Here is a 72,089-nt window from a genome sequence, read left to right as displayed (position 1 = left end):
CAGATTTATAGAGATTTTGTTATTTTCGATGAAATTGTTATTGGATAAAACATTGAAGAGCACCCAAATAAGTGAATTGAAAATTTTAGGCTCAAATAATCATCGATAACGGTAATAGGGACCAACGATGATAGTGAGTGATAGTAATCAGTGGATGACTTTGATTGAATTTGAAGGTGAAACTGACTTTTCATCTAAATTTTAAGAGTAAAATTAATATTTTAGTTAAATTTAAAAATTAAATTAATATTTTATCTAAAAATCAAGGCTCAAATAAAAATAGAACTTTTTATAAATGTATTATGTCATTAGGATAATGTCATTTTATGTTCTGATAAAAATATTACAAATTAAAAATATAAATTATCAAAATATTATTTGTATTGCACCAATTCCCGGGTTAGTAGTTTCGGGCTAACCCGAGAGGACCTTGGATAAACCCAATGGCTTGGAGGAAGTCTTAGATCTAGTATGAATTGGATTAGGCTTGAGTTGAGCCCAAAAAGTAAGGAAAGATGGATCTTTGCATTTAGGTCATTTGTGGAAGGACTAAAGTTACAATTAGCCCATAAAATGAGCAAAGTTGATTCCCATTAAATGGGATTATGCCATTCACGTTTGAATCACCCCTCCACCTTTGTCTTCTTACTCTTTTTCAGAAATTCTTCTTTTTCTTCTTCTCTAAGTCAACCAAAGGTGATAGCTTTATAGGAAAGAATTTCATTGCTGAATCAAAGAAGTTAAATTGGGAAATCTCCTCTCTTAGAGCTTCGTTTCAAGCCCTCCATCTCCACAAATGGTTGTGGTATCCATGGAGGAGGTTTAATAGGGATTTTAGGTTTTAGAACCTTAAGCTGATTCTTATTCATTTTTAAGCTTAGAATCACGTTTCTACCTCCCCTGAGCTCTTTAGACGAGTTAGTAACTCATTTATTTTCTTGTGTTTAGTGAAAGAAGTGAGAGAGAGTTCTAAAAGCAAGGGCAAAGAGAAGCTTGCTCTTAGGTGACCTTGGAGAGTTTCCACAGTTTTTAGGCATAAGGTAATATATTTATAACATTTTTTTACTTCTTGTAGATCAACATGTGTAGTAATGATGCTTGTATGAGTCATTTGGGGTGTATTTTGAGTTTATAGCATGAAAACGAGTATTAGTGTTGTTTATGCATAAAGTAATGACCTTTCATAACCCTTAAACTTTAAATAAGCTTTAATCATCGTTTGGGGGTCTTGGGGACACCTTAGGAGTATTTTAGGAGGTTTTAGACTAGAGAAATAAAGTTTTTTGGGTTGAGGGTTTTAGTATTTTATGAACAATACTGATGTTGCTCATCAAGAAAGGGGCAAAATTCAAAGGGTTTGTGAGGAGAATATCGATACCACTTCAAAGAATATTGATATTGTACATTGGGTATTGATATTTATAAGCCTAGTATCGATACTCAGGGACTTGATCAGATTCGAGTAGCTAATTTTGGTATCGATACTCGTGAGAGTACTAATACTGAGGGTAGATTATCGATACTCCCAGTAGGGGTATAGATACCGAGGCATTTTTCAAAACATCGAAGACAATTTTGGTATTGGTACTTAGGGGAGTATCGATACTAAGGGGGTATCGATACTCTCAAGATGAGTATCGATCCTGATGGTATTTTTCCAAAACATCGAATGTAATTTCGATACCAATACTCGGGGAAGTATCGATACCTCAAGATGGGGAGTATTGATACTCATAGACGAGTATCAATACCATCTTGAATTCTCAAGATATAATGTAACCCCCTCAGACCGATACGGTTAGCCCGATCCGATCCGGGAAGTCACATTAGGGCCACCGAGCGACCCACTATAAAAATAACGGAAAATTTAAAACTTTTTATCATAACATGTAAACTTATAAAATCATTTGTCACTATTTAAAAATAAAACAGATTTTCAGACTCGTATATAAAACAAAATACAATTACATGCCCCCTAATCACATGTATCGTACTCTGCAAACAACACCGGAAGAACTCCCATACTGATGACGATAGTTGCACTGGTACAATTCTTTTAACCTGAAAAGATGAGTAACAGAGTGAGCTTTGGAAAGCTCAGTAATACAGAACTACCAGATGATGCTGAAGAACGTGCAGATACAGATAAACATATTTTTCCTTATTGGTTCCGAACATCTACAGATTTTTATGCTGATCGGAGATCCTACTGATATTTCAGATGTTAACAGACAATGAGCTTTTAGTTTAAATAAATACTTTGAATGCTTGAGTTCAGGAGATCGGAATAGGTTGTCTAGTGTGTTCCCGTAAAACCAGTAAAAAGATACAGATCTTTTAAAACATATATATATATATATACCCCCATCCCATAACAACAGAATGTGTAGGTTCCCCAAAACCATACACCCAACCCAACACAACATATAAGGCCCTGAGCACAAAGCCGAGGAACCTGCGAAAATACTTCCTTCAACAAAACCCCCAATTAAAACATTTTTTCGTCGTTAAACGGAGATATCAGAAATCAAAACAGAATTCAGAACAGGTATCAGAATAGAATCCAGATCAGAAATCAGAACAGAATTCAGGTCATATATCAGAACAGAATTCAAGTCGAAAATCAGATAAAATATTTATATAATTAGGGAACACACCAGAGTTTACAGATATTATTCAGAGATATTGGATAATCTTATCGGGTAGAGAGACACAAATCTTCAGTTTACCGATAGAATGTCGGAAGTTAGAATAACTATTTAAAAAGTTCATTAACTGGCAGAATCATCAGTTATTCAGGATATAATTTATCAGAATCATCTTATTCGGACACTTTTCTGAAGCTCTACGAAATTTGAAGGTGTCGAAACGGTTTTTTTTATAAGGAAAAGTGGGATTTTGAAAAAACGCGCCATTTTAATTTACATCTTAAAAATAAATGTGATTTAAAAAACCTATCGTTTCGAAAATTTAGAAATTCCTTCACAATAAAAACACAGCTACAAAGAGTCGCCACCAATCTTTGATTAGGGTGTAATTGGGCACCCAAAAATGTTTTTGTTATTTTAAATAAAAATTAATTTCAATTAAAATAACAAATTAAGGTCTGCGCTACCAGAAAATGAGTTTGGGAGTTGGTTACGCGTGAGGAAAGATTAGCACCCCCATAGCGCCCTAAATCGGTACCTGGTCGTTTAATTAATGTCTTCGAAATGAAATTTATAAATTCAACTTTTAATTTAATTTATAATCCCGTAAAACAACATCAAATGTATTATTTTATAATAATTTAAAATATCTTCCTAGTTAGTTAAAGAGATATTTAATGTTTTATTGTATAAAATAATTTAACCTTAACACATATAATAAATTTAATGGTTAAAAAAATTATAAAGTAAATATTTATTTGGGTCAAATAAATAAAAATGAAACAAATAAAATTATCGAATATAAATATTTATGCGAAAAATCCTCGAAGATATTTCCTAATTATTTAAGGGGTATTTTCATAAATTATTAGCACAAAATAATATTTTATAATTGAAAAGTATACGTTAAACATAATATATATATATTAAATAAAAAAACATGCACAATTTATGACATGTGTAAACATTGCACCAACTTTTAAGGATTATATATGCACGTAGCATGATGAAGCAATCTCACATATAAATTACATTAGGTACCTAAGTAGCAATCATTATAAAACAAGTAAAAGGAAACGACCATGACATCAAATAACTTATATATATATATAAGTATATATATAAAAGAACTTGAATAATCAGACAATCAACATTATACCACATATCAGATATAAAAGTTAATATTAAATATATAATATACAAACATATCACACAACACACTAAATACATATTTTAATGTATTTACAACCTATGCGCATTAACAAGAATATGCTCAAAAAATATAATGGACTAGAACATAATAATAAAAAATAAAAGAACTACCAACTGCTATAAAAGTCTAAAATCAAAGACTAAATTTGTATTGAAAGTAAAAACCAGCGGGGCCCTTATTGAATAAGCCAAATAATTAAAAGGGATCTACCCTTGTCTTATATTAGCATAAAAATGACAGCATCATTCAAAAAGCTGGAACTAGCATGGAAATTATACTTCTGGCCCTTATCACTAAGCCCACAATGACATCCAGCAATCACAAAGAACAATCCCCGCCTATCCCGAAACTACAACACCCTTAAATCAAGAATTAAACAGCTCACGGCCCCACCACATAACAGAGTTTTCAACGCACAAACACCAGTATCCAATAATAGAACTAATCACCTTCCTCCACATTCTAAAAATCTTAAAGCAAAAACTAAAGCAACCCAGATTTTTTTTACACACCTAGGATTTATTAAACTCTCGCCATAGCCGACACTCCAAAAAGCCTAGAGTCTTCACAGGTCACCGTACGTCGGTGACCAAATCCACCTCTAATCGTCCTCTCAACCGACCGATGATGCCAAGCATTTTTTCTGTCTAAAATTCCAACGACAGGTACTCACTACTCCCTCGTTTCCATCTGTTATTTCTCTGTTATATATTTTTTTAAGTTCTTCCCTCTAACACTCTTTCTATTTTCTCTCGATCGAGATCCGCTCCCTCAACACTTAATACAACCAAGAGCCGGCCATCATACTCTTATGGCCTCCTTCACTCTTACAACACAAGCCACTCTTCACTCCAAATTAACACAACATTCGACCGAGTAAGTTACTTAATCCTAACCTAAACAAAATTAAGCATTTGATTATATTATAATTTTCCTTTTTATTTTCTTTATAACTTGCTTCGATCTAACCCTCTGGTACTCGACGCCTCTCTTCGAACTAAAATGGACAGAAACCCACCCCGACGGTACGCTCAACTTGTCAACGACAGTATTTTACTTTTCTCGTGTTTCTAATGACTGATTCTCTAATGGTGTGTGATGAAACTTTTTTTTATTATCTATATTCTTTAAAAAATAAAAATTTTGGAAATAAAAAAATGAAATTTCTTTAAAAATAATATCACTGTTAATACTTATTTATTTGCTTCGAATGGTTTATGGTAGAAATTTAGCCTCTAAAATCGTGATCATCGAATGTTGATATTGTTGATATTCTGATTCGATGTTGGCTCTATGGTTCTCTGTTACTGCTTTTGACCAGTGCTTATGCTTACTGCTGTCTTTTAAAGATATAAAAATGGAATGAAGCAATATCATATTCATCTTGGAATCATTTCAAATTAATAAAAATAGAAAATAAAATAAAGTAGAAAAATAAATTAAAAACCTTAAGATGTATCCTGCTTGGTATTGATTTTGTCGAAGAGAATAAGGAAACTTTTTACAATTTTCTCTCTTTCAACCAAGAAATTTCTTGTCCCCTGATGAGTGTTTTTTTTTCTGTTCTTGATTGCTCCTTTTTCTTTCCCCGTTGAAATTCCCCCTATTTATAGTTGTTTTGAATCCACCTTTTCCTTCAATTAGTGCTGAAGCATGTATTCTTAATCCCGTAATTTTTGGGATTTTCTCTTTATTTCAAAGGTTTAGGTAAACTTATAATCTTTTGTTGACATTGGTTTTGATCCAGTCACATTTGCTGAGCCAACTTTGATAAGAACATCTTCTAGAAGCATTTGGTGGTGGCTTTATGTTGGCTTGGCAGTTCATATGTGTGTATGGGAACAGCTCCAGGACTTAAACTGAATTACTTGTAATTATTTTGGGCTGTTGAATTTTTGTTGAACTTGCATTGGACTTCAGGATTGCTTTTGTTGTAATGAGCTTGAGCTACAAAATATGTAATTGTAAATTATTAGTAATAATAATAATAATAATATAATAATAATAATAATAAATATAATATATATATTTTAAATCCCGATAAAAAATGGGTGTCTACAGAAGGTATTCAAAATCTTTACAATCTATGACAATTAATCCGATTATCGAACAACTCCAGATGAATAGCTCCCAGAACCAATACTTACCAACTTGTCAATTCATTAACCTTTCAGGGTATTTACTCTTTAATACCAAATATTCTTATCCACAGATCATCTTCTGAGTCATCACTGAATAAATCTTAAGGAGACAAACAAATATTCTAATAGTCTTTATTTTATTTCCATGTTTCAACTATACCAGGAAATGCTGACGTACTTTATTTATGGTTCATAATATATAGGATGATACATCATATAAGTTCATCCGAGTTTCCAAATTTATTCCAATCTCTTACTTAATCCTCAGTCTTTGAGGTTACTTAGTTCATTTAGCAGTCAAGTCCTTTACAATTACTTTAGGGTTTTCCATAGTAATTCAAAATTCTGAATTTCATATACATATTGCACTTACGTTCAATTCAATTTTATAGTCGTATTTGATTTGTCTAATGAATATCCACTTCTTAATATTGAATGCGATCTAAAGTTTAACTGAGTTGAATACTTCCAAAACTACCATCAAGCCACACTTGAGAAGACGAACACGCATTCAAGTAATATCTATATCGTCCAGGTACTAATATATCATTACGATTGATCAACTCACTTAAGTTGTGTTCCATAACTTTTAAAGGTAGTCCAACACCTATGCTTATTTGGATTACTTAATTAATCAAGATATTTACTTATTCTAGGTCATAAGGGTATTTTGGTCATTTTGATGCTCAATCTTATTCCATTCATTTCAGAGCTCGAGGATATCCAATCATTCCTGAGCTTGGTGATATTCTTGGGTCATTTCCATTATAGGGGTATTTTGGTCATTTAAAAGATCTACGGTATTTCAATCTTTTTCCTCCATCCGGACTTATTATTTAATTCCAATTGATCATCTATTCCAGTCCTTTCGAACAATTTTGATAAGAGACCACCCTCCGATAAATTGTTCTTCAGGTATTTACTCATAACTCGGATATTTTCGGGTCAAGTGCCTTCTCGTATTTTACAAACTAAATATCATGAATTTTTCTTTACAAAGACAAGATCTTAATAATTAAATTCGTAGTTAATCGAGGTAAGTACAAATCCTCAAAGTACTTTCTCTTTCAGGGTCAACCCTGACTATTTTACCTCATAAGGGTATTTTCGTAATTTCTTAACCAGATAATTTCGATATTAGCTCTTAACGAAAATAATATAATATAGAGATCCTATGATTAATTGCTTCCTCGAACATTCCTTGATCTTGAAAAGATTCCTTAAAAGACTTCTAGTATCTAGCATAAACCTTCTTGGGGTTAAAAACCGGTTATCCATAATTTCCAAGTAAAACTAACATTTCTTATGCACATCAATAGTTTTAGCAGATCAATAATTCTTTTCAGATTTATTAATCCACTTCCAGGGACAATTCTTGTCATTTTCCAACATAAGGGTAATTTCGTAATTTTACCTAATCGAAATATTCTCATAATTTATCATCTAAGTACCTTTAATGAGATAAATTATAATCTACATATCCATGGTTGATTCTTTTATCACTTAATTCCAGAACTTGTAATTTAATTCCAACTGTCCTCCAATTTCTTATAATAGTAATCTGAGCCATATTCAGTTACCTACTTTCTACCGTATTCGTATCTAGTGTAGATCTTCATTAATTACCCATATGAGACCAAACATTTCCATTCATGCATTTACCAATACCAACATGTTCTATAAAGCATAAAGAGGTAGTAAAGTATTAACTCGATTTTCGTGCAATATGATCGACCATAAAAATTCCATTCGAACGCCTTTCATGTTCAATTCAACTTCCAATAATTCCTCAGATACATATCAACATAAATTACATAAAAAAACGGATTTAATTACGATAAACGGATCGAATCGGGTGATTAATCAGTGAAAACCAACTTATCGGGTTCGAATTTGGTGAAACGGACTTCGGATTCGGATTCAGGATGTCGAAAGCATAAAATATGACTTTTTGAAAATTTGAAATTTTCGTCAAAATTAAAGTCAACGGGTTTGACTGGCAATTTCGAGGCCTTTGGGTCTGAATTTTGAGAAACGGAATGCGAAATCGAATTTGGAACGTTGAAAAATGTTAGGATATGTATACTCGATCGAAGTCAAAGGTCGTTTAACGCCCGTTCAAAGCCAGTCAAAGTTTTGGTCAACTGTGGTCAACGCCGATCAATGGTCAACAGGTCGGGTCGGGTCAACGGGTCGGATTGGGAAAACGGCGGGTCGGGTTAGAACCGGTCAAACCAGTTAAAATAGTTTCAAAACTGGTCAAACCGGTGTTTTGGACCATTCCCACGCGCATTGGCGGCGCGTGGGGAGCGTGGGTACTGTTCCGACAGCTTATAATTCACAGAAAAATTTCTAAAAATTATTTTGAGCGATTTCGAGATACTTACAAAGCTCAGTTCAAATTTTTGAATGGCAGAGAGCTCGATTTTAACAAATCAGAAACTTTGACCATCTCACCTCCTCACGCGCCGCCGTCGACGGAGACCAAGGGTGACATCGGTGGACTCGGAACGATGCAAGGTACACGAGGGTACGGGAGGTGTCGTAAACGGATGACCCGATCGTCGTGAATCAATCAAAAACCAACTAAAATCGAGTTATTTCCGACGGTACTTTCGACTGAAATTAACGACGAACGGTGATGATTCACGACGAAAGGTTTGAGGGGTTTTGTTTTTCGGTCGACAACGAACACGATGGTGGTTTCGGTTCGTCGATCAGAGGTCGGATGGAGAGTAGATCCGAGTTGAAAGAGGGGTTGACGGGAGATGAAAAACCGGAAAAATCTCCAGAAACATACGGGAATGGGGGTTTATATCAGCTTATAAATAAAAATGGTTAAACCAAGAGTTTAGCCACTGAACTTCCTGCACTTTATAAAATGATCTGCTAACTTTAAAATTTTATAATTTAACCAACTATTTCTTTCAAAATACCAATTAAATCCACCACTTTATAATTTCTTAATTTTAGCCCCTAAATTGGAATGTTACAATTCTCCCCTCCTTAAAAGAATTTCATCCTCGAAATTCATTCATGTCACATAATTGCATATATGAAACTTCTATCAGTTCTTTCAAATCTTTCAGTAGCTTTTACAAAAGTACTATTCCTTCGCTTATCCTTAACCAGCCGAGCATACATTCTTGTCATAAATTTTCCTTTTTGCAAAGTTAGAGTCTTAACGAATAAAAACTTAGGTTTACTCATTACAGATAGGGACTCGACCTTGGAGATTCGGCTCAGAGAGATACGATTGTATTCTAGGGGCATCTACTAATCAGACATATTTTGATATTCGACCGGCCGGTCTATCTTGAAATTTTTTTACTGAAACCATAGATCTGATACCACTAAATATAACCCCTGAGACCGATGCGTTAGCCCGATCTGATCTGGGAAGTCAATTAGGCCACCGGAGTGACCCACTATAAAAGTAGTGAAAAATTTAAAACTTTTTATCAGAACATGTAAACTTATAAAATCATTTGTCACTATTTAAAAATAAAACAGATTTCATGACTCGTATATAAAACAAAATAAAATTACATGCCCCCTAATCACATGTATCGTACTCTGCAAACAGCACCGGAAGAATTCCCTTACTGATGACGATAGTTGCACTGGTACAATTCTTTTAACCTGAAAAGATGAGTAACAGAGTGAGCTTTGGAAAGCTCAGTAATACAGAACTACCAGATGATGCTGAAGAATGTGCAAATACTGATAAACATATCTTTCCTTATTGGTTCCGAACATCTACAGATTTTTATGTTGATCGGAGATCCTACTGATATTTCAGACGTTAACGGACAATGAGCTTTTAGTTCAAATAAATACTTTGAATGCTTGAGTTCAGGAGATCGGAATAGGTTGTCTAGTGTGTTCCCGTAAAACCAATAAAAAGATACAGATCTTTTAAAACATATATATATATATATATACCCCCATCCCATCACAACAGAATGTGTAGGTTCCCCAAAACCATACACCCAACCCAACACAACATAAAAGGCCCTGAGCACAAAGCCGAGGAACCTGCGGAAATACTTCCTTCAACAATACCCCCTAATTAAAACATTTTTCCCTCGTTAAACGGAGATATCAGAAATTAAAACAGAATTCAGAACAGGTACAGAATAGAATCCAGAACAGAAATCAGAACAGAATTCAGGTCATATATCAGAACAGAATTCAGGTCATATATCAGAACAGAATTCAAGTCGAAAATCAGATAAAATATTTATATAATTAGGGAACACACCAGAGTTTACAGATATTATTCAGAGATATTGGATAATCTTATCGGGTAGAGAGACACAAATCTTCAGTTTTACCGATAGAATGTCGGAAGTTAGAATAACTATTTGAAAAGTTCATTAACTGGCAGAATCATCAGTTATTCAAGATATGATTTATCGAAATCATCATATTCGGACACTTTTATAAAGCTCTACGAAATTTGAAGGTATTCAAAATCTTTACAATCTATGACGATTAATCCGATTATCGAACAACTCCAGATAAATAGCTCCCAGAACCAATACTTACCAACTTGTCAATTCATTAACCTTCCAGGGTATTTACTCTTTAATACCAAATATTCTTATCCAGAGATCATCTTCTGAGTCATCACTGAATAAATCTTAAGGAGACAAACAAATATTCTAATGGTCTTTATTTCATTTCCATGTTTCAACTATACCAGGAAATACTGACGTACTTGATTTGTGGTTCATAATCCATAGGGATGATACATCATATAAGTTCATCCGAGTCTCTAAACTTATTCCAATCTCTTACTTAATCCTCAGTCTTTGAGGTTGCTGAGTTCATTTAGCAGTTAAGTCCTTTACAATTACTTCAGGGTTTTCTATAGTAATTCATAATTCTGAATTTCAGATACATATTGCACTTCCGTTCAATTCAATTTGGTAGTCGTAGTTGATTTGTCTAATGAATATCCACTTCTTATTATTGAATGCGATCTAAAGTTTAGCTGAGTTGAATACTTCCAAAACTACCATCAGGCCACACTTGAGAAGACGAACACACATTCAAGTAATATCTATATCATCCATGTACTGACATATCATTACGATTGATCAACTCACTTAAGCTGTGTTCCATAACTCTTAAAGGTAGTCCAACACCTATGCTTATTTGGATTACTTAATTAATCTAAGATATTTACTTATTCTAGGTCATAAGGGTATTTTGGTCATTTTGATGCCCAGTCTTATTCCATTCATTTCAGAGCTCGAGGATATACAATCATTCCTGAGCTTGGTGATATTCTTGGTCATTTCCATTAAAGGGGTATTTTGGTCATTTTAAAGATCTACGTATTTCAATCTTTTCCCTCCATCCGGACTTATTATTTAATTCCAATTTATCATCTATTCCAGTCCTTTCGAACAATTCTGATAAGAGACCACCCTCCGATAAATTGTTCTTCAGGTATTTACTCATAACTCGGATATTTTCGGGTCAAGTGCCTTCTCGGATTTTACAAACGAAATATCATGAATTTTTCTTTACAAAGACAAGATCTTAATAATTAAATTCGTACTTAATCGAGTTAAGTACAAATCCTCAAAGTACTTTCTCCTTCAGGGTCAACTCTGACTATTTTACATCACAATGGTATTTTCGTAATTCTTAACCAGATAATTTCGATATTAGCTCTTAACGAAAATAATATAGTATAGAGATCCTATGATTAATTGCTTCCTTGAACATTCTTTGATCTTGAAAAGATTCCTTAAAAGACTTCTAGTATCTAGTATAAACCTTCTTGGGGTTAAAAATCGGTTATCTATAATTTCCAAGTAAAACTAACATTTCTTATGCACATCAATAGTTTTAGCAGATCAATAATTCTTTTCAGATTTATTAATCCACTTCAAGGGACAATTCTTGTCATTTTCCAATATAAGGGTAATTTCGTAATTTTACCTAATCGAAATATTCTCATAATTTATCATCTAAGTACCTTTAATGAAATAAATTATAATCTACATATCAATGGTTGATTCTTTTATCACTTAATTCCAGAACTTGTAATTTAATTCCAACTGTCCTCCAATTTCTTTTAATAGTAATATGAGCCATATTCAGTTACCTAATTTCTACCATATTCGTATCCAGTGTAGATCTTCATTAATTACACATATGAGACCAAACATTTCCATTCATCCATTTACCAATACCAACATGTTCTATAAAGCATAAAGAAGTAGTAAAGTATTAACTCGATTTCCGTGCAATACTGATCGACCATAAAATTCCATTTGAACGCCTTTTATCTTCAATTCAACTTCAATAATTCCTCAGATACATATCAACATAAATTATATAAACAAACGGAGCTTAATTACGATAAAAAGATCGAATTGGGTGATTAATCAGTGAAAACAAACTTACCGGGTTCGAATTTGGTGAAACAGACTTCGAATTCGGATTCAGGACGTCGAAAGCATAAAATATGACTTTTCGAAAATTTGAAATTTTTGGTCAAATCAAAGTCAACGGGTTTGACTGGTAATTTCGAGGCCTTCGGGTCCAAATATTGAGATATGGACTGCGGAGTCGAATTTGGAACGTCCAAAAATGTGAGGATAGGTAGACTCGGTCGAAGTCAAAGGTCGTTTAACGCCTGTTCAAAGCCAGTCAAAGTTTTGGTCAACTGTGGTTAACGTCGGTCAACAGGTCGGGACAACGGGTCGGTCAACAGGTCGGGTCGGGTCGGGTCGGGTTAGAACCGGTCAAACTGGTCAAAATAGTTTCAAAATCGGTCAAACAGGTCATTTGGACCATCCCCACGCGCAGTGGCGGCGCGTGGGTACTGTTCCGGCAGCGTAAAATTCACAGAAAAATTTCTAAAAATTATTTTGAGCGATTTCGAGATACTTACAAAGCTCAGTTCAAATTTTTGAACGACGGAGAGCTCGATTTTAACAAATCAGAAACTTCTACCGTCTCACCTCCTCACGCACCGCCGTCGACGGAGACTAAGGATGACACCGGTGGACTCGAAACGATGCAATGAACACGATGGTGCAGGAGGTGTCGTAAATAGATGACTCGATCGTCGTGAATCAATGAAAAACCAACTAAAATTGAGTTATTTCCGATGGTACTTCTGACTGAATTTAACGATGAACGGTGACGATTCACGACGAAAGGTTTGAGGGGTTTTGTTCTTTGGTCGACAACGAACACGATGGTGGTTTCGGTTCGTCGATCAGAGGTCGGGCGGCGAGTAGATCGGAGTTGAAAGAGGGGTTGACGGGAGAGGGAAAATTGGAAAAATTCTCCAGAAACATACGGGAATGGGGGGTTTATATCATCTTTTAAATAAAAATGGTTAAACCAAGAGTTTAGCCACTAAACTTCCTACACTTTATAAAACGGTCTACCAACTTTAAAATTTTACAATTTAACCAACTGTTTCTTTCAAAATACCAATTAAATCCACCACTTTATAATTTCTTAATTTTAGCCCCTAAATTGAGATGTTACAATTCTCCCCTCCTTAAAAGAATTTCGTCCTCGAAATTCATTCATGTCACATAATTGCATAAATGAAACTTCCATCAGTTCTTTCAAATCTTCCAGTAGCTTTTACAAAAGTACGATTCCTCCACTTATCCTTAACTAGCTGAGTATACATTCTTATCATAAATTTTCCTTATTTCAATAAAAGAATCCGAACGAAAATTTCCCTAAGTAATCAATTCAGTTTTTGTCATGAGAATAGGCTCATAGAGCAGTAACATATCCCAATTTCATTTTCGGAGTTAAATCGAAATTTCCCAGATAAGTAACTCTCACATGGCTCATGAGATACTTTACAGAGTTTAGACAGACGTTACTGGTATTCCTTTTTGCAAAGGTAGAGTCTTAACGAATAAAAAATTAGGTTTACTCATTACAGATAGGGACTCAACCTTGGAGTTCCGGCTCAGAGAGGTACGATTGTATTCTAGGGGCATGTACTAATCAGACATATTTTGACATTCGACCGGCTGATCTATCTCGAAAATTTTTAACTCAAACCATAGTTCTGATACCACTAAATATAACCCCCTCAGACCAATGCGGTTAGCCCGATCCGATCCGGGAAGTCACATTAGGGCCACCGGAGCGACCCATTGGAAAAATAGCAGAAAATTTAAAACTTTTTATCATAACATGTAAACTTATAAAATCATTTGTCAATATTTAAAAATAAAACAGATTTTCATACTCGTATATAAAACAAAATAAAATTACATGCCCCCTAATCACATGTATCATACTCTACAAACAGCACCAGAAGAACTCCCTTACTGATGACGATAGTTGCACTGGTACAATTCTTTTAACCTGAAAAGATGAGTAACAGAGTGAGCTTTGGAAAACTCAGTAATACAAAACTACCAGATGATGCTGAAGAACGTGTAGATACTGATAAACATATCTTTCCTTATTGGTTCCGAATATCTACAGATTTTTATGCTGATCAGAGATCCTACTGATATTTCAGATGTTAACGGACAATGAGCTTTTAGTTCAAATAAATATTTTGAATGCTTGAGTTCAGGAGATCGGAAGAGGTTGTCTAGTGTGTTCCCGTAAAACCAGTAAAAAGATACAGATCTTTTAAAACATATATATATATATATATATATATATACCCCCATCCCATCATAACAGAATGTGTAGGTTCCCCAAAACCATACACCCAACCCAACACAACATATAAGGCCCTGAGCACAAAGCCGAGGAACCTGCGGAAATACTTCCTTCAACAATACCCCCAATTAAAACATCTTTTCGTCGTTAAATGGAGATATCAGAAATCAAAATAGAATTCAGAACAAGTATCAGAATAGAATCCAGAACAGAAATCAGAACAAAATTAAGGCCATATATCATAACAGAATTCAAGTCGAAAATCAGATAAAATATTTATATAATTAGGGAACACACCAGAGTTTACAGATATTATTCAGAGATATTCGATAATCTTATCGGGTAGAGAGACACAAATCTTCAGTTTACCGATAGAATGTCGGAAGTTAGAATAACTATTTGAAAAGTTCATTAACTGGCAGAATCATCAGTTATTCAGGATATGATTTATCGGAATCATCTTATTCGGACACTTTTCTGAAGCTCTACGAAATTTGAAGGTATTCAAAATCTTTACAATCTATGACGATTAATCCGATTATCGAACAACTCCAGATGAATAGCTCCCAGAACCAATACTTACCAACTTGTCAATTCATTAACCTTCTAGGGTATTTAATATTTAATAGCAAATATTCTTATCCACAAATCATATTTGATGTCATCACTGAATAAATCTTAAGGAGACAAACAAATATTCTAATGGTCTTTATTTCATTTCCATGTTTTAACTATACCAGGAAATGCTGACGTACTTGATTTGTGGTTCATAATCCATAGGGATGGTACATCATATAAGTTCATCCGAGTTTCCAAACTTATTCCAATCTCTTACTTAATCCTCAGTCTTTGAGGTTACTTAGTTCATTTAGGAGTTAAGTCCTTTACAATTACTTCAGGGTTTTCCATAGTAATTCAGAATTCTAAATTTCAGATACATACTGCACTTCCGTTCAATTCAATTTGGTAATCGTAGTTGATTTGTCTAATGAATATCCACTTCTTAATATTGAATGCGATCTAAAGTTTAGCTGAGTTTAATACTTCCAAAACTACCATCAAGCCACACTTGAGAAGACGAACAAACATTCAAGTAATATATATATCGTCCAGGTACTGACATATCATTACGATTGATCAACTCACTTAAGTTGTGTTCCATAACTTTTAAAGGTAGTCCAACACCTATGCTTATTTGGATTACTTAATTAATCAAATATATTTACTTATTCTAGGTCATAAGGGTATTTTGGTCATTTTGATTCGCAGTCTTATTCCATTCATTTCAGAGCTCGAGGATATCCAATCATTCCTGAGCTTGGTGATATTCTTGGGTCATTTCCATTACAGGGGTATTTTGGTTATTTTAAATATCTACGGTATTTCAATCTTTTCCCTCAATCCGGACTTATTATTTAATTCCAATTTATCATCTATTTCAGTCATTTCGAACAATTCTGATAAGAAAGCACCCTCCGATAAATTGTTCTTCAGGTATTTACTCATAACTCAGATATTTTTGGGTCAAGTGTCTTCTCGGATTTTACAAATGAAATATCATGAATTTTTCTTTACAAAGACAAGATCTTAATAATTAAATTCGTACTTAATCGAGTTAAGTACAAATCCTCAAAGTACTTTCTCCTTCAGGGTCAACTCTGACTATTTTACCTCACAAGGGTATTTTCATAATTTCTTAACCAGATAATTTCAATATTAGCTCTTAACAAAAATAATATAATATAGAGATCCTATGATTAATTGCTTCCTCGAACATTCTTTGATCTTGAAAAGATTCCTTAAAAGACTTCTAGTATCTAGCATAAACCTTCTTGGGGTTAAAAACTGGTTATCCATAATTTCGAAGTAAAACTAACATTTCTTATGCACATCAATAGTTTTAGTAGATCAATAATTCTTTTCAGATTTATTAATCCACTTCCAGGGACAATTCTTATCATTTTCCAACATAAGGGTAATTTCGTAATTTTACCTAATCGAAATATTCTCATAATTTATCATCTAAGTACCTTTAATGAAATAAATTATAATCTACATATCAATAGTTGATTCTTTTATCACTTAATTCCAGAACTTGTAATTTAATTCCAACTGTCCTTCAATTTCTTATAATAGTAATATGAGCCATATTCAGTTACCTACTTTCTACCGTATTCGTATCTAGTGTAGATCTTCATTAATTACCCATATGAGACCAAACATTTCCATTCATGCATTTACCAATACCAACATGTTCTATAAAGCATAAAGAGGTAGTAAAGTATTACCTCAATTTACGTGCAATACTGATCGACCATAAAAAATCCATTCGAACGCCTTTGATATTCAATTTAACTTCCAATAATTCCTCAGATACATATCAACATAAATTATATCAAAAAACGGAGCTTAATTACGATAAACAGATCGAATCGGGTGATTAATCAATGAAAACCAACTTACCGGGTTCGAATTTGGCGAAACGGACTTCGGATTCAGATTCAAGACGTCGAAAGCATAAAATATGACTTTTTGAAAATTTGAAATTTTCGGACAAAATCAATGTCAACGGGTTTGATTGGCAATTTCGAGGCCTTCAGGTCTGAATTTCGAGAAACAGACTGCGGAATCGGATTTGGATTTGGAATGTCGAAAAATATCAGGATAGGTATACTCGGTCGAAGTCAAAGGTCGTTTAATACCCGTTCAAAGCCAATCAAAGTTTTGGTCAACTGTGGTCAACGCCGATCAACAGTCAATGGGTCGGGTCAACAGGTGGGGTCGGGTTAAAACCAGTCAAACCGGTCAAAATAGTTTCAAAACCGGTCATTTGGATCATCCCAACGCGCAGTGGCGGAGCGTGGGTACTGTTCCGGCAGCGTAAAATTCATAGAAAAATTTCTAAAAATTATTTTGAGCGATTTCGAGATACTTACAAAGCTCGGTTCAGAGAGCTCGATTTTAACAAATCAAAAACTTTGACCGTCTCACCTCCTCACGCGCCGCCGTCGACGGAGACCAAGGATGGCACCGGTGGACTCGGAACGATGCAAGGAACACGATGGTGCGGGAGGTGTCGTAAACGGATGACTCGATCGTCGTGAATCGATGAAAAACCAACTAAAATCGAGTTATTTACGACGGTACTTCCGACTGAAATTAACGACGAACGGTGACGATTCACGACGAAAGGTTTGAGGGGCTTTGTTCTTCGGTCGACAATGAACACGATGGTGGTTTCGATTTGTCAATCAGAGGTCGGACGGCGAGTAGATCGGAGTTGAAAGAGGGGTTGACGGGAGAGGGAAACTGGAAAAATTCTCCACAAACATACGGGAATGGGGGGTTTATATCATCTTATAAATAAAAAAGGTTAAACCAAGAGTTTAGCCACTGAACTTCTTGTACTTCATAAAAAGGTCTGCCAACTTTAAAATTTTACAATTTAACCAACTGGTCGGGTCGGGTCAACGGGTCGGGTCGAGTTAAAACCGGTCAAAATAGTTTCAAAACCGGTCATTTGGATCATCCCCACGCGCAGTGGCGGAGCGTGGGTACTGTTCCGGCAGCGTAAAATTTATAGAAAAATTTCTAAAAATTATTTTGAGCGATTTCGAGATACTTACAAAGCTCGGTTCAAATTTTTGAACGGCGGAGAGCTCGATTTTAACAAATCAGAAACTTTGATCGCCTCACCTCCTCACGCGCCGCCGTCGACTGAGACCAAGGATGACACCGGTGGACTCGAAACGATGCAAGGAACACGATGGTGCGGGAGAGGGAAAACTGGAAAAATTCTCCAGAAACATACGGGAATGGGGAGTTTATATCATCTTATAAATAAAAATGGTTAAACCAAGAGTTTAGCCACTGAACTTCCTGCACTTCATAAAAAGGTCTACCAACTTTAAAATTTTATAATTTAACCAACTGTTTCTTTCAAAATACCAATTAAATCCACCATTTTATAATTTCTTAATTTTTGCCCCTAAATTGGGGTGTTACATATAAGCCTAGTCTAATTTAAAGAGATGAAAGAGGGGTTTTGGTAGGGAAAGCATTCTAATAAGCTTACAAATGGAAACCGAATAATTGTGTGATAACATAAGATCTTAATGAGGTAATATTCCATTAGACTTATTCTTATGTTTGATGATTGAGAAACGATGAAGACACCCGAGTCACTTGTAAGTCGATTGTATGGTAGAATAAAGATTACTCAGATATATCCAATCTAGTTCTAAGGCACTCAGACCTCTAGTTGGATATTGTATTGATGCTAATTGACCCAAACACATTCCAAGTACTCGAGATGAGTATACTAGCTTGGCAAGTGCCAACGCTCTGTGACCAGAACCTAACCTAGAGTTTGGTAAGATGCTGATGCTATGTAACATAGATCTTACCTAAAGTACCTTTAGTAAGAAAATATGAGTGTGAGTTTCGTGATGCTAAGTGACCCCAAGGTACAACATTATGCTTACTTTTGTTAGTGTGTTGATGTATGCAAATGATCATAACCATACCAGTCACATACTTATATGTTGAATACATGTAGTCTAGTTAGGTTATTTGTGTGGCACTTAGCTTTTGAGCTGAGTGTATGGAATGTGTTTTCGTGTTCAGGTTCTTAGGTGCCGTTGAGGAGCTCATCGCCAAATACATGACTTCCAGACTCGATCCTTTATCAGAGTACATCTCGAGTAGTGAAGATGGCATGTACTGTCATAGGCCCTATTATCTTATTGAGTCTTAACTCTATTTTTAGTTCATGTATTTTGAAGACTATTGTTGAGAGCTCCCCTATATTTTGTAAACATATTTAATTTTGGTATTTTATTGTATTTTTAATTAATAAATGTGTTAAATAATTTCAAAAAATTGGTTAGTCACTTAGGTGGTTCTGTGTAATATCCAAAATCCTCTAGATTTCGGGCTAGATTAGATTAGAGTGTTACATTTAGTGGTATCAAAGTGTCAGGTTCAGTCTTTCCTAGAACCCGCGGGTTAGAGTCGGTTGGAGTTAATGAAGTACATTCCTAGAGAGTGTCAGCATACTTAAATTTTTGGAATTGGCGATGCTGACTCATCTTTCTTGGAAACTTGTAGGTTATGGCAGAAGATTCCACCTATATTTAAGAGGGTCGTGAGGATAGTCGTGCCTCTCTAGCTGAAGATACGAGAGACGAGTTCATTCCTTACTCTTATGATTTGGGCATCTTGGATGAGGCAGAGATAGATAAAATGACATTATTTAGAGATCTCATGTAGGCGCTGAGGCATATCATTAGGGCTATCCTTAGAGCACCTTTTGCACCCACTCCACCTATTCCACCCCGAATATCCTCTCAGAAGTCCCCCTATTGAGAGACTTTACCGCTATAAGATGATTTTTTTTTTGGGTTTAGGCGACTATGACCCTGTAACTATTGATTAGTGCCTTCGCGAGACCCTTCGCACCCTGTGACAGCTTCATCGTACCCTTGAGGGTGAGTTAGAGTGCATCACTGCCTTGCTGAAAGGTGATGTGATAGATTGGTGGGAGACTGTGGAGATGGCGTTAGAGCCAAAATGACTGACTTGGGAGCTATTTTTATCATAGTTTTTATAGAAGTACATCGATGAGTCCCATACCTATGACTTGAGGGACCAATTCTTACACTTGACCTAGGATGACCACTCCGTGTATGAATATGAGAGTGAGTTCTTACTCTTGAGTCTCTATGCGCCAGAGCCAGTGGTGATCGAGGAGCACCACTATATGAGGTTCAGGAAGGGCCTCCACATTAACATTCTCATCTACCTGGTAGTCGACCCACCGAGAGTGTTTTTCAAGCTGACCCGTCAGGCAAAGGCGATTGAGCGAGTTCTGAGCAGGAGGGCTAGATCAGCACACAAGAGGGTTCCATATAGTTTCCCGAGTTTGATATTGATGCAAATAACTAGAGCACCTCATCAGATACAACCCCGAGGTAGGCAGCATATCATCGTTGATTGAGCGAGTTCTGAGCAGAAGGGCTAGAGCAGCACACAAGAGAGTGCCATGTTGTTGACACTTGAGTTCTGAGTCTGATGCTCAAGAAGATTCATGTTATGAGATACTTTCCCAACATATTACTGGAAGAGTTGTTGAGATTACTGCCAAACAGATAACTAGAGTTTGGGATCGATGTTATGCCAGTTCAACTACTGTGTCCATCATTCTCTATCATATGGCATCGATGGAACTAAAAAAAACTTAAGATGCAAATTCAATAACTTTTATTTTTTTAATAATCAGTTAACAATATCGAAGGATAAAAGCAAGGTGAACCACCTTTCTTTAGGAATTAAAAGTTGTAATTAAATTCAGACATCTTAGATTTTATTATTTATTTAATAAGATTTTAGTTTGCTTAGAATTTCAATTATTTATTATTAAGATTTTTAGTTTAGTATTAATTAGGAATTAAGTGTTTTAATTTTCCCAAGATTTAATATTTAATTTTCATTAGGTTATCTCAAAGCTATAAATATTCACTAGGGGTGAAGCTTGAGACATGCTCATAATTCAGTATAGAATTGCTTTTGGCTTTTTCTTTGTTTTAGTTTCTTTCAATAAAATTATTTGCATCTTTATATTTTCTCTCTTCCACACGCTAAGCATGAATTCTATCATACTTGGATAAACTTTTTCTTAGTTGATAGCTGAGCTACGACTCGATATGATTTCGTGAGAATTGCAAAGGTGCTTCATTTATTCAGATTCTTTCTTGATTTTTGGCAAACAATGAGAGACAATTGGCCTTTCTTCAAGTATCTCAATATCTTTAATCCAAAGAGTGCACATTGGCTTGATCGATGTTATGATCTATAATTGGGGAGGAGAGTCAGCTTGTAGCAAATTCAATTCCCTAAGAACAAACTTATTGGCAGTCCACTAAGGGAAATCAAGATCAGGTTCGATTGACACCATAATTCGAGGGCAGGCTTTTCCAGTTCCTAAACCAATATTGGCATTAATATCAATAGTCAATATTAATCCATACAAGGGATAAATGGCAAGGTTTGGTTTTGGAAATTATTTCATCAAAGAGAAGAACAAGTTACAAGGGTTGGGCCTTGTAGACTAACTGGAAAGTATCCGAAGTAAAATCTATTTCAGTCATCGTGACAAACTGGAGTAAAACGAAGCTTGAGGTTATCTTTCATCTTAATTAATTCCATAAAATTTACTTTTATTGCTTTTACTTAAGTTTTATTTTATTTATTTTTGTTACTTGATTGTTCAAAACCACTATTTTTTAATTCTTTTTTTTACATATTTCTTTGTTAGTATCAAAACAAATCTAAATTAGAAAGTTTCGAATCCTTGTGAACGACCCCTTTTCCCTATTATGCGTTTACTTATATGAGGAAAAGGGCTTATTTATTTGTTAATTCCGATGCTTGTTAGTATTGTATGAACAGTACCGATGCTACTTGTCGTGAAAGGGGAAAATTCAAAGGATTTGCGAGGAGAGTATCGATACCTCTTCAAGGGGTATGGATACTACTCATTGGATATCGATACTCAGGAGCCTAGTATCGATACTTGAGACTTGGTCAGATTCTAGTAGCTAATTTTGGTATCGACACTCATAGAAATACCGATACTGATCGTAGAGTATCGATACTCCCAGTAGGGGTATCAATACCAATATATTTTTCAAAACATCGAAGGCAATTTTGGTATCGGTACTCAACAAAGTATCGATACTAAGGGGGAGTATCGATACTCTCAAGATGAGTATCGATACTGATGGTATTTGTTTCCAAAACATCGAATGTAATTTCAATACTAATACTCAAGGAAGTATCGATACCTCAGGAAGGGAATATCGATACCCATGGAGGAGTATAGATTCCATGGTGAATTTTTGGGCTATAATCCTGGTCTAAGTTAGAGAGATGAAAGTAGGGTTTTTTTTGAAAGAAAACTTTCCAATAAGCTTACAAGTGAAAACCCTAATAATTGTGTGATAACATAAGGTCTTAATGAGGTAAGATTCCATGAGACTTATGTCTATGTTTGATGATCAGGAAAAGACGAGGACACCCAAGTTACTTGTAAGTCGATTGTGTGGTAGAATAAGGATTATCCGAATATATCCAATATAGTGCCAAGACACTCAGACCACTAGTTAGATGTTATACTAACGCTAAGTGACCTAGACGCGTTCCGAGTACTCGAGAGGAGTAGACTAGCTTGCCAAGGTGTCGACGCTATGTAACCCGAACCTAGACTGGGGTATGGTAAGATGCTGATGCTATGTGACCCATATCTTACCCAAAGTAACCTTAGTAACCAAATAAGGGTGCGAGTTCCGTGATGCTAAGTGACACCGAGCTATACCATGATGCTTACTTTTGTTATTATGTTAATGTATGCAAATGATCATAACCATACTAGTCGCATGCTTATATGTTGACTGTGTCATAACGATCCTTAAGCTTTTTAGGAATCATCGCAGGGAGCAATCCAACTTAATCTTGTAAAAAGGTTGATTTTTAAAATAAAGAACAAATAAATAGATTTGGAGTCGTCATAGACCTTTGGGTTAGGTAGGTCGAATACCTAAAAATACCTTTTAAAATAAATTTAAGAAAAATAATTTTAAAAGATAAAAAATGATATGTGTTTAACTGGAAATTTGTTTTGAAAAAGGGTTCGAGAGTCGATTACGTGTGGGAAGAATTAACACTCCCAACAACGCCTAAAATCGGTACTTAAGTGATTATACGTCATTTAAGTATTGAAATTGGCAAATTCGAATACACATTTAAATTATGATCATTTTTAAAAAAAACAAAGGATATTATTTTGTACGAATAATCCTCGATAATACCTTCCTAGTCAGTTAAGGGGCATTTCCACGAATTCCTCATATAAAATAATAATACCCTAATTTTTAGGCAAAATAAATATATTAAATATATTAAAAACATATTCATTCGAATATAAAAAGTATTATTTTCTTTGAGCGATTCTTGGAAACACACTCCTTGTCAGTTAAGGCGTGATTTTATAAATTCCTCATGCAAAATAATATTTGAAAATATTACAATTAGAAAGAAATTAACAAATATGTAAATGACGGATCAAAATAATAAAGATGATGAGTTTAGGGTTAAATCATAAAACCAACTCGAAATCAAGGCAACTATTGCAAATAAAATAAATAACAAATCATATAATACAATAATCAAACATTACAAGCACTAGAAGTGTAATAAACCCATATATTTGGGACCAAAATGGGATAATTCAATATTACATGCCAAAAATTAAAATAATCAAAAGTACGTAGATTATGGTGACCAAAATACAACACACACTAAATATAGAATATGGTGACCAAATTACAAATTCACAGATTTAAAGACATATTCGAATAATTTACCCAAATAACATCAACTATACATACAGTGACTAAAACATAAAGCCAACAAAATAAAGAGCTTAAAACATAAACTTGAAAACTCTTATTCAGTGACTAAATTGAAGTTTCTAAGAACCAAAATTACCCCCATGTTATTTCCCCACGCGATAAACTAGTGAAACCCTAACCCCTATGATTACATCATTTTAGGGGCCCTATAAATACCCTATTATTGAGTTTTGGCCATTCCTCTTTCCCCATTTTTCTTTTCTAGCCATTCGACCTCCCCTCCCCTCCCCTTTCTCTCATTTCCTTCTTATTTCTTTAACCCTAATATGAAAACTCTCTATCTTTTCCCTATATGCCATCTAAGAAGCCACCCAAAGACCGACCACCACAAATCGGTGGCCACAAGGGTCTATAACACCCGAAACATGACCCCCTGATTTCCTTGACCCCCTAAATCGAAACCATTATGCCTTAAAACTCTCCCCAAACTGAAGCCTAAAACAAACAAAGGGGTCACCTTTTTATTGCTCGACAAGTTCTCTCGTCACCGGTGAGTTGAAGACAAAAGTAAGATTTCCCTTTTCTTTCTTCATCGTTTCCTTTTTCTCTCGATTTTTATCTTTCCCTTTTTTAGCCCTGAATCTATTCTTATCTTTTCTATTTATTGTTGTTTTTTCTTTTTTTAAACCTAAATCCCTTCTTATTTTTCTCGTTCATTTTTTTCTTTTTCTATCTCTAAACCCCCGAATATCTTTCTCTCTTCAGATTTATTTCCTTTATCTCCCATTCTAGTTAGGTTTGTTGATGGATCTGGTGAAATAGTGAGGCTACGGCCAAGGGAATGATTTCCCTAAACATGCATTCAAAGATATAAATTTTTCAGGATTTTTGAATTTTTAAATGGGTTTTGCAGTTGATTTGAACTGATTTTGTTTTTCTTTTACTGTTGATACAAGGTGATGATGATGATGGTTGAAACAACAGCTGTCAGATGACGGGATTGGGCGGACAGAACAGTGGCGACGTCGGGAGTCTTGTACTAGTGTCGGGAGTCTTGTACTAGCGGTGGCGATTAAAACCCTAATTGGTTTGGGTTAGTGCATTAGGCTTGGTTGTATTAGGCCTCGGGTCTTGGGTTGTTGCTTTTTGGGCCTATAACTTACTGGGCCGATTGGGCTTGTAATTTAGCATGTATAAAATAATAAAAATATATTAAATAATAATAATTATAATTATAAAAATGTCAGGACGAAAACCACTATTGACCTGCCCCTCTTTGCTTATTCTTGTGTCAACAAGAATAGGGCAAAGATGAAGAGACAATGAGTTTTCATCCGATCAACTCCATGCTTTAAAATTTGCTAAGAGATCTGCTATATTGTTTCTTTAGGGTAGATGAGATCGAGAAACATTGATCCATACCACTGTTCTTCAGGGAATATTGAATCGAGGCATACTTGTTCCACTGTTACTCAGGGAATATCAAATCTTGAAAGAGAGAGATTTGTTCTGCTTCTTCTTGAGGGAAAATCAGATCCGGGGATTTTTAGTTATTCCACTGTTACTTAGGGAAAATTGAATCAAGTCAAACTTGTTTCACTGTTACTAAAGGAATATCAAATCTTCAAAGAAATGGATATGTTTCGCTTCTTCTTGAGGGAAAATCAGATATGGGGATTTTGATTCATTCCACTATTCTTCAGGGAAGATTGAATAAAATTTGATTTGTTTTTCTTGTCTTCAAGAATATCAAATCTAAAAATTAAACATTAACCCTTGTTAGTATGTGTTTGAGGATTCAAAAACATTATACTTGAAAGTCTTGGGAGAATAATCTTTAGAAAGTGATTTCTCCTGCGGGAACTTGTCTTGCCACCACAAAACATGGAAATATGACTTGTTCACTTTTACGTTGGGCCCTTACACCTCAATCCTTTCCTTTTTGAGAACCTGTAAGTACTCAATTTCATTTATCATTATCATGCATTTTATGTCACGATCCTATTTATCCCTAAAATGTGTGTCGTGGTACAATTCTTTTTAGGGAATTTTTCCTTTTAAACAAGAGCTATATTTTTTCGATATCCTTGTAATGAGAAATCAACAACAGTTTATCTTGAATGAAAACCTTGGTGGGACACTTTTTGGTTGAATGTGATTATGATTCTCTTTACTCTTGAACCCAGACAGTTTTCACGACTAGCTACTTGATCAGTGACAAACCTCTTGGATTATCCCGCCTTACTGAGCTTTCACATGCAATCCCAAGGCTCTAACATTTTTTACCCCAACATTATGTAAGTCTCATGCTAACACTTTCATCTTCAGAATACCTGAACATTTCCAAAACCTTTTGTACAATAATACACGATGATCTCATGTTTCCCGAGTTAATCTACATGTTTTTATTTTCAATTAGGATGCTTGCAACATGGTTTTAACAAGAAAAATACCTATGTTTATTTATATAAATAAAGAGTTTTTGGGTAAATACATGGAAAACTTTAAACTGAATAATCAAAAGAAAATACAGTAGGCATACTCAGACGTGAATAGTACGAATACTTTCGAACTGGAACGCCGTAGAATGACTCGAGTGTAGCTTTTATCAAAAGGATCTTGGCGATGGTGACAATGTGCAAGGGTGTGAAGTTCCCCCTGTACTACCAAATTCCCCGAATTTTGGATGCTTTAAACCAGTATTTGAATCTTATGCGTTCTTTATTTCTTTACTGGCTATCCAAGCCTTTTCGATTTCTAGTCTTAACCCTCATTTGATGTCACTATTCAAGTCTTCAAAATCTAATTCAAAACCTTCACCATACATGAATTCTGATTTTGAATAATTCTCAAGCTGTCTTTTGCGGGTTTTCAACTTGAGACCTCTATTGGTTTCAAGACGCCCTTTTTGGGTTTTCATCATAAACCCCCTTTTTGTTTATTTTCCTTTTCTTTTTTCTTTCTTTTCTTTTTTTTTTTCATTTTTTTTCATTTTCTTTATCTTCATTTTTTCTTTTTCTTTTTTTTCTTTTTCCTTTTCTTTTTTCTTTCATTTTCTCTTTTTTTTCTTCAGGTGAAGTACTTCTTGGGAGCATCAGAATTCAAAGGGTTAGTTAATTATGGTCTATCCATTTTGGTGAGGATCAAAACTCCTATGGAAAAGGCATTCTTTACAACTTTAGGTCCCTCCCAGTTCGATATCCATTTACCTCGAAAGTCTTTTTGAATTGACAAAATCTTTCTAAGTACTAGATATTATTCCTGAAACTCTCGTGGGCGAACTTTCTTGTTATGTGCCCTCATCATACGTTTCTAGTACATTTACCCATGACAAATAGTTTTTAACCTTTTCTCCTCAATCAGATTTAGATGTTCATACCTAGCTTGTATCCATTCTGCTTCATCTAGCTTAACCTCTGATAGCACCCTAAGTGACAGAATTTCAACCTTGATGGGCAACATAACTTCCATCCTATAGGCTAAAGAAAATGGAGTTGCCCCAGTTGACGTCCTCATTGAAGTTCGATAGGAAAACAAAGTAAATGGCAACTTCTCATGCCAGTCTTTATAAGTTTTAGTCATTTTCTCTATGAGCCTCTTGATTTTCTTATTGGTTTCCTCTACTGCCCAAGGTATATGTATGAGAATTAGAGGTATAGTTGGCATGCCAAGAGTCAAGGGTTCTATGTGGGCATTCAGGATAAAATTATGTGGTCCTTCGAGATAAACCTATGTGGTCCTTTGGGACAATTATGTGGCACTTCGGTGCAAATTATGTGAGCTGTGGTGAAATCATTAGTTCACAATCACAATGTACTCACAAGCCTTGAATTCTCAGTCTTATGCGTTGGGTCAATTAAACAAATGGTTATTAAATGAAAAGTCTATATTATTAATGACATGAAAGGTATAATCAAAAATGAAATGAGTACAAATTCATCAGTGATTAATAAGAGATGTAAGTTATAAGACTTGTGGTTTTTTTTTATAATTTAACATTTATTTTGTAAATTAATAATGAATATTTTATTGTTTTATATTACACATAATGCCTCAATAAGTCAATGACTTAGCGTGTGAGTGTTTTCACACGTAGGTTCAAAGTCATGCGAGGAGTTAGCAAGGGGAAGGACAACATATCCACAAAAGGCTTGGTATCTACATATAAAAGTGTAAAATGTGGGGCATATTTTGTATGACATTGCAAAAACTGACTAAATTGTTTTTATTGATGAGGTTCGATGATGAAACTTCTACAAATCTATTCTAAGTCAGTTGCTTAGGAATTGAAATCTAGTAATGAGATTTTCTGACTTTCACCAAACACATAGACTATAACAGGTTCTCTGTAAAAAGTAAGAATCATATATGCAGTAAAGTTGTCCTCTAGAGCAATTGGTTAATAGCCCTGGCTTTATGGATAAGTTTCAATTATCCCAATGAAGGCTAATTCAATAAAGCTGAATTCAGCTAGCCAAAATGGTAAAAGAAGTTGGTGTAAGAGAATTAAATAATATCTGTTATAGTCTACTTCACACATGTGCACACATAAATTTCATTTTCACACTGCTTTGGGTAGAATCGAAGATTTCAGAGAACTGAAATAAAGGTATTCTTGGAGGTCTAGTAATTGATTATGCTAGTTGTGTCATTTTATACACATCCAGTAAAAGATACCAAGTCAAGAAAGTGAGGCATGTGAAAATGTTCACAAAAGAGTGAGTGAGGAGTGACACATTCACTAAGATGTAACCATAGAAAATAGGAAAACGAAATTGAAACTAACCTCTTAATCTTGATACTTGTCAAAGAGCATAACTTTGAAATAGTAAAAGTTGTTGATTCTTTCTATGTTGTTTGAACTCATGCTTATGATTTGATTCTATTATGAACATGTAAGGGACAATATTTTACAAAATTCTTTCATTCTTTGAAAAAGAAAGGAGGAAGAACATTTTCAAACAAGATAATCTCAAATAAGAAAAGAATCCTGAAGAAAGTTGATGCCTATTCTACCTGTATGGGGAAAAAGAATGAGAAAGGCCAGAATAATGAAACATTTCATATTCTTGAAAGTAAGTGGCCTGAGAGATTAAAAATTTAAAGAACCAAACTTATAACATTCCCTTTGGGGGCAAACAATTAAGAAGAAGATGATTACCTCATTTGGAAGAGGCACATATCTTAAACATTTCTGTCAGAAGAATTGATCACTTATTAAGTTCGTGACAACATGAAAATAATTCTTCAAGTTACTTGAAAACATTGTTGTTTAGTAACATTGGAATGAGAGCATTCAATATTAAGAGATTTGTCATGAATACGAGCCATGAGTACCACGATAAGGCAGTATCAAAGTTGGAACTCATAAAGAGCATAGGATCTAAGTTAAAGGGACATTGAAAGCAAGCCTTGTGATCTGGGGCATTTTGAACAATTACATCAATATGGAAACATCGAGATATTCTGAAGGCTCATTTCAAATAGAATGCCCATTTCAGAAAGAAGTAATTTATGTGGGGCATTTTGAAAGCAAATGTTGGGGTATTCTTAAAGAAAAATAATCCATGTGGGACATGCTGAAGGCTCATTTTAGACAAAAATGATCCGAGTAGGGTATTTTTGAAGAATCACATCAGTATAGAAAATATTGGAGCATTTTGAAGGCTTAAATCAACAAGAAGCAAGTGACGGGGCATGCTGAGGGCCCATATCATCCAGGAATATAAGGTCTTTGATTTGAACAAATATTTCCAATGAAATAGAAAGGTATGAAGAATGAAAATTGTGAAACAAATGATAGTGGAGTTAACCATACATAGCTGTTTTGTCCACCATGTGATTATATTATTCAGACATAAGCCACGAGAAAGGATGAATGTGTTATCAAATGTTCCTTGTTATGATGCTCTGAACATCATGCAAAAATTCCCTGATTGAAAATTCAGGCAGAAGCCACGGGAAATGATGAATGTGTTGTCAAATGTCTTACGAACTAATGATTATGGTGATGAACCAATGTTACGATCATATGGTTAACTTAAGATGAAGCTTGTCTTTAACTCCAAGATTTAGAAAAGGATTGTTGGAACTTTAACAAAGAAACTAGTGGAGCCAACTAAGATTAAATGATGGGTCAAACATCTCAACATGATATGATTTGAATAATTTTGTTCGAGATTTGATTAGATGTGGAGACATGAAAGGAATTAGGATAAATACTTCTTGTGATGTGTTTAAAGAGTCAAATCAGATCATACGTGACTAATATCCTGGTTAATCTCTGCCAAGTTTAGCATATTTACATATACATTTTGCAAAGATGATAGATTCTCTTTTCAAGGACAGAAAGCTTTATCGGATTTTTACACAAGTTTAGATAAAGACAGCTGGTGTTATCAAGGACAAAGTGGGACAACAAGGTCATAATTTTGAGTATGGAAAGAGTTCCATAAATTCTTGTGAGACTTTAAGAGACAAAGAAGACACAAAGATACAAGTTGACTAGATGATTCTTCATAAATACAAGTTTGATAGCATAAGTTGCTATATTGTTTGAAGAAAGTCCAGAAAAAGAAGAAGATCAAAACTTTGAAGTCAAGAGAAGATTGAGTCAACAGTCATGCATTCATAAGAATGTCATTTGTATAAAATCGCATGCATTTCTTTGATACATTTGATTGCATTTGCATAAATACATTTTTCACATGAAGATGCAAGAACAAAATACCTTATATAAGGTAGAATTCAGATCTCAAATAGAAAAATCATGTTTGAAGAGGCAAACATCTGAAGAATAGATAGAAGCATTCCACAGAGGAAGCATTAATTTTGGGGCATGCCCAACCAACAAGTTGTTTAAAAAATGAGAAAGTGATTTTCAAAGTTTCTCATTTAATGTTTTAGAAAGTTAAAGTCTCCAGGTAATTTGTAAAACCTTCGGGTAATTTGTAAATCCTTTGGGTCACCTGTCAGTCTTTCGAGCAAGAAGATAAGTCCTTAGGGCTCCATGAAAGAGTAGTGGATTAAATCAACTTCGAATATGATCTTCACAGAAGATTAGTGAAACAGATTCCTTCTGTTCAAGTCATTCAAATTAAGCCTTCACAGAAGAGTAGTGAAGCAGGAGCAAGATCAAAATTCGCTCTCCACAGAAGAGTAGTGGAACGGATTTTTCAGCAAAGTATGAAGTTCCATGAAAGAGTAGTGGAATCAAATCAACTTCGAATCGAATCTTCACATAAGAGTAGTAAAACATATTCCTTCTGTTCAAGTCATTCAAATTAAGCCTTCACAGAAGAGTAGTGAAGCATGAGCAAGATCAAAATTTTCTCTCCACGGAAGAGTAGTGGAACGGATTTTTCAGCAAAGTATGAAATCTCCACGAAAAAGTAGTGGAATCAAATCAACTTTGAATCTGATCTTCAAGGAAGAGTAGTTAAACAGATTCTTTTTGTTCAAGTTATTCAAATCAAGCATTCATTAAAGAGTAGTGAAGCAGGAACAAGATCAAAGTTCGCTCTCCACGTAAAAGTAGTGGAACGGATTTTTCAGCAAAGTATGAAGTCTCCACGAAAGAGTAGTGGAATCAAATCAACTTCGAATCTAATTTTCACAAAAAAGTAGTGAAGTTGAATTAAGATCGAAATTCGATCTCCAAGGAAGAGTAGTGAAACATATTATTTTCAAGTCAATTCAGCCTTCACAAAAGAGTAGTAAAGCAGAATTAAGATCAAAATTCGATCTCCACGAAAGAGTAGTGAAATGAATTTCCCATCAAAGCAAGAAGATCACTCGATGAAAACTTTGTCTTTTTATCTTTGTTTTATTCTTGCTAACACAAAAATAAGCAAATAGGGGCAGCTGTAGACAGTCGTTTTCGTCCGAGTGATGTTTTCTATATTTATTATATATATATATATATATATATTATTTACAAAGCCCGAAGGCCCGACTACAAAGCAAGGTCTGAAGACCCAAATTACAATCGGTTCAAGCTCAGAATCATCCACGCCCAACAACCCAGTTCAGGCCGAATTCTAGCAAGCCCGCGAGAAACCCAAATCAGCAGCAAGGATTTTCACCAGCTGTTCCAGCTGCCAGTCGATCCCAGCCGTCCAATCCAGAGGCAGGTCAATGGTCCCAAGTGTAACCAGCAAAACCCTAGGGTACTCATTGTAACCCTAGGGCCTATTCCGGCCACCGTCTCCAGCTGTTTCAACCCACGACTGCCATGGCATAACCACCTCTCCAGATCTCTCGTAAAGACTCCAGAAGATCAACGAGAGCCGCACAACTCACTACCTAAGGTGAGTCACCACCGTAGGTCCGGTGACTCACCGAATTTCATCATCATTGCAGCTGCACTCCAAGGCTTATAAATAAGGTGAACCTGCAACGAAAATGAAACACACACATCAAGTACCCACACACAGAATAACGAGATAGAGAGACAGAGGAGAACAAGCATAACCAAAACCAGAGAGAACAACCAACAACCATCAACAATACAAAAGAAAGAGAAGAAAATGAAGCCTTACCATCGTTGGAGCATCCACGCACCTCTACGTACAGCCGAGTGATCGAAATACCGAAGGTATTTCCATAGATCTACAAGATTATAGGGTTTTTAGAGGAAACTAGAGTCGAATTTGGCTTTAAGGTGCTTGGATCTACATTTTAGTATAGGTTGGCATTTTTTGGCCACCATAGGTGGTGGCCAGAAGCGACGGAAAACAGCGGCTAACGGCTGCCGGTCGGTGACCGACTTTCCTTCGATGAAGGGTTTTTAGAGAGAGGGCAGAGAGAAAGAGTTATCTCTTTCTTTAGAGAGAGTAAAAGAGAGAAATGGGAGAGATTGGTCTTAAAGGACTGGTTAGGGTCTTTAAATACCCTCCGCTGTACGGCGTCGTTTTGGGGCGTGTTTTTGTAATTTTTGTATGAGAAACAACAAGCGAGGTCCTTCAAGCTTTATATTCTTCCATTTTAATCATCGAAATCATGTTTTGCACATTCCAATTCGGTTTTCGTATTTTTTTTATTTTTTATTTTAGTCACTATTATATTTATATATATTTTTAGGGTAAAATACCCTATTTAGTCCCTTAAATATTAATAGTTTATATTTTAGTCTCGAATTATGATTTAGGTTAAATTACACTATTGATATTTAGTTTTAATATTATTTCGAATTAAGTTAATTAATTTTAATGTTTTCTATTTTAGTCATTAATTATTACTATAGGATTAATTATAATATTAATATTTTATATATATTAGGATAATTTTATAATTTAATCTGCATAGTTTTAATATTAAATATTATAATAGGATTATTAATATGCATATTAAATATTATTTAGTAATGATTTATTTAAAGTTATTAGTAAATTTAAATTTTTAAATAAAAATTCATAATTTATTGCAAATACACTAATTAATAAACACTGGTACCAATTTTGGGCGTTTTGGGGGTGCTAACCCTTCCCCATACGTAACCGACTCTCGAACTCATTTTTCTGGTAAGCAGACCCCGTGTTGTATTATTTTAATATTATTCTCAGGAATTTTATTAGAATAATATAACATTTTGGTGACCAATCTCACCAAATTAAAATATTGGTGGCGACTCTACAACTTAGTGTTTCATCTGATTCAAGGAAGATAAACACTAACTTTTTCGAGACTAGTTACACCTTGGGTGTACTATTTGAACTCTCCATCGCTGGGCAGAGAAACGTCTCGACATATTTGTTCCAAAAAAGCTTTAGTCAACTCCTTCTATGATTTAATTTGAGCCATGCTCGACTAATTGTACCACTGGATGGCTGGTCTTGTCAGACCCTCTTGAAAGCAGTAGATTAATAGTTGATCATCTACATAACCGGTCAATTTTTACGAAACATCGTAATTTGTGCAGAAGGGCATTTTATGCCATCAATTTTTTCAAACTCTGGAATTTTGAATTTGGGAGGTAACACCAGATCGGGAACCAAACTCAACTCTTTAGCATCAATCTCATACATGCTATTATCCTCCTTCATAGCCCAAATTTATTCTTCAAGTTTTTTCCATTTTTCTTCTAATTGTTTATTTGTTTCTTTTTTGCCCTCTTCGTTAAAAGTCCAGGACATCTTTAGTTTGTTGTTGGTTTACAGAGGTGCCAGATAAGTTTATGTGCACCCTTCCCGGCTGAGCAGTAGCTCGTTGTTGTATACTAATATGAGGCGGTATAAAGCCTGAAGGGTACATGGGTTCCTCAGTAGTAACACCAGCAATCGAAGCTTTTCCATGGTCTGCTCGTGGTGCGAAACCTGGGGGATATAGAGTTTCATTGGAAATAGCACCGACAACTGGAGTACTATTTGTATTTCTCCCTTGTAGAATGCTTGCTAACTTCTCCATCAGATCATTCTGGGATTTTAGCATTTCTTCCCTCATTTCCTCTTGAGCTTTACAGAAGCTCTCCTACATTTCAAGTTGGGCTCTCTCGATCTGAGTGATTCTCTCGTCCATTACCTTTTTTGGGTATTATAAGGGTGCTTAGAAATTTCCAGTATTCTGTAATGTACCCTTTATTGTTAATTTTGATGATAAAAGTAAATTATATAAAGTAAAATGCTAAACAAATAACTGTAGAAATTAAAAAAAAATGCATAACACAAAACTTGAGCGGTAAATAAAGTGCAAATGCATGTAGAAATGCATTGATTCATAAAATATGATCAGTCTTAGAACAACTTTAATTTAAGTACAAAAGCATCATCGTTACAAGACAAATCCATTATAGAAAAGGCATTGCCCTATTATTTAGCTCCATTATCTCATTTACAAGCCAAGTTCCTTAAATCTGATTCTGGATTTGTGTAGCTCTGGATGACTTTTGCTTGGATATCCATCTCTCCTAACTGCCTTCCAACACCACTTAACTAATTCATGGTTTTGATGGTTACACAATTCACATTTGTTTTCTAGTCCTCAAAGTGATCACTCGCGTTCTACCATTGTTGCCTGGTGCTTCGGATAGTACGCTCAAGACCAATGATTTGTACTTGACAACTTCATATTAAATTCTCTGAATTATAAACCTCTCTTCGGAAAGTGGTATTTTCTTCGAGGCTAACCCTTAGATCTGTCGGCCAACGCTGACCATTTTTTGTAAATAAGGAATTTTTTAGCTGCAGAATGTAAGCACTATACTCCTCATTCTTATCCTGAGCCTTTGCTAACTCCTCTTCATGGCTTGTTTACATCTATTGCATCTCTTGATTGAGGACCTCTATTCTCTCATTCTTTTTCCCATATAGTTGTATCCAAAAGAAAACTTCATTATGCTTGCCTTGGAGCACATGATCTCGATGTTGCCTTTCTAATTTCAACCCTTCATTATTTCGCCTCTTTTCAGCTTCAAGCTCCTCTATTCTTCTTCTTCTGATCTCGAGTTCACTCAACATGCTATTCACCTCCTTTATGAACCCTTTAAACATATTACTTTTCCTAACTTCTAACTGTTCTACTCTTCGCTTCCCCTCTCCTAGCTTGCTTAATCTACTTTGATTCTCAACTTTGAGCCCTGTAATCTCAGCTTGCAACCCCTGTACTTTAAAAGTGAGATCCTCTTATTGTTTCTTACTAAGAATGTGCCTTTTCCTCAATTATTTGGCTTCTTTTCTTTTACCACTCAGTGCAGGAGCTCAGGATTTCTTCTCTATATCGATCTTTTAATCTATTTTCTTCTTATCTTCCTCTAGTTCTCTAACCCGTCATTCTATCTCAGCTCTGACGTCTTTAACTCGACGATCTTTTTAGCATTGATTTCTTACTTCCACTACTCTGAAGTCTTTCCTAATCTAACATTTTCCCAGGCCTGATTTATCTTTCGGTAATCTTTCTAGAAGTCTGTAAAATCAACCTCAACCTCATCTTTCCTCTTTCACATGAGCTCAAATTGTTTGCTATATAACCCAATATTGAGGTCCAACATGAAATTCTCTTGCCTAAGACCTTCACACTCTTTTTTCCTTCCTGGCAATTTCGGCTTCACATTCATTCCTCAATATTTCCAACTCATACGACATATATCTAAACTGCTCCTCTAAAGGAATAACTCGATCACTGTCAAGTAAGGGAATGATTTCATTATTCCTTGCATCTCTCTGAGCCATATAATCTGGTGTTAACATGACATATGATGCTACTAAATTAGTTCAAAATGTTAACTTCTAAGCATCTGACATTAAACGAGTTGTTTTCTTGTAGTGATCTCCATGGTACACAAATTTGGACTTACTTAGGCCGGATGTGGCTAGAAAAACTGTCATACCCTATGTTGCCTTAACACCATATGTTACCTTAACACCATTAGTGGATCATAACCTACTCCACCCTATAACCCTAACAGAGTTACCCAATCAGAATCCCCACATTTTTACAATATATCGATAAATACTAACCAGGGGACGCTCCACACTATATCATGATCTTGCAAATTCCTGAAAAGTGAAACCCAGTCTTTTCTTGTGAGATGCTCTGGCTATTCCTTGGTGAGGAAATATTTCAATGGATAATAAGCACTTGAGAATCGATGGTTGTATTCTCAATCAATCTTCCATAAGTGGCTACGGATCCACACAGTAAGCAACTGAACACACCCAATGAAACGGCTACTCTCTGCTCTTTTACAACTATTAAGCAACTTGAATGTCTTAACTAAGACTGCAGGAAAAAGATTCACTTTCCTTTTCAAACGCTCAAATAGATCAACCACAGTGGATTATAAATGGCAAAGAACTTTTGAAAAAATCACTAAGCCGTAAATTCCCAAAGGAATCATTTTTATTATCTTCTCAATATCATTGTGTTTGACAATCAGTTCTTTATTGCATGGCCAAGGAAAACAATCAGACTCTCCTTTCTTTTGGATTTGGTCAGCTACCCATTTTCCCCTATTACGGTAATCTTTACGAGCTTGCTTTTGAAGGGTTGTACTCTTGTCGCCTTTAAGTATATTATATCCAAGTGTATCATTTTGAAATAAAATAGGGAGGTTTACTCTTCCAGAGTGGGAGTCATGTTCTATTTGTTGAAAGTGAAACAACTATTGTTGGATTCGAAAACTGGATCAGAGCCTTAATCAGTGGCTCATTTACCTTCACATACAACAAAAGAGCTATGTCACCATACTTTTGCCAGAATGCATGCCTCGTATCAGATTTCCAACCATCCCAGCTTTCACGTAGCCCTTGCATATAATTTTTCTTCAGACTGATTGGAGCGACCTCTGGTAGCACTAATATGTAGTCTTCAGTCAAACTATCCCCTTTCTTCCTCTGATTTTCTTCAGACCATGACCTCACTTCTCCATTCTTTATTTCCTTGTTATGAAAACTCTTGTCCATTTTATGATCGCCTTCTACTCTGATGACCACTTCGTGAACCAACACATTTCTTAATGAATGATCATGCAATGTAACAATACAAAAAATAGAAACACAAATAAAATTATGTCAGTATATACAATGAATAATCTAATAACAAGAAAATATATCATAAACCTTATCCACATGTAACCTACCAATACAATATTTACCTTCATGCTTTTAATTGGTAACTAAAACCTAAACACATTTTTCTATTTCACAGGCTTCGTACGGAAATATAAAACCTAAACGCATAATTTTCTGGTTCTCATGATTTTTGCAAAATAAATAAATATATTAGAGGAAAAGGTTAGAGTAAGTTTCCCCTTCGTGATTTTTAAAGAACTACATACAGAAATTCAGTATGAAACTGGCAGAAATTTGGTACTACTAACATGGTCCTCGAATTATCCTTTGCTGGTGCCCACTTGGGCCTGCCAAACTCTCGATCCTCACTCATTATAGGCTTAAACAGATCAAGTTCAATTCGAGAGGATGCATTTCCCCATGTTCATGCAAGGACACTCAATGTTCCGCTCATAAACATTAGGCATATACACACCAGAGGTTACTTGCTAAAGCCCATGTGGAGAAAAATAATTTTTCTCACATAAGCGTAGTGTTCACCCGTATCTAATGGGACGGATCAAAGTTAGAAGGCTCTAAATATCGAACAGTTATAGTGTGTGTGAGGGAAACTCAGAATCCTTTTCCTCGATCCAAAAACTATCAAACCAAAACAAGGTTAGAAATTTGAAACACATAAACCAATCACATTAGTACAACTAATAAATAAATAAAAGATGTATGATGCGATGGGATGCAAACAAAACATAAGGATCAAAATTTAAATATTATTCATATTTTCCATTTTCAACAAAAAAGATGACATATAATTGATTACAATATGACTCTTTTATGTTCCCAGCAGAGTCGCCAAGCTGTCGGAATCGTCCTTAAGCTTTTTGGGAATCATTACAGGGAGCGATCCAGCTTAATCTTGGAAAAGGTTGGGTTTTAAAATAAAGAACAAATAAATAGATTTGGAGTCGCCATCGACCTTTGGGTTAGGTAGGTCGAATACCTAAAAATACATTTTAAAATAATTTTAAAAAAAATAATTTTAAAAGATAAAAAATGATCTGCGTTTAACCAGAAATTTGTTTTGAAAAAGGGTTCGAGAGTCGATTACGTGTGGGGAAGAATTAGCACCCTCACAATGCTCGTAATCGATACCTAAGCGATTATACGTCATCTAAGTATTGAAATTGGCAAATTCGAATATACATTTAAATTATGATCCATTTTAGAAAAAATATCAAGGATATTATTTTGTACGAACAATCCTAAAAAATACCTTCCTAGTCAGTTAAGGGGCATTTCCAAGAATTCCTCGTACAAAATAATATTACCCTAATTTTTAGATAAAATACATATATTAAATATATATAAAAAAAAAACAAATTCATTCGAATATAAAAGGTATTATTTTGTTTGACCAATTCTTGGAAACACACTCCTTGTCAGTTAAGGCGTGTTTTTATAAATTCCAGGTGCAAAATAATATTTGAAAATATTACAATTAGCAAGAAATTAACAAATATGTAAATGACAGATCAAAATAATAAAGATGGTGACTTTAGGGATTAAATCATAAAGCCAACATGAAATCAAGGCAACCATTGCAAATAAAATAAATAACAAATCATATAATACAAGAATCAAACATTACAAGCACTAGAAGTGTAATAAACCCATATATTTGGGACCAAAATTGGACAATTCAATATTACATGCCGAAAATTAAAACAATCAAAAGTGCGTAGATTATGGTGACCAAAATGCAATCTGTACTAAACATAGAGGCCAAAATCAGAAACTTTAATAACATGTTACAAGGGATTAAAATCACAACTTCACAGATTTAAAGACCCATTTGAATAATTTACCCAAATAACATCAATTATACATACAGTGACTAAAACATAAATCCAACAAAATAAAGAGCTTAAAATGTAAACTTGAAAACTCTTATCAGTGACTACATTGAAGTTTCTAAAAACCAAAATGGCCCCCACATGAATTTTGCACGCGTTAAACCGATGAAACCCTAACCCCCCAAAACTATGTCATTTTGGGGAGCCTATAAATACCCTATTATAGGGTTTTGGTCATTCCTATCTCCTCATTTTTCTTATCTAGTCGTTCGGCCTGTCCTCCCCTTTCTGTCATTTTCCTTTTCCTTTTTTTAACCCTAATATGAAAACTCTCTTTTTTTCCCTACACGCCGCCTAAGAAGACACCAAAGACCGGCCACCATAAATCGATAGCCACAAAGGTATATAACACCCGAAAGATGACCCTCCGATTTCCTTGACCCCCTAAATCGAAACCTTTATGCCTTAAAACTCTTCCAAGCCGAAGCCTAAAACAAACAAATGGGTCACCTTTTTGTTGCTCGGCAAGTTTTCTCGTCACTAGTGAGTTAAAGATAGAGGTAAGATTTCCCTTTTCTTTCTTCTTCGTTTCCTTTTTCTCTTGATTTTTGTCTTTCCCTTTTTAGCCCCGAATTCGTTCTTCTCTTTTCTGTTTATTGTTGTTTTTTTTCCCTTTTTTAGACTCGAATTCCTTCTCTTTTTTCTCGTTCATTTTTTCTTTTTCTTCTTTTAAACCCCGAATACCTTTCTCTCTTCTAATTTCTTTCTTTTATATCCCATTATAGTTATGTTTGGAAATGGAATTGGTGAAATAATAGGACTACGACCAAGGGAATTATTCCCCTAAACATGCATTCAAAGATCCAGATTTTCTGGGATTTTTGAATTTTAAATGGGTTTTGCAGTTGATTTGAATTGATTTGGTTTTTCTTTTATTGTTGATGCGGGGTGGTGATGATGATGGTTTAAATGGGCGTTGTCAGATGACGGGATCGGGCAACCGAAACAGTGGTGGCGGCGACGGTGACTAGGACCCTAGGGTTTCAAAAAAAACCCTAATTAGTTTGGGTTAGTGCATTGGGCTTGGCTGTATTGGGTATCGGGTCTTAGGTTGGTGCTTGTTGGGCTTGTAACTTACTGGGTCGTTTGGGCTTGTAATTTGGCCTGTATAAGTAATATAAATAATATAATATATAAAATTATTATTATTATTATTATAAAAATGCTGGGGAAAAACCACTGTTGACAAAATGCATGTAGTATATTTGGGTTATTTGTGTAGCGTTGAGCTTGTGAGCTCAGCGTATGGAATGCGTTTCCGTGCACAGGTTCTTAGGTGATGTTGAGGACTCGTTACCAAATTCAGGGCTTCTAGACTCGATCATTTATCAGGGTATGTCTCGAGTATTGTAGAGGGCATGTACTATCATAGACCCTATTGTCTTATTGAGTCATAACTCTAATTTTAGTTAACGTATTTTGGAGACTATTGTGGGGAGCTCCCTATATTTTGTAAACATATTTAATTTTTGTATTGTATCATATTTTGAATGAATGAATTTTCTAAACAATTTCAAAAAAAATGGCTATCCACTTAGGTGGTTCCGTGTAATATCCGAAATCCTCCAAATTTCAAGTTAGACCGGATTACGGTGTTACATTATTTTTTTTAAAAACAAATAATAAAAATCACAAAAATAGATGAAAGTACGTATTTAATAGCTTACCCCAAAAAAATAATTACGTATGTAAACGTTGATGTGCAAATTGAACATTGTCTTGTAGGTGACGAATCTTTATAAGATATTGAAGTATGCAAAGCAAGTCGCATTCAACTTTAAACAAATGAAGGGGTTTCGAACATTGTCTTGTAGGTGATGAATATCGATAATTAATTTTTGTTAGGTGTGGATAACTATTCTATAAAATGTCTGGATTTGAGAGTTTATGCATTAAAATTTATAAAATAATTATAATATTATATTTTAGATTAAAATCTATAATTATGTGTACATATTTTTAATGTATATTATTATGATAAAATATGACATAATTAAGTGATGAATTACGTTATAAATTCATAAAGTATTAGAAGTGTAATGGAAATAAAAATGTAGATACTATCAAAGTTGTATTTATAATTTGATGAGGAGCAAAGTTATAAGTACATACAATAACTGCTTCTTAAATCAGTTATATAAAGAGGTTATGATTCCCAAAAAATGAATGATCTTGTATTTTTTCTTATCTCGTTAGAAAATTTATACATAAGAGAACTTTATTTTCTTAGAAGAACACAACCAAAGAAAGACTCAAAGATTTCAATCTATCAATTAATCTAAGTACTCTTCCGCATCTAATATTTTATTCTTAATAATTTGATAAGATTAAATCATGATTATTTTCATATCTAGTATGATTTGTTCTAACATTATCCCTATTAGGCACTAGGCTTAATATTACCATATATATCGGCAAATTCGACAAGAGAAAAGGATCCACCACCCCACTATTCCACTCTCTACTGGTTGCCCTATAATTCCTCCATCACGTTTTCTTTTGCGTAAAAGATAGTCATACGTGGATTAATTATAGAACGTAAATAAATGAAAATTTCGAAGACATAAATGTTTGGTCCGTTTACAGCAATTAATTAAACCCTTAAGAAATCTAATTCTACTTGACACAATTTCCTCACTGGGTTTTCTTAGTTTTGAAAATGTTAAACAATTATATATATTTGGTTCATTTTAAACATCAGATTAAGACTTTTCTTTTGTATAAACAATATAGACTGGGCAGCCAACTTTGCTTTTTTTATTACGGCAAAACAAATTAATTTAAGACTTTTCTGCCGCTTATGGCTTTTATCGTAAGAAATACTTCGAATATCTAACATCTTTGAAAAATTATGATCCGCTGACATGAAATTTAACAGGCTCAAGTGACCTACGAAAACTAAATCTACCTTTAACTGACCATATTCACTTAATATATTAATGTATGGGAAGTCATGATAATCAACCCGGACTGCAAACTTCAGACTAAGATTAAGAGAAAAATATGAAACCCACTCACTTTCACTCTTTTCTTTTATATGTTACAGAGATAGAAAATTTTAATACCAATTAATGATCGATTTCTCATCGATGGTTGTTCTCAGTCAAAACTGAAAGAGGTGAACCACATGTAAGAACCCTAAATCATTTGTTCCATCAAAGACTAGAGAAAGATAACCTCATAAAACATAATAACAAAATCTTTTATTTCCAAGTGAATAAAATTTCCAGTCTGCAGGAGCATAAATCATCTTGCGTTAACTCCTCTTAAAACGGTCCATATAATATAATGTGATACAAGTCTATTAATTTGATACATCTAGAGTTTGCTTGCATTTGAAGAAACGATGTGAATAACAAGGCCGGGGAAAACATCATCGGGGTCATTGATGTGAGGGTTGCGCTCGACGATGAAAGGGTCGTCGCACTTGTCGCCGATCATGTTAAGGGTCTCGCCTTCTCTGACCACATAGAATTCATCACAGGGTCGGTTCAGTAGCTGCCTCCCTTTCACATCTGCGGCTTCATAGTTTGCCCTGGTGGAACCTATAAATATTAAGGTCAACAAGGCTACAGTATAGTACCACGAGGCTGCTCCGACTAGAGCTCGAGGTTTCTTCATGCTATTGGTTTTGATTGAGGAAGAAGACGACGCCATGGAAAGTAAGCAAAGAGAGATGGATTTTTTTGTTTTTGAATATGGATGGAACTGATGGAATAATGGAGGAATACAATTAGAAGAAAACCATTTAAGTGTTTTTTTATGCCCTGCTTATATATAGATGTTTTAGGTTGGTAGGAAGTTGAGGTGAACGGCAGCCCCAATTGAACAGGGTATTTCAATATATATGATAAATCATTTAAAATAAGGCTAAAGTACACAAATGGTCCCCTGACTATAGGTCGACGCTTTGTTGAGTCTCCGACTATTAAATGTTACAAAATGATCACATGACTATCCATATGTTTCAAACTCATCCTTTTCCATTAAAAAATTAACGGCAGTCTAAGTTGAACTTTAACATGCTAATTGAGATATAATAAAATATGACCTCATAATCTCAAACGACTATCGTATCTCGTTCATCATATTAACGTCCAGCTCAAACGACCGTTAATTTTGTAACAAAAAATGACGAATTTGGAACATAATAGTCAAGTGAATGTTTTGTAACTTTTAATAGTCAATGGACTCAATAAAGTAACATCCTATAGTCGGGGGACCATTTTGTAACTTTTAATAGTCGGGAGACTCGATAAAGTAGTATCTTATAGTCGGGAGACTATTTGTGTATTTTACCCTTAAAATAAATATCATTATTATTTTTTGTGTGTATTTTGTGGTTGTTGAAAATGTAAAATTTTATACATGCATCAAGTATAAATTCAATAAAAAAATATAATACAAATATTATAGGTGTTTTTAGATGAATAATTTCAAACTGTTAGAAATTTTTAAAATGCATCATTTCAAAATACTAACATTCATGATGGTTTTATTTGGATACCTATTTTCTTTTATAATTTTCTATGTTATTAAAATTATCAAGTTTAAAAAATAATTATAAAATAAAAAGTATTTTCTAAAATAAACAATCGAAAAATATGCAATATGAATATCAGTAGATTTGTTAAAATATATAAATAATTTTAAAAAATTAAACATAAAATATATATTAAAATAAGAACAATATATTTGGGTTACTAAAATTCTATTATGAAATTTATTATAAATTTTGAAATTCTCTATTAATTTTACTTAATAATAGTTTTTTTTATTTCAAAACATTTATATTTTTATCATCCAAATACACTCATAAGTTTTATAATTGATTTATATTTGGCAATTTGTTGAAATATAAAATTTAGGGTAAAGTACATAAATAGTCTCTTGACTACAAGGTGTTGCTTTTTTAAGTTAAACAACTATTAAAAGTTACGAAATGGTTACCAACTATTCATTATGTTCCAAACTCGTCATTTTTTGTTAAAAAAACTAACGATCGTTTGAGCTAGCCGTTAACATGCTAATTGAGATATAATAGTCATTTGAGACTTTGAGATAAGGTTTAATCATATCTCAATCAGCATTTTAATGTCCAGGTCAGACTTCTGTAAATTTTTTAACAGAAAAATGATGATTTTGGAATATAATGAATAGTTGGGTGACTATTTTTTAGCTTTTAATAGTCGTTGGGCTCAATAAAATAGTATCTTATAATCAGGGGACTATTTGTATAATTTATCTTAAAATTTATACACTATTTATGAAGTATGTGTAAAAAATAAGTACTATAAATTTAATAGATTAACATTGACAAGTACAAGATAACAAAATAAATAAGTAGAAAATATTACTGCATCATTATAATTTATTATCTTATATGCGAATTCGTCCCGATCGGTATAATAATGAGGTGAATGATCGCCTCCAAGATTAATACATCACTCCTTATTTTGTACATCGGAAATAGGAAGTTAGAAGTTAGTTAATATGTCAAAAGATGATCGAGAATTGATCAACTAAACAACTTTTAAAAAACGAATTGCTCAGCAAAGAGAAGATGAGAAGGCTGATGAGTGATGATTGATGGAAATTGAATGGAAGCCTTCCTTATTGGGCTTTAAATTTGCTGGAGGATCTAGATGAGTTGATTGTCGCCCTGATTTTTTAAATATTTAAAATTTCATAAAATGTTTAAACCTATACACTTTAAAATAAATATATTTAAAATTTCATTAAAATTATGAAAAATATTAATAAAATATTATATAATTTTTTATTTTATTTTATTGAAAAATTTATCCAATTAAATTAAACGTGTACCATGCACTAATGAAAAAGGTCGTCGTCATCATCCTAGATCATTTTTATTTACTTATTTTTAAAGTATATGTGGAATAAATTACTCTCTTTTATTTTGAGAGGGATTAATTTACTTAATCATAAAATCAATAAGGACTTAAAGGATATTTAAACTAAAATATTTAAGTCAGCCAACTATAAAATTTTTTATGATAAAGAAACTAAAATAAAACTTTTTATATGTAAAAGAGACTTATGAACTTTAACCCCATTAATGGATTAGTGTACTAGCAATATCTTATAGGATTCTCTAGTAAATAAATTACCAAACATTGATGTCCGGAGGGTAATATTTAATTATAAATGTCAAAATTTAATTTACGACATATAATTCGCTACCTGCTGCCCTATTATTATATTGGAATGATGTGTGTGCGGGTAAAGTATGATGCAATTTGTAAGCAACATCATAACCGATCAAAGTAGTTTTCAATCTCCAACAACAAAGCTCTTCTTCTCGATTATTTGATATTAATTTATTTCATAAAAGTTTTTTTTTCTTTTGTCTCCTTTCTGGTTGTCTGAGATTTTATCTTGATTAATTTGGATTGGTCTCTATCGCACACCAAAATTTGGTGGTGATTCTCCCAATGAAGATATTTTCTATACACAAGACCTCAAATTAATGATATATTTAAACAATATCAATATATTTACCACTTGATTCAACTCTTTAATAAACAATTTGATATAAGATAAAATTGTTCACAACTCGTGATTATTTGATTGTAATTAATCGATGTTAAAAGAATTGAGGATTGAATTATCAATCCTATCAAAATTGAGAGTTCTAGATCGTTACTCTCATCAAAACGGTTCAAAATTCATTAATTCTTCAAAGATGATGGGCCTATTGATATCAAAATCCTTTAGGAGCACTGATATAAGCTCTATGGGTATTGAAACGTAGTGTCCAATACTAATGCTCAAAAAATATCTTTTCGACTCTTATACACCAAACTACTACGTTTCAAAAACTAGTGCCCGAAAATCAAATGTACCAATTTTAATAGTAAAAGGAATATTATTAGTCATAGGAAATATGAAACATAAGTATCGATAATATCTTTAATATATCGATACAAATTTTACCTTTGAAATATTTGAAAATGATAATAAATTCAAAATGAGTTTCGAAATGAGGAAATAATTCCTATTAATGCTTTGTATCAATATTCTACGATAAGATATTGATACCTAGAAGAACAATTTAGCTTCCTTTAAGTCACAAGAAAACCCTTAACACCTTTTAACGAACAAACAACCTTTAAGGAACATCAAATTCCACTAATATGAATGTAGATAATAATGAATGAAACATATAAAAGGTTTTATTTATTCATTTGACGTAGAACGTACCAAAACTTCAATTCAAAGTAATATTATAGATCTTTTTATGACCGTAGGAGGGGATGAGGCGGGGACATGGTTGACCGATATTGGCAGAGTGAGGAAGACATACAGAGACACATGCCCCATGTTGTCTCCCCCTTTATTCTTTTTTTCTTTCTTTCTTTCTTCTTCTTCTCGTTATTATCTCTCTCTTTGGTGCTAAGAGATTAATAAGTCTCAAAAGAAGTTTTTTTGGATCAACTCTTATTATTGTTGGTTATGTTACTGCAACTACAATTGAACTGTATGGGAGGCTCAAAATTGTTCATGCGAACTCCATAGCTCATCCTATAGTTTTGAATTCACATAAACCTTTGTAGTATTGGTCGTATATGGGTTGTCGTTGTTCGTCAAAAAATTGATTACATTGATTGAATTTTGGGAAGAAGATGTGGATATCACTACTTATTTTGCTATTGGGGTTGTAATATCCTAAACCTGATTGGGCTGAAAGTGCCACGTTGGGATATGAGACAACCTCTGATTTTTAAAACATTTTTATTTTTATTTCAAAATATATTATATGGTACAAAAATAGACATACATGATAGTTATAAAAACAATTTTATAAACTAGAGCTCCATGACACATTTTAAAACCAAAATAATACAAACTCAGAGTTATAAATTTGAATACAATAATTAGGTCTTATGAATTCACATGTCCACTAAAGCTATAGTACAGAACTCTATAAGAGATGCTGGAAGTCATGTTGTAACGGTGCTCCACGAACGACTCAAGCTAATAACTTGCGAAAGGAAAAGATCTGAACCATGAGCTTACAAAGCCCATGTAACATCCTAATTCGATACGACCCAGATATTGACGGACTATAACATTACATAAGACCACCAGAGTTGCTAACCCAAAATTTTCTTTTTGAAACAAATAAAACATCGATTTAAAGTAATTCATCATAACATAAAGCAAAAGCATTGTGTCGAGTTTACAAAAATAGGGAGCCCCAAAATACATCCAAATTGTTTAAAACGAGTATTTCAAAATACAGTTATGACTTAATTATAAGAAGTTCCATATACAATACATTCCCTCTAATGAAGACTCAAGACGTACTCTGAAACTCATGTCGGTCTAGAATACGGATTGCACGATAAGCTCATTGAAGTGCTCCTCCTAAGAACCTACGTACGAAAACAAATTTCAAACACTAAGTTCACAAGCTCAGTATCACACTAATAACCATATTTTTCTACAAGCTTCCACTAGATGATCATGTTAGCATACAAGGATGCTAAGTTAAACATACATTCAGAGTAGGCATCATGGTATGGTCAAAGGGTTTCGCTACATCTCAGGGACGCACACCCGTCTAGCCTACCTAGAGCGGGGTATAAAATTTCTACATCGAAAACATTCACCCGGTTAATCTACTTCTTACGAGTACTTGGGGCATCTACACCCGACCAACATTAAAGTTCCATGTGCACTAATTTAGACATGTTTGGACATTCTCACATACAAATGATTATCTTACTACTAGTGTAACACCCCAAATTACGGGTTAGTAGTTTTGAGTTTACTCGAGAGGTAAGTGGACCATGTGAAATTACAAATTAAGTTGTAGGGCTGTGTTGGGTTGTCTTTGGGGCCCAATTAGTCATAAAAAAGGGATTTTTGAATATGAGATAAAATGCAAAGGACCAAAAGTGCAATTAGACCTTTAGTGAAATGGAAGTTAATGTTAGGGTTTTTATTATAAGTTAGACTTTGGTTCCTCCCACTCAACTCTTTATCATCTTTTTTTCTCTACTACTTCCCTCTCCAAGCTTCTGTAACCTCAAGTGGTGGTAAGATTTCATTTTGTTAATTTTATTAAGTCTCAAATCTATCCCTCTTACTTCTTATAACATCCTTATGTAAGAATATCCTTGTATATTTGTTAGTTTTAGGAAGAAATGTGGAAAATCAACCAAATTCAAAAAAAAGAGTGTTTGGTAGCTAAAAGAGCTTCATTTCAGGTTTCTAAGATCACGGTAGTGTATTTCTATTCCTTTGGAGTATTAAAGTTTCATAAATTCTTAGTGTTTCCTAAGATTTGGATGATTGAGCATTTTAGGGTTCTTCTTTGATTTGTCAATCAAATCATGTTTTAGGTGTTAATAACATATTTTAATGATGTTTAATGACCCTAAATAACTTATTAAAGCTTTTGAATAATTTTAGAAACCAACCCATGTTGTTTGGGGTATTTTTGAGTGATTCCCGATCTTAAACAAATTATTCTAAAAAAAAAAGAATCGATCCCTTGATGGAAGGGATCAATCCCAAAGTTTATGTCCAACTAAGGATTGATCCCTTTTCAAAAGGGTCGATCCCTCAGGAGAAAGGATCGGTCTCTTTTTAAAAGGATTTATCCCTTTTCAAAAGGATAGATTCTTTTGGAGAAATGATCGATCCCTTTTCAAAAGGATCGATCCCTTAGAGAAAAATATCGATCCCTCGAAAGAAATGATCAATTCCTTCTCTGTTTTGCTTAATGAAAAAGGATGTATTTGCATTCATTAAAGGTCCTAAGTGTTGTTGAATGTTCTTTTGACCCGTTTAAGGTCCGTAAGATCTAAGCATGATCCGTAATAGTAAGACTTAGTCCGTGAAGGACATAAATGACCAAACATACCTAAAAACACTCGTAGGAGTAGGTTATATTAGGTGTAACCATATTATGCGTAACACACCAAAGTATCATCAAATAAGGACGTATATGGATACTTTGGATTGAATATAGTTACAAGAGATATTTGATAAGTGGTATGATGAATATGTTAAATTCAATACTGACAAAAGTATGGGGCCTCGAGAACGTCAGTAAACTGGTAATGGATAAGTTGTTCCACTACTTCAAGGATTTTGGGAGAATAAGAGCATTATGAGGGTTGTTACCCAGTAATGAAGTCGAGCCAGGTATCGGCCAAACTAGTGATTCAGTCAGTGATCAACAAACGTAATTGGAAAAAAAATCGTGAAACACTTAGAGATCCCTCTGAAGTCAGAGATGACTAAAATACTCTTTAAGTGCCAATTAACATTTCCTTAACATCCTAGGTGAGAGGATGAACGAGACAATTCAGGTGAGAGGAAATGGCATCACTTGACTTTAACAAGATCGGTAACGAGTATTTGAGCTACTTTGATTGCCTTAGAAGGGCATCGGCTTACATGTGTTAAGACGTTAACTTTAGAGAAAGACTTATAATAATAACGAGATAATAATAATTGTGTGATAACCATAAGAGCCTTATGAGGTAATATTCCATAAGACTTATGCTCTTGCGTGTAGCTCGGGAAACAATGGGGACACCCGAGTTACTTTAGCAGTAGAACGGTCGTCTTGTGTGCATAGGATATCTAGATATATCCAAGTCAGTGCAAGATGCACTTTAGTCACTAGTTGAATGTGGTACTGATGATATGTGGCCCAGAAACGTTCCGAGTACTCAAGAGGAGTAGACTAGCTAGGCAAAGTGTCAATGTTGTGTGACCCAGACCTAGCCTAGGGTATTGAGATGTGTCGATGCTATGTGATCCGGACCTCGCCTGAGATACTTGGGAGATGTTGATGTTGTGTGACCTAGGTCTACCTAAGGTACCTCTATTAAGCAAATAGAGGTGTGAGTTCTGTGATGCTATGTGACCCCAAGCTACACCACAATGCTTACTTATTGTTTAGTGATAGCACTGGCATCTCTATGATACAGGGTATCACCATTGTGTTTGGCATGGTGAAACATTATATGATGATAATAAGGTTAGAGACTTAGTACTTGTATACTCATGGTGGGGCCCATAGCGAAAACTAAGGGAAACATGAGACGTAGATTCGAGAGATAGAACTGGAGGACTTTACTTAGGTAGCACTAATTGGAATCATACTTGTACATACTGCTTAGTACTATATCTATAGTATGTTTTATTTTACGGAATTATTATATTGCTCTAGATTAGTAATTATATAGATGAGCTTTGTAAGCTCAGCCCTTGGATGTTTTCTATTGACAGGTACATAGCTTGAGTAGTTCGTGGAGTACCGTCGCTGCAAGATTTCCAATATCTCTGACAGACTATCGTACTATAACTTTAGTGGGCATGTGTATTCATAGAACCTTACTTATGTATTTGAGTTGTAAACTTCAAGATGTATTTTTTTAAAATCATGTGTCATGGAGCTCCAATTTTGCAAAAATGCCTTTATAACAATTATTTATATTTTATTATGATATCATTCAGTAAATTCAAAAACAAAATGAATAAGTTTTAGGATCAGGGGTTGCTTCAGTAGCCTAGTGTGACACTTTAGGCCCAATCAGGTTTAGGGTGTTACATTTAGTGGTATCAGAGCGACAGGTTGAGTCGGTCCTAGGACCCGGTGGTCGTTTTTAGTAAGGTGTCAGTGAAGGTTTGCCCCTAGGTTCTTAACATGCTTGTATAAGATTTCCTCTACTCTAAGTTAGTGTTATAAAAATTGTAATGGTTGATAGTTCCGAGCATGGTCTCGAAGATAGGATAGAGAGCCAAGCCTCTTATCCCGATAATGTTAACGAGGAAATCTTGTCTATAGTAGAGGACCATGGGGTCTCATTAAGCACAGGAGTTGCAGAGGTGATCTTCATCATAGATTTTACCTCCACACTCAGGGAGATAGTGGACGTCATTCCTAGAGCACAAATTGTGCAGTAGACCACCCAAGGTATGTTAGAGTGCACCTTATGCCAGAGGGTAAGTTAGAGTGTGTCACCGATTTACTCAAGGGTGATGCTATTGATTTGTAAGAAATATCTCTACATCCGAGGGTGCCTACATGGGACAACTCGTAGAGAAATTTAGAGGCAAGTATGTCAATAAGACGCACATAGATGGTTTAAGGATGTAGTTCTCTTAATTGGTTCAAGGGGATGGTTCCGTGTTTGAGTATGAGAGAGGCTTCTTTTGGTTGAGCTTTTACACCCCAGAGTTAGTTACGATTGAGTCCTTGAGGTGTAAAAGGTTCTTTAAGGGATTCTGATTCGAGGTTTATGAGTAGTTGGCAACAAACCCACGTAGGGTGTTTTTTGAGTTGACTCGATAGGATAAGGCCGTGGAAAGGGTACAAACTATGAAAAAAGGGTTGGGTGAATCTGATAGCCTGTATATGAGGGACTGTGTGTCAGTGGACCCATCTAGTTAGTGGTCGGACTAGAGGAGAGTGACATCAGCTTTGTCACTTTAGCCTAGTCAAAGTGCAGGTGTAGGGTCTCGTAGGAGACCATTAGTTTCCCCATATGTGGCAAGCTCTGAAGTTTCTAATAGAGTCATGAGGTATCCAGAGTGCGATCATTGTGGCAAGTATAATTGAGGAAGATGTTTTAATCTTTCTAGAAAAAATAATGGATGGGGATCTTGGGCATATTTGGTGAGATATTGTCTTAGTCTGATTCGTGTTGGTTCTATGCTCAGATAGGAGAACAGAAGAGTAGATCAACCTATTTTTGGATCGACAGTGCATGTTTTCACTTGTTAGATCACAAATAAGATGCTACGTATGTTTCCAAACGTCCCAACTTTTCGTGTTGCTTCAGTAAGCATATGTGCACGCATTCTTTTGTGGTGACCAATGAGCTAAGTAAGAAAATTATTCATGTAGAGGATCTTAGAATAAGACCCAAGTGTTGATTTGGTTAATATTAGCAAAATAATCAATGGTATCTCATATATTTTTTATAGTTCGTGTGATTGACTCACGAAAAAAAATGAAAAAATTCAAAATCTCGAGTTCAACATAATAGATGAAGATCTCCATGAGAGTTAAGTATACCAAGTTATTGTAATCAGTATATCGATTGCTTATTGTCAGAAACTTTAAAATATGTCTCAGTCAGTGCTAGATGACTTTGGTTGCTAAGTGGGAGCAGATGCCCCAAGTACCCTCGAGGAGTAAGTTAGCCAAGTGTATGTTTTGATACAATAGTTCTTAGATTTCCTAAGATATCATCAGTGCGTTTTCATGCACGATCAGTAAGTGAGTCAGCTAAGCGAGCCAAGCCTCGTAGTGTCTTTATGTGGTATATGAGCGCAAGCTATGTATTACACCCAACAGTACGACATTGCTTAGTATCACATATTTCGGGTACCTTGGGTTATAAAAAAAACAAGTTTGTTAAGCATCGTATCATCAATTAGCTCAATGATGGTAAGCATTAGTGAATGCAAGGTGTAAAGCCTCAGAACCCCTATGTCATAGTCCAGCCTTATGAGATATCCCATTTGTATTATGTGCCCTCCAGGAGAGCCAAATGTTGTTAGTTCTACTCAGCAAGTGATCGATTTTTAGTTGCGAGTCTCTTAGATACTCGATCAGGTGAGCATTGTGTATGTGAGTCGTAAGATACATTAGAAACAGTCAGGTATTATAGTTGAGTAGTGAACTAGAGTTACGCAACAGAAGCTTAGAGATTGACGTTAATCGAGGATTACCTTCGTATATTCAGTATTTAATATTGAGACAGTGTTGGCAAGTGCCGTAAAATCTTAAGGTATAGCACGTTGAGTTGCATATGTTTAACAAGTAAAAGAGGTTATTGGGTTATGCAGTGAGTTAACTTGATTGAGTAAGGTTAACCAGAAAATGGATTTGGCGATAGCAGTGAATCTCAGAGAAGTGTCATCCTTGTGGAACATTCCAAGAGTACAGTTTCAGCTAGGAAGAATACGATTTATTTAGCGTCGTGCTTTCTTAAAGGTTTCATGTGAAGTCTAGTATTGGTAGCACCTTTAGAAAAATTGTAGATTGTTTTGCAAGTTGAACTGTATTTCAGATTGTTGGGACTTCTTATTTGAAAATTAGTTTTAATAATGTTTAAGCGATGTGAAATTCTTAAGTGTTTAACCTAAGGTTGTGTCGTTATTTGAACCGAGTATATTACGGGTTATTTGAACCTAAGGATAAAATTTCTTTTAAAGAGGGGAGAGTTATAACACCCCAAATTATAGGTTAGTAGTTTTGAGTTTACCTGAGAGGTAAGTGGACCATGTGAAATTACAAATTAAGTTCTTCGGCTTAATAGGTTGGGTTTGGGGCTCAATTGGTCATACAAAATGGATTTTTGAATATGAGATAAAATGCAAAGGACCAAAAGTGTAATTAGACACTTGAGTGAAATGGAATATGATTTTAGGGTATTTATTATGTGTTGGACGTGGGTTCCTCCTACACAACTCTTCATCGTCTTCTTTTCTCTTCTCCTTCACTCTCCAAGTATCCACAACCTCAAGTGGTGGTAAGATTTCATTTTCTTAATTTTATTAAGTCTCAAATATGTCCCTCTTACTTCTTATAACATCCTTATGTAAAAATATCCTTTTATATTTGTTGGTTTAAGGAAACAATGGTGGAAAATCAACCAAAGACAAAAAAGAGAGTGCTTGGTAGCTAAAGGAGCTTCATTTCTGGTGTCTAAGATCAAGTTAGTGTATTTCTAATCATTTGGACTATTAAAGTTTCATAAATTCTTGGTGTTTGCTAAGATTTGGATGATTGAGCATTTTAGGGTTTTTTATTTATTTCTCAACCAAATCACGTTTAAGGTATTAACGACATGTTTTAATGAGGCCTAATGACCCCAAACAACTTACTAAAGCTTTTGAATACGTTTAGAGACTAACCCATGTTATTTGGGGTGGTTTTTGAGGGATTCATGAGCTTAAGCATGTGATTCGCAAAAAAATGATCGATCCCTCAACCAAAGGGATCAATACCACAGTTTTTGTCTATCTAAGGATCAATCCCTTGGGAGAAAAGATCGATCCCTTTTTGAAAGGATCGGTCCCTTAGAGAAAAGGATCGATCCCTTCTCTATTTTACTTGATGGAAAAAGATGGATTTGTATTCATTAAAGGTCCTAAGTGTTGTTGAATGTCTTTTGAAAACATTTTGATATTTCGATATAACCAATTAAGTGTTACTGAATTTTAAGATTTCACAATCATTTTTAGAGTATATTTGATTCAATTATTCGAATATCAAAATACTACTCCAAATTTTTCAAAGATCAATTTCAATCCTTACTAAAGTGTAAAATTATGTTTTAAAGTTAAAATATTTTTGAAACAATTTTACAAAGTATTTCGAACCAAAATCAAGCCAAAAATCAATTTTATGAAGGGATGTACCGATGCACTCTACGATGCATCGATGCACACCCATTTTGAATGCATTTTGTGTACCGATGCAGAAGCCATGCATCGATGCACTCTTTAATATTTTGAAACATCGAATGCATTTTGTGTACTGATGCACAGACTATGCAACGATGCACTCCTGGCTCTTTTAAAACATCGAATGTAATTAGTGTACCGATGCACCCCTAGTGTACCGATACACTAAGTCTTATAACGGTCGAAATATTTGAATTTTACACACAGTGTACCGATGCACTCTGTTAGTGCACCGATGCACACACGCTCCCAACTGTTTTATTTAATTATTTTCACACAATAACGACTCTATTGACTTCACCAATGATCCCCAACGTTAAGAAATGGTCCAAGGTGTATTTAAACAAGCTTAGGAGCCATTGATCAACAACAATTAAGAAGAGAATCTAGAGAAACAAATAGAAAACGTCAAACCTCAAGTTTGAGCATTTCAAGCCAAATTTTCATTCAATATTCATTTTTCTTTCAAGAACACTTATTATGCTCAATTGTATTCATTTTTAAGTGTTCTTCCTTTTTTCTAGAATTGTACAAACATCTTACCTTATGAGGTTTTTCTGTAAGTTCGCAAATTTGTGTATTTCTTTTTGGGAGAGAGTGTTCTCAAGAATTTGGGGTATAATTCTTGAGAGAGTTGTAAGGATACTCTTTGTCCTCAAAATAAAGAACAAATTAGTGATTTTTTTGGAAAATCCTTAGTGTGGATAGCTAAGGTAGTGGATGTAGACTTTGGTTGAGAAAGTCGAACCATTATAAATCGCTGTGTAATTATTTTCTATTTTCTGCAAAAGCTTCCACCAAAATTTTTATTGCCAATTCACCCCCTCTTGGCTATTTCGTCGATCGATTAATTCAACAATTGGTATTAGAGCCTCACTTATTTGAAGGTTTAATCGTCTCTTGAGTCAATTCGGGAAGAGTTATATCGATATTCAAGTCATCCATGGCCTCCACTTCAAACTCCGACTTCGGTCTTGATTCTATTCCCGTCAACAAGCCTTCTTTCTTCAACAGAACTAATTATTCTTATTGGAAGAATATAATGAGGTACTTCATTCAAGCAAGTACATGGGAGTATGAAATATCATAGAAGATGGATACTTCATTCCTTCCACTCATTTAAAATTGTGGAGTGAATAAGAGACAAGAATTTTCCAGCTCAACTCAAGGGCTATCCATATTATATTTTGTGCTCTTGGACCATATGAATACGAGAGAGTTTCTTCCTGTACAACCGCCAAGGAGATATGGGATAAACTACAAGTCACTCATTAAGGCACATACGAGGTAAAAGAATCTAAAATTAGTCTTCTAACTCATAGCTATGAAAATTTCAGGATGAAACCTGAAGAAGATATCAAAGCTACGAATGATAGATTTTCCACGATTGTAAATGGTCTCAAATCATATGGGGAGATCATTCCAAATGAAAAGCTTGTGAGGAAGTTAGTTTACTCTCTTCCAAAATCCTAGCAATCAAAGAAGACGGCAATCATCGAGGCTAAAAACTTAAAGTCTTTAACTCTCGAAGAGTTAATTGGTTCTCTCCTCACTCATGAAATGATGCTTCAAGATGAGGTAGACCTCGAGATGATTGACAAGACAAAGAAGGAGAAGGAGAAAAAGAAGAACGTGGGAGTTACTCTCAAATCGACAAAAGATGAGAGTGATTCGGATGAAGATGACGAGGAAATGGCATTATTTTCCAAACGGTTCAGAAAATTGATGAATCCCAACCGAGGAAGAAAATTCAAACGAAATGAAGGCTTCAAAAATGAACCAAAGGAGAAAGACCCTATTATTTGCTACGAATGTAAAAAGTTGGGTCATGTCAAATAAGATTACCCACAATTGAAGAAGAAGGTTCAATCGAAGAAAAAACACAAGGCTCACGTGGTTACATAGAGTGACGATGAAGGTTTCGATGAAGAGGAACAAGAAGTAGCAAAATTGTGCTTGATGGCCATCGGGGAAAACTATCAGGTAACCTCTAGCTCATTTAATTTGAAGATTATTCTTTTGATGAGTTGTTAGAGGAATATACTGGGTTAGCTTCGGATTATGAGAAATTAATTTTAAAATACAAAAATGATATTTCAAAATTGAAAAACGAAAATAATCTCATATCCAAGACCAACATTGATCTTGAAAGTAAGGTCAAATAATTGCAAACCAAATTAGATGAATTTGAAAAGAAAAATACTGATTTTCATAACCTACTTTCAAGAGTGAATGATGATCATCAAAAGAAAATTGATGATATTAAAGCTTCTTTTGATAAAGTTGGAACAAAATGTTTTGAAAATGGAGAAAGTTCAAAAACCAACTTTGTTAGAAAAAGTTTTAAAAACTACAATTTTTGAGGCCCCCAAAGAACCTCGAATTTAAAAATCGTTATAAGTATGTGAGTTCCAAAAGAACTCATTACTACTAAAGATAAGGATATCTTACACAAGTGGATACCCAAGGGGACTAGAATTTTAGAAACTAATGAATATGGACCCAAAAGAAATTGGGTACCAAAAATAAAACATAATATATGTTTGTAGGAAAAAAAGCATTGCTACAAGGCACTGGAAACAAATTCAAACTCATGGTACCTTGATAGTGGATGCTCAAGACACATGACCGGAGACAAGAGTCGGTTCATAGATCTTAAAGACTAAAATGGATGAGAGGTGACTTTTGGTGATAATTCAAAAGGTCACATTGAAGGTATAGGTATTATAGGTAATACCTCTTCCATACAAATTAAAGATGTTTTATATGTGAATGGGTTAAAGCATAATCTATTGAGTATTAGTCAAGTTTACGATAAAGGATACAATGTCTTTTTTGAAACAAATGGTTGTAAAGTCATTGACATTGCATCTAATCGGATTATGCTTGTTGGTCATAGAATAGGAAACATTTACATGGTTCATCTAGATTCAATAAATATGACTAATTTATGCCTAGTTGCTAAGGATGAGCATGATAGTTGGTTATGACATAAGAGACTATAACATACAAGAATGAGTGTTCTACAAAGACTTATTCAAGGAGATTTAGTAAGAGGGTTGCCAAAGCTAAAATTTGATAAAAATAAAATTTGTGATGCTTGTGCTAAAGAAATCATCAAAGAATTTCCTCTAAGTTCATTAATGATGTATCAACTAGTAGAGTATTACAATTGATCCATATAGATCTTTTTGGGCCAATTAGGACTGTTAGCTTGGGTGGAAAACAATATTGTTTTGTATTGGTAGATGATTATTCTAGATATACTCGGGTTCTATTCTTAAGTACTAGCATTAGAAAAATTCATCACGTTTTCAAAAGTAATCCAAAATGAACAAGGTTACCCCATAACTAGTGTTAGGAGTGATCATGGTACTAAATTTGAAAATCTTGGATTTACTGATTTTTGTAATTCTAATGGTATTAGCCATAATTTTTCAACACCAAGAACCCCTCAACAAAATGAAGTTGTTGAGAGGAAAAATCGAACTTTAGAAGAAATGGTTAGAACAATGCTTTGTGAAAACAATTTGCCAAAATATTTTTGGGCGGAAGCCACAAATACCGCTTGTTATGTTATAAACCGAGTAATGCTTAGGCCAATTTTGAAGAAGACTCCATATGAACTTTTCAAAAATAAAAGCCTAACATTATATATTTTCATCCTTTTTATGTAAATGTTTTGTTTTAAACAACGGTAAAGAAAATCTTGGCAAATTTGATGCTAAAAGTGATGAAGGAATTTTTCTGGGTTATTCCTTAAATTCTAAAGCTTATCGGGTATTTAGTAAAAGAACTTTTGTGGAGGAAGAGTCTATACATGTTGTTTTCGATGATAATCCCATTCTGAGGAAGGATTCTTGTGTTGATGATGACGTTGGTATTGTAAAAATAAATGACGTTGACATGATGTTGGTGAGATAATACAACTATGTAAAGGATGGTGAGATAGTAGGTGATAATCCAACCATTGAAGAAAGGGAAGTCTCTTACCCTAGAGAAAACAACCATGTCAATGATGGTGAGATAATAGGTGATCCATCAAAAGGGGTAACAACTCGATATTCTCTTAGAAATATATGTAATTATGTTGCATTTATCTCATGCATAGAGCCTATGTATATTAAAGAAGCATTAAATGATGAACATTGGATTATGGCTATGCAAGAAGAGCTAAATCAATTTGAGAGAAGTAAAGTATGGACATTAGTTGAAAGGCCTAGTAATAAATCTACTGTAGGTACTAGATGGGTATTTAGGAATAAGCTTGATGAAAGTGGTAAACTAGTGAGAAACAAGGCTAGATTTGTTGCTAAAGGCTATACTCAAGAAGAGGACATAGACTATGATGAAACATACGCTCTCGTGCTAGGATGGAAGAAATTAGAATGTTATTAGCATTTTCATGTTTCAATGAATTTAAATTATATCAAATGGATGTTAAAAGTGCATTTTAAATGGTTTTATAAAAGAAGTGTATGTGGAACAACCTCCTGGTTTTGAAGATTCAAAATTTCCAGATCATGTTTTTAAATTGACAAAAGCGCTTTATGGTTTAAAACAAGCTCCTAGAGCTTGATATGAAAGATTGTCAAACTTTTTAATTGAAAAAGGCTTTACAAAAGGGAATGTTGACACTACATTGTTTTTAAAGCATAAAGGTAAAGATTTATTAGTAGTTCAAATTTATGTTGATGATATAATATTTGGTTCTACTAATGATGTTATTTGCCAAGAATTTTCTAAGCTAATGCAGAGTGAATTTGAGATGAGCATGATGAGGGAGCTCTCATTTTTCTAGGGACTTCAAATCAAGCAAAGGAAAGTTGACATTTTTATCAATCAAGCAAAATACGTCAATGATATGCTCAAGAAATTTGGATTGGAAAATGGGAAACCTCATGCCACTCCAATGAGCTCATCAATAAAGCTTGACAAAGATGAAGGAGGTAAATGTGTGGATATTAAATTATATAGGTCAATGATTGGCTCTTTACTTTATCTAACCGCAAGTAGATCGGACATTATGTTTAGTGTTTGCTTATGTGCTAGATTTCAATCATGTAAGGAATCACATTTACTAGCTATTAAGAGAATTTTTAGATACCTTAAGGACACTCCTAGTTTAGGAATTTGGTATCCTAGAGACTCTAGCTTTAGCTTGCATGCCTTCTTGATGCGGATTATAGAGGATGCAAAATAGATAGGAAAAACACCTCCAGTACTTGTCAATTTCTAGAAATTATGTTGATTTCATGGTTTTCAAAGAAACAAAATTGTGTTGCATTATCTACCACTGAAGCGGAATACATTTCAGTCGGTAGCTGTTGTGCACAAGTTTTATGGATGAAACAACAACTTTTGGATTATGGAATTGAAGTAAGTACCATACCTATCAAGTGTGACAATACTAGTGCTATTTGTCTCACTAAAAATCCCATCCAACACTCTAGAACTAAGAACATTGAAATTAGACATCGTTTCATTAGAGATCATGTCGCTAAAGAATATGTAGTTCTAGAATTTGTTGATACTTTGCATCAATTAGCAGATATTTTAAAAAACCGTTAGATAAAGAAAGATTTTGGACACTTAAGAGAGAATTAGGTTTAACTGACCTATCTTCGCTTAGTGTTTAAAATAAGTTTAGCATTTTTTAAAATGAAAAATTCATATAAAAAAACACTTTTGATTGCATTCTTTGCTAATAGTTAGGGGGAGTTTATGATCTTTAGTGAAAATTAATTATATGTTCAAATAATGTTTAAGGATAGATTTGATTGATTGAACATTGTTAATTTTTTATCTATGAGTTGACAATACCACTACAGCTAATTAATTTAGCATTTTAAGTGTTTAAAATGGATTTTTGACATTTTGTGCAACATGCATCGATACACTAAAGAGTGTACCGATGCATCCCTTGAATGTGCATCGATACACCATGAAGATGCACCGATGCATTCCTTAAATGTGCATTGATGCACTATGCTATGCATCGATACACCCGTCATGTTTTTGGCTTTAAATCCCTAATATTTCACATTTAGCCAAAAACAAAACCCCTAAAACACTTGTTGCCCATCCCTCTCTCTAAACCTTCTCTCAAAATTGCTTCAAAACAACTATTTTAAGTCATAATCTTCTTGCAATTCAACTCCAAATCCTGCTACTATCATTAATCTCATGCAATCAACAACAAAATCCACTCAATCCAAATTTTCAAGGTAAAATTTTCTAAAACCCATGTTTTATTGATTTTTGAACTTGGGACTAGTTTTGATTACTTCTAGGTTGAACAAAGTATCGGGCATTGATTGTTTAATGTTTAGAAACTAAATTTACAATCAATTTTATCAAAATACACAATTTTTCATAGATTTTTGAATTTTAAAAATAAAAAAAAAAAAAAATCATTTATTTAATTTTAAATTTTGATGTTTTTGATTTAATTACATTGTTTTGAAAATTACATATTATTATTGGAACAATGTTTTCAAGAATAATTTTCAAACATTGCCCATTAGGATTCGGTTTGGAGAACCTTGAATATTGACGACTCTTATTGAGTTTTGGGATTGATTGAATTGCATACATGTGTTTCAAAATTGCAGGTATTTATCCTATTCTGATTTCATAAAACCATGTCTAATCCTAAACGCCCTAGGTTGTCATCAAGTCGTTCGAGTCAAAACTGACCTCCTATTACTCCTCCACCACCAAATCCAAATCCAAACGAACTCGAATTAACCCTTCTTAATTCTTGCTTCAACCAACCCGGTCGTCGTCGAGAAGAACTCTATCATAGGTTCGATGATTCTTTCCAATCGTACAAACTCTGAGAAGAACGTATCCCCTCCATTCAAGAAATGGTGGATATGAACTTCGAATATCTTCATATCCTTCGTTCTTGGAAGTTTAATAAACTGTGTCAAATTCAGCCCATCGTTTATCACCAATTAGTCCGCATTTTCTACTCAAATGCGGTATGTGTCCAAAATGAGAGTCAAAGTGCAACTATAGGAATTCGACCCTATCTCTTAGATGAATTCATCTATATCGACTCAGACACAATAGCTAATGCCTTTGGTTTAGACAACGCGAGTCTTGATAATGAAAAAGAGATTATGGATATACCCTACCAAGCTAAGGGTAGTGTTAGTACCTTAAGAACTTATCACGAGCGATTCTTTCACTTGATGATCTCTTGGTGGTTTAGACCATTCAGAGGTAGGTACTCCTCTCTTAGGGTTATAGATTTATGGTGGATACATTGTATCCAACATAACAAGAAAATAACTTTGCCACAGATTATTTTTGGTGAGCTAGTAGATACCGTAAACGTTGTCCCATCCAAAAATGTAGAAAATTTAGTTTACGGATGTCTCCTCAGTAATTTATTTATCAAACTCGGGTTTAAGGTTTCGGTTGATATTCCCATCCCTCTCCAGAACCAAATAAATCTCACATCCTTAAAGAAATCAGGATGGAAAAAGGAAGGCAACCAATGGGTTCAAACCTCTGAGAAAACATCAGGAGCTAGTTCTTCACGAGCTCCACCTCCTCTGGCACTGGCAGATGATGATGATCCAGAGCTTCAGCAACTTATGCAAGATATTGATGAAGAAGCACCCGAGGACGAGCTGACACAACAAGAGGATCAAATGCCTCCATATTTTTTATCATTTTTGGAGTCATTTGATCTAAGGTTTGCATCCATAGAGTCTCATCTAACTGCTATGGGACTCAACAACAGGAGATGAACAAACGTTTAGATGCGCTCACACTCGAGATGCGAGCACGTTATCCTTCTCCTCCTTTGGATGACTAGTCCTATCTTGCTTTAGTTATCTTGGATTTAGAACCTATTGTTAAAACATTTTGGATGATTATGGATTATTTTTTTAATGTTATGGATGTTGGATGTTTAACTTTGAATGCTTATATTTATATATTTGGTTTGGTTGAATTTTTTAATTTGAGCTTAATGTTTATTACGTTTTTCCATTATTTACATAGTAGTTGCAATATGACCAATTTACCATTTCACATTGTTTATGAATATTGAATTATGGAACTAATGGCTAACATTTCTCTTGATTGTGATCTTAGCAGCCTAAGCTATATTTATTTAAATCAATTGGCTAATATTAAAAAAATCTTGTTTAAATTATTTTATAGTCTTTTTGATTTAAAAAAAAGGAGAATATAGTAAGGGGGAGTAATTTTTACAAATTGAAATTGATTTCAAAAATAGTTTTTGAAGGAAAATCTCAAATGTTTTGTTATATCAAAAAGGGGGAGATTGTTGAAAACATTTTAATGTTTCGATATAAAAAATTAAGAGTTATTTAATTTTAAGATTTCACAATCATTTTTAGAGTATATTCGATTCAATTATTTAAATATAAAAATATTACTCCAAGTTTTTCAAAGATCAATTTCAATCCTTACTAAAGTGTAAAATTATGTTTTAAACTTAAAATATTTTTGAAACAATCTTACAAAGTATTTCTAACCACAATCGAGCCAAAAATCAATTTTATGAAGGGATGTACCGATGCACTCTATGATGCATCGATGCACACCCATTTAGAATGTGTTTTGTGTATCGATGCACAAGCCATGCATCGATGCACTCTTGAATATTTTAAAACATCGAATGCATTTTATGTACCGATGCACAGACCATGCATCGATGCACTCCTGGCTCTTTTGAAACATCGAATGTAATTAGTGTACCGATGCACCCTGAGTGTACCGATACACTAAGTCTTATAACGATCGAAATATTTAAATTTTACACATACTATACCGATGCACACACACTCCCAACTATTTTATTTAATTGTTTTCACACAATAACGGCTTTATTGACTACACCAATGATCCCCAACGTTCAGAAATGATCCAAGGTGTATTTAAACAAGCTTAGAAGCCATTGATCAACAATAATTAAGAAGAGAAGCTAGAGAATCAAAGAGAAAGCATCAAACCTCAAGTTTGAGCATTTCAAACCAAATTTTCATTCAATATTCATTTTGCTTTTAAGAACACTGATTGTGCTCAATTGTATTCATTTTTGGGTGTTCTTTATTTGTTCTAGAATTGTAAAAATATCTTACCTTGTGAGGTTTTCTGTAAGTTTGCAAATTTGTGTATTTCTCTTTGGGAGATAGTGTTCTCATGAATTTGGGGTATAATTCTTGAAGGAGTTGTAAGTTACTCTTTGTCCTCAAATGAAATAACAAATTAGTGAATTTGTTGGAAAATCCTTAGTGTGGATAGCTAAGGTAGTGGAACTAGACTTTGGTTGAGAAAGTCGAACCACTCTAAATCGCTGTGCAATTATTTTCTATTTTCTGCAAAAGCTTCCACCAAATTTTTTATTGCCAATTCACCCCCTCTTGGATATTTCGTAGATCGATTAACTCAACAATTGGTATCAGAGCCTCACTCATTTGAAGGTTTAATCACCTCTTGAGTCAATTCGGGAAGAGTTATATCGATATTCAAGTCATCAATGGCCTCCAGTTCAAACTCCGACTCCGGTCTTGATTCTATGCCCGTCAACAAGCCTTCTTTCTTCAACAGAGCTAATTATGCTTATTGGAAGAATATAATGAGGTACTTCATTCAAGCAAGTGACATGGGAGTATGGAATATCATAGAAGACGGATACTTCATTCCTTCCACTCATTTAAAATTATGGAGTGAATAAGAGACAAGAATGTTCCAGCTCAACTCAAAGGCTATCCATATTATATTTTGTGCTCTTGGACCATATGAATATGAGAGAGTTTCTTCTTGTACAACCGCCAAGGAGATATGGGATAAACTACAAGTCACTCATGAAGGCACAGACGAGGTAAAAGAATCTAAAATTAGTCTTCTAACTCATAGCTATGAAAATTTCAAGATGAAACCTGAAGAAGATATCAAAGCTATGACGGATAGATTTTCCATGATTGTCAATGGTCTCAAATCATATGGAGAGATCATCCCAAACGAAAAAGCTTGTGAGGAAGTTAGTTTACTCTCTTCCAAAATCCTGGCAATAAAAAAAGACGACAATCATCGAGGCTAAAAACTTAAAGTCTTTAACTCTCGAAGAGTTAATTAGTTATCTCCTCACTCATGAAATGATACGTCAAGATGAGGTAGACCTCGAGAAGATTGATGAAACAAATAAGAAGAATGAGAAAAAGAAGAACGTGGGAGTTTCTCTCAAATCCACAAAAGATAAGAGTGATTCGGATGAAGATGACGAGGAAATGGCATTATTTGCCAAACGGTTTAAAAAATTGATGAAGCCCAACTGAGGAAGAAAATTCAAACGAAATGAAGGCTTTAAAAACAAACCAAAAGAGAAAGACCCTATTATTTACTACAAATGCAAAAAGTCAGGTCATGTCAAATATGATTACCCATAATTGAAGAAGAAGGGTCAATCAAAGAAAAAGCACAAGGTTCACATGGCTACATGGAGTGATGATGAAGGTTCCGATGAAGAGGAACAAGAAGTAGCAAACTTGTGCTTGATGGCCATTGGGGAAAGCTCTCAGGTAACCTCTAGCTCATTTAATTTTGAAGATTATTCTTTTGATGAGTTGTTAGAGGAGTATACTGGGTTTACTTCGGATTATGAGAAATTATTTTTAAAATACAAAAATGATATTTCAAAACTGAAAAACAAAAATAATCTCATTTCCAAGACCAACATTGATCTTGAAAGTAAGGTAAAAGAATCAAATCAAATTAGATGAATTTGAAAAGAAAAATATTGATTTGCATAACCTACTTTCAAGAGTGAATGATGATCATCAAAAGAAAATTGATGATCTTAAAGCTTCTTTTGATAAAGTTGGAACAAAACGTTTTGAAAATGGAGAAAGTTCAAAAACCAACTTTGTTAGAAAAAGTTTTAAAAACTACAATCATATAGGCCCCTAAAGAACCTCTAACGAAAAAATCGTTAGACGTATATGGGTTCCAAAAGAACTAATTACTACTAAAGATAAAGATATCCTACACAAATGGATACCCAAGGGGACTAGAATTTTAGAAACTAATAAATATGGATCCAAAAGAATTTGGGTACCAAAAATCAAAAATTAATTTATGTTTATATGAAAAAGAGAATTGCTATAAGGCACGGGAACAAATTCAAACTCATGGTACCTTGATGGTGGATGCTCAAGACACATGATCGGAGACAAGAGCTGGTTCATAGAGCTTAACGGAAAAAAATGGAGGAGAGGTGACTTTTGGTGATATCAAAAGGTCACATTGAAGGTATAGGTACTATAGGTAATACCTCTTCCATACAAATTAAAGATGTTTTATATGTGAATGGGTTAAAGCATAATCTATTGAGTATTATTCAATTTTGTGATAAAGGATACAATGTCTTATTTGAAACAAATGGTTGTAAAGTCATCGACATTGCATTTAATCAGATTAGGCTTGTTAGTCATAGAATAGGAAACATTTACATGGTGCATCTAGATTCAATAAATATGACTAATTTATCCCTAGTTGCTAAGGATAAGCATGATAGTTGGTTATGACATAAGATACTAGAACATACAAGAATGGTTGTAAATATGACTAATTCAAGGAGATTTAGTAAGAGGGTTGCCAAAGCTAAAATTTGATAAAGATAAAATATGTGATGCTTGTGCTAAAGGAAAACATCAAAGAGTTTCCTTTAAGTTCATTAATGATGTATCAACTAGTAGAGTATAACAATTGATCCATATAGATCTTTTTGGCCCAATTAGGACTGTTAGCTTGGGTGGAAAACAATATTGTTTTGTATTGGTAGATGACTATTCTAGATATAATTGGGTTCTATTCTTAAGTACTAAAGATGAAGCATTAGAAAAATTCATCACGTTTTCAAAAGTAATCAAAAATGAACAAGGTTACCCCATAACTAGTGTTAGGAGTGATCATGGTACTAAATTTGAAAATCTTGGATTTACTAATTTTTGTAATTCTAATGGTATTAGCCATAATTTTTCAGCACCAAGAACCCCTCAACAAAATGGAGTTGTTTAGATGAAAAGTTGAACTTTAGAAGAAATGGTTAGAACCATGCTTTGTGAAAACAATTTGCCAAAATATTTTTAGGCGGAAGCCACAAATACCGCTTGTTATGTTATAAACCGAGTAATGATTAGGCCAATTTTGAAGAAGACTCCATATAAACTTTTCAAAAATAAAAGCCTAACATTATCTATTTTCATCCTTTTTATGTAAATGTTTTGTTTTAAACAACGGTAAATAAAATCTTGCGAAATTTATGCTAAAAGTGATGAAGGAATTTTTCTGGGTTATTCCTTAAATTCTAAAGCTTATCGGGTATTTAATAAAAGAAATTTTATGGTAGAAGAGTCTATACATGTTGTTTTCGATGATAATCCCCTTCCGAGGAAGGATTCTTGTGTTAATGATGACGTAGGTATTATAAAAACAAATGACGTTATACATGATGTTGAAGAACCATAATCAAATGAAGAAACAAAAGATGAGGAAACTCATGATGTTCTCGAGAATCCAACCAATGAAGAAAGGGAAGTCTTTTACCCAAGAGTATACAACTATGTCAAGGATGGTGAGATAATAGGTGATCCATCAAAGGGGTAACAACTCGATCTTCTCTTAGAAATATATGTAATTATGTTGAATTTATCTTATGCATAGAGCCTAAGAATATTAAAGAAGCATTAAATGATGAACATTGGATTATGGCTATGCAAGAAGAGTTAAATCAATTTGAGAGAAGTAAAGTATGGACATTAGTTGAAAGGCCTAGTAATAAATCTACTATAGGTACTAGATGGGTATTTATGAATAAGCTTGATAAAAGTGGTAATATAGTGAGAAACAAGGCTAGACTTATTTCTAAAGGCTATACTCAAGAAGAGGGCATAGAATATGATGAAACATACGCTTTCGAAGCTAGGATGGAAGCAATTAGAATGCTATTAGCATTTTCAAGTTTCAATGAATTTAAATTATATCAAATGGATGTTAAAAGTGTATTTTAAATGGTTTTATAAAAGAAGAAGTGTATGTGGAACAACCTCTTGGTTTTGAAGATTTAAAATTTCTAGATCATGTTTTTAAATTGACAACAGCGCTTTATTGTTTAAAACAAGCTCCTAGAGCTTGGTATGAAAGATTGTCAAACTTTTTAATTGAAAAAGGTTTTTTAAAAGGGAAGGTTGACACTACACTGTTTTTAAAGCATAAAGGTAAAGATTTATTAGTAGTTCAAATTTATGCTGATGATATAATATTTGGTTCTACTAATGATGTTCTTTGCCAAGAATTTTCTAAGCTAATGCAGAGTGAATTTGAGATGAGCATGATGGGGGAGCCCTCATTTTTCTTGGGACTCCAAATCAAGCAAAAGAAATATGGAATCTTCATCAATCAAGAAAAATACATCAATGATATACTCAAGAAATTTGGATTGGAAAATGGGAAACCTCATGTCACTCCAATGAGCTCATCAACAAAGCTTGACAAAGATGAATGAGGTAAATGTGTGGATGTTAAATTATATAGGTCAATGATTGGCTCTTTGCTTTATCTAATCACAAGTAGACCAGACATTATGTTTGGTGTTTGCTTATTTGCTAGATTTCAATCATGTCCTAATGAATCACATTTACTAGCTGTTAAGAAAATTTTTATATACCTTAAGGACACTCCTAGTTTAGGACTTTGGTATCCTAGAGACTCTAGCTTTAGCTTCCATTCCTTCTCTGATGCGGATTATGTATGATGCAAAATAGATAGGAAAAGCACCTCCGGTACTTGTCAATTCCTAGGAAATTTGTTGATTTCATGGTTTTTAAAGAAACAAAATTGCGTTGCATTATCTACCACTAAAGCGGAATATTTTAGCCAGTAGTTTTGTGCACAAGTTTTATGGATGAAACAACAACTTTTAGATTATGGAATTGAAGTAAGTACCAAACCTATCAAGTGTGATAATACTAGTGCTATTTGTCTCACTAAAAATCCCATCCAACACTCTAGAACTAAGCACATTGAAATTAGACATCGTTTCATTAAAGATCATGTCGCTAAAGAAGATGTAGTTCTAGAATTTTTTGATACTTTACATCAATTAGCAGATATTTTTACAAAACCTTTAGATAAAGAATGATTTTGGACACTTATGAGAGAATTAGGTTTAACTGACCTATCTTCGCTTAGTGTTTAAAATAATTTTAGCATTTTTTTAAAATGAAAAATGCTTATAAAAATAACACTTTTGATTGCATTCTTTGCTAATAGTTAGGGGGTGTTTATGATCTTTAGTGAAAATTAATTATATGTTCAAATAATATTTAAGGATATATTTGATTTATTGAACTTTGTTAATTTTCGATCTATGAGTTTCCAATACCACTAGAGCTAATTAATTTAGCATTTTAAGTGTTTAAAATGGATTTTTGACATTTTTGTATATCATGCATCGATACACTAAAGAGTGTACCAATGCATCCCTTGAATGTGCATCGATACACCATAAAGATGCACCGATGCATTCCTTGAATGTGCATCGATGCACTATGCTATGCATCGATACACCCGTCGGGATTTTGGCTTTAAATCCCTAATATTTCACATTTAGCCAAAACACAAAACCATTAAAACACTTGTCGCCCGTCCCTCTCTCTCTCAATATTCTCTCAAAATTACTTCAAAACAACTATTTTAAGTCATAATCCTCTTGTATTTCAACTCCAAATCCTACTATTATCATTAATCTTGTGCAATCAACAACAAAATCCACTTAATCCTAATTTTCAAGGTAAAATTTTCTAAAACCCCTATTTTTTATTTTTGAACTTAGGACAAGTTTTGATTTCTTCTAGGTTGAACAAAGTATCGGGCATTGATTGTTTAATGTTTAGAAACTAAATTTTACAATCAATTCTATCAAAATACACAATTTTTCAAAGATTTTTGAATTTTTGAAATATAAAAAATATAAAATCATTGATTTAATTTTAAATTTTGATGTTTTTGATTTATTTACATTGTTTTAAAAATTACATATTATTATTGGAACATTGTTTTCAAGAATAATTTTCAAACATTGCCCATTAGGATTCGGTTTAAAGAACCTTGAATATTGAGGACTCTTATTGAGTTTTGGGATTGATTGAATTGCATACATGTGTTTCAAAATTGCAGGTATTTATCCTATTCTGGTTTCTTAAAACCATGTCTAATCCTAAACGCCCTAGGTTGTCATCAAGTCGTTCGAGTCAAAATCGACCTCTCATTCCTCCTCCACCACCAAATCCAAATCCAAATGAACCCGAATTAACCCTTCTCAATTCTTGCTTCAACCAACCCGATCGTCGTCGAGAAGAACTCTATCATAGGTTCGTTGATTCTTTCCAATTGTACAAACTCCGGGAAGAACTTATCCCCTCCATTCAAGAAATGGTGGATATGAACTTCGAATATCTTCCTATCCTTCGTTCTTGGAAGTTTTATAAACTATGTCAAATTCAGCCCATCGTTTAACACCAATTATTCCGCATTTTCTACTCAAATGCGATCTGTGTCCAAAATGAGCGTCAAAGTGCAACTGTAGGAATTCGACCCTATCTCTTAGGTGAATTCATCTATATCGACTTGGACACAATAGCTAATGCCTTTGGTTTAGACAACACGGGTCTTGATAATGAAAAAGAGATTGTGGCTACACCCTATCAAACTAAGGGTAGTGTTAGTACCTTAAGAACTTATCACGAGCGATTCTTTCACTTGATGATCTCTTGGTGGTTTAGACCATCCGGAGGTAGGTACTCCTCTCTTAGGGTCATAGATTTATGGTGGATACCTTTTATCCAACATAACAAGAAAATAAATTTCCCACATATTATTTTTGGTGAGCTAGTAGATACGTAAATGTTGTCCCATAAAAAATGTAGAAACTTTAGTTTACGGTTGTCTCCTCAGTAATCTATTTATCAAACTCGAGCTTAAGGTTTCGGTTGATATTCCCATCCCTCTCTATAACCAAATAAATATCACATCCTTAAAGAAATCGGGATGGAAAAAAGAAGGTGACCAATGGGTTCAAACCTCTGAGAAAAATCCGGGAGCTAGTTCTTCACGAGCTCCACTTCCTCCGGCACCGACAGATGTCGATGATCCAGAGCTTCAACAACTTATGCAAGATTGATGATGAAGCACCCGAGGTCGAGCCGGCACAGCAAGAGGATCAAATGCCTTCATATTTTTGATCATTTTTGGAGTCATTTGATATAAGGTTTGCATCCATAGAGTCCCATCTAACTGCTATGGGGATCAACAACGAGAGATGAACGAACGTTTAGATACACTCACACTTGAGATGTGAGCACGTTATCCTCTTCCTCCTGATCCTCCTTTAGATGACTAGTCCTATCTTGCTTTAGTTCTCTTGGATTTAGAACCTATTGTTAAAACATTTTGGATGATTATGGATTATTTTTTTAATGTTATGGATGTTGGATATTTAACTTTGAATGCTTATATTTATAAATTTGGTTTGGTTGAATTTTTTAATTTGAGCTTAATGTTTATTACATTTTTGCATCATTTCCATATTAGTTGCAATATGACCAATTTACCATTTCATATTGTTTATGAATATTGAATTATGGAACTAATGGCTAACATTTCTCTTGATTGTGATCTTAGCAGCTTAAGTTATATTTATTTAAATCAATTGGCTAATATTACAAAAAATCTTGTTTAAATTGTTTTATAGAGTCTTTTTGATTTAAGAAAAAGGGGGAGAATATAGTAAGGGGGAGTAATTTTTACAAATTGAAATTGATTTCAAAAATAGTTTTTGAATGAAAATCTTAAAATTACTCAAATATTTTGTTATATCAAAAAGGGGAGATTGTTGAAAACATTTTGATGTTTCGATATAACAAATTAAGGGTTTTTGAATTTTAAGATTTCACAATCATTTTTAGAGTATATTCGATTCAGTTATTCAAATATCAAAATATTACACCAAGTTTTTCAAAGATCAATTTCAATCCTTACTAAAGTGTAAAATTGTTTTTTAAACTTAAAATATTT

The 72,089-nt window shown here is 34.1% G+C and overlaps 1 protein-coding gene across 1 annotated transcript; it reads right to left on the bottom strand.

Annotated features, from left to right (window-relative positions):
- Window positions 1–42,724: 42,724 nt before the first annotated feature.
- Window positions 42,725–43,253, bottom strand: LOC120157408. The gene has a single exon (XM_039168535.1). It carries the CDS (start codon window positions 43,161–43,163, stop codon window positions 42,825–42,827), a length of 339 nt encoding a protein of 112 aa, XP_039024466.1. The 5' UTR covers window positions 43,164–43,253; the 3' UTR covers window positions 42,725–42,824.
- Between the last annotated feature and the right edge of the window lie 28,836 nt (window positions 43,254–72,089).

The sequence above is a fragment of the Hibiscus syriacus genome, unplaced genomic scaffold, assembly GCF_006381635.1.
Source record: "Hibiscus syriacus cultivar Baekdansim isolate YM2019G1 unplaced genomic scaffold, ASM638163v2 tig00111254_pilon, whole genome shotgun sequence".
Taxonomy (NCBI): domain Eukaryota; kingdom Viridiplantae; phylum Streptophyta; class Magnoliopsida; order Malvales; family Malvaceae; genus Hibiscus; species Hibiscus syriacus.
The sequence above is the reverse complement of the archived record's forward strand: the minus strand, read 5'-3'. Positions and strand labels throughout refer to the sequence as shown.

What these genes read in the sequence shown, in the direction of transcription:
- LOC120157408 (XM_039168535.1), bottom strand. Translation starts at nt 43,163, where the DNA reads ATGGCGTCGTCTTCTTCCTCAATCAAAACCAATAGCATGAAGAAACCT.